The 72089-nt window shown below is 38.6% G+C and overlaps 1 pseudogene; it reads right to left on the reverse strand.

Moving 5' to 3' along the window:
* Positions 1-31973: 31973 nt before the first annotated feature.
* LOC111187626 (ubiquitin carboxyl-terminal hydrolase 48 pseudogene) lies at positions 31974-33874 on the reverse strand (annotated as a pseudogene).
* Positions 33875-72089: the final 38215 nt, after the last annotated feature.

Genomic DNA, 72089 nt, shown 5'->3' on the forward strand with positions numbered 1-72089 from the left:
AACACTTGTTATTTCTTCTTTTTTGATAATAGCCATTCCAATGGGTGAGAGGTAATATCTTATTGTGGTTTTGATTTGTATTTCCCTGATAATTAGTGATGTTCAGCATCTTTTCATGTGCCTGTTGGCCATCTATGTCTTCTTTGGAAAAATGTCTATTCAGATTCTCTGAACATTTTTCAGCTGGGTTATTTGGGTTTTTGTTGTGGAGTTGTATGAGTTTTTTATACATTTTGGATATTAACCCCTTATCAGGTAAATAATTTGCAAATATCTTCTCCCATTCATTAGGTTGCCTTTTTGTTTTGCTGATAGTTTCCTTTGCTGTACAGAAGCTCTTTAGTTTGATATAATCCCATATGTTTACTTTTGCTTTTGGGTCCATTGCCTGAGAAGACAGATCCAAAAGGATACTAATTGCTAAGACCAATGTCAAAGAGCATACTGTCCACGTTTTCTCCTGTGAGTTTTATGGCTTCAGGTCTTACATTCAAGTCTTTAATCCATTTTGACTTAATTTTTTGTGTGTATGGTGTAAGATCGTTTCATTCTTTTGCATGCAGCTGTCCAGTTTTTCCAACATCATTTATTGAAGAGACTTTCCCCTCTCCATTGTATGTTCTTGGCTCCTTTGTTGTAAATTAGTTGTATATATAAGTGTGGATTTATTTCTGTTCCATTTATCTGTGTGTCTGTTTTTCTGCCAATACCACGCTGTTTTGATTACTCTAGCTTTGTAGTATAATTTGAAATCAGGGAGTGTGATACCTCCATTTTTGTTCTTTTTTCTCAGGGTTGCTTTGGCTAGTTGGGGTCTTTTTTGGTTCCATATAAATTTTAGAATTTTTGTTCTTTTTCTGTAAAAATAAGTCATTGTGATTTTGATAGGATTGCACTGAATCTGTAGATTGCTTTAGGTTATATGAACATTTAAACAATATTATTTCTTCCATTTCATGAGCATGGGCTATCTTTCCATTTCTTTGTATCTTCTTCAATTTCTTTCAACAGTGTCCTATAGATTTCAGTGTACAGGTTTTTTACCTCCTTGGTTAAATTTGTTCCTAGCTATTTTATTCTTGTCATTGAGATCGTAAATGAGAGTGTTTTCTTAATTTCTGTTTCTGCTAGTTTTTTGGTAGAATATAGGGACAAAACGGATTTTTGTATATTGACTTTTCACCCTGCAACTTTATTGCATTACTATATAATTTCCAATAGTTTTTTTTTAGTAGAGTCTTTAGGGTTTTCTATATAAAGTCATGTCATCCACAGTGACAGTTTTACTTTTTCTTTTCCAACAGTATCAAAAAATGAAATGGAGAAAAATAAAAATGCAAGAACATTTTTGGAAATCAATTTAATATAAATGTTAAGGCATGTTATGTATATTAGGCATGTTATTTATTTGTTTGTTCATTTCACTTTTGCTCTTGGGAATATAAGTTCTTTTGCACTTTAGAATTAAAAACTAAATCAAAAACCTTTACTAGGTAAGAATAATCACGCTCGGAGAGCTTAAAGAGAGCTTGAGTTTGGAACTTGCTATTGGTGACTTCAGCAGACTCTCCACTCTTTCAGGGGCCCAACTTTCAACAGACTCAGAAGTTCTAGAAAAAAATGTTGTCAGGTCATTTTATTGGCCCAATAGCCTGCGAATATGGATGGAGCAAGCCGATGAACTTTTAGGAACTTTTTTTTTAAGAAACTTGGAAAGAAGCATCATTATTTTTAGATAGCCTCTTTAGGGAAAAAACAGATCAAGCAGTAAATCAAGCTTTCTCTAAGAACTGACCTTACCTCTAGGGAAAGTGTTTCTAGGCAGCTGGACTGTAAATATTTGCTGAATAAATGAATGAATAAATAAATGTATGATTTAATTAATCAATATTGTCTCTGATACTGATGAGTGTCTCTGTGGTTTTGCTCTTTCAATAGCCACTTAGCCAAGAAAGGAGAGACAGAGGGGCAGCCCTTTGAGCTGTGCAGGGTGTGACTAGTTTCCTGAACAGGGCACTCAAACTGAGACTATGTCATTGTTTTACTACCTGTTACCATAGTAATCACAGGTATGGTCACAATAGCTGAAGACTAAAGACAACATTTCCCCCCATTTTTCTGGTTGAATTTTTCCCCCTTAAACTCAAAACTACAGAAAAGCTACTCTTTTATTTTCTTATCATTCTGACATACTTGTTTGCAAATTTTTGCTGAAAACAGATCTGCTGTAGTTAATGAGAGGTTGTATTAATGTATCTGAAAAGGAAGAGTCCTAGAATTCATATCCTTTATGAAAATTTTGTTTCATCTCTCTTTCTTTGAGCTTAACATAATACTTCTTTGTTTAAAACTATCTCCTTAAAAAGCTGAAACAAGTTGCATAGGAATTCTTCCATTGACCTCTATCCAGTAATGACTTGAATTGAAACTTGATCCCTTAAGACTTCATGTCTTCCTGTGAGCTCATGGATCTCCTGGACTGCCTTTAGTAGGACCAATACTAAAGCAAATACAAGAACTCTGCAATACTATTTACTGTAAGTCAAATTCCCTCCTACTTCTTCTAAAGGATTTAGTTACTAAAGGCCCAAAAAAGACCCCCTAACTTGTAGGTCTACTGTCAAGACATTTTTTTAACACTGACACTAAGAAAAGAACAATAATAAAACTGACATTTTTTTTCCTCAGGGTCTGGTGCTAATTTCCAACCTTTATCAAACATGCCTACTTCCTCATTTACAAATTATTGGCAATAATAGTGCTCACCACGTGGGTTCTTGTTAGGCAGAAAAAAGTTAATATATGTAAAGTGATTAGAAATGTTAATTATTTTTATCATTTTATAATTATTAAGCCAAATTATATTTTTATTTTTAACACTTTTAACATTTTTAACGTATTTCCCTGTTCTGTGGAGAAAAAAAGAGTTCATCATTATTTCTGTCCTCAACCCCCAATCCTAATCATGACCAAAATACTTTTCCCTGAACTATGTATTTTTTTGTTGGGTTAGAGTTAGCTGCTTTTGAAAGGTTCAAACAAAGAGAGATAGGAAGAGGAGAATATAAGTGGAAGGACTGAAACTTAGAAAGATCAAATGTACTAATATTATACTCTAAGCTTGCAGAGGACAGGGACTACATCATCCATGCATTTTATTATTCATGGCATCTGGAGCACTGCGTTGTGAAAAGATTAATTAATGAATGAAAAAGATAATAGACGTATGAATGAGAGATGCCAAATGACCTTAAAGCATTGTAAAATGTTTGTTCACAGAAGAGTTAGATATTAGAGTAAATAGGACTTGATGATTATCTATTAATTGAATTCGTTTAGGTTTTCCTTGTCTTCCAACAGTTATAATGTCTATCGGAAACTATTACATTCATATCTCAGACTCATCAAAATGAAGTCATAGAAGAAGGGAGGCTAGAGTCTATGAGAACCAGAGGCTTCTCTGGTAAATTCTGTGACAGATTATCATCAGAGTCTTAAACATAGTCTTATACTTCTAAAATTTAAACTTCAGAACCCTTGAAATAAAACTATCATTTAACTAAAAAAACAAAAAAAGTACTGACCTAATATATTTTAGTGCTTAGAGTAAATTTTTCACATGAACATTAATTATTTTCCATTTTCTATCCATTGCCATTTTCACCTTCCAAACTTGTGCAAAGCAGAAGGAAATGAAGTACTCATCTTGGGGGCACAAGTGTTGCAGGATGAATGGCCCACCCTCGGGAATCATTGATTGTATCCAGTGGTACTTAATTGGAAATAAACTTGTTTTTGTTTTTTTTTAATACCCAGTTTGAGAGTATCATGGGTGTTGGTTCATTTTAGAATAGAATGCAAATTTTGCATGAGTAAAATTAAACTTTAATCCAAGCTTTTTTCCCACTTTCAATTTAGATCTGATTCCCAGAACCTCCCAGCCCCAGCTCCCTGCAGAGACAGTCACTCTTCTCTCTAAGCGCTGTTCAAGAACAGAATTTCTCAAACTTTTTTGACCCGGACCCAGTTAGCTAAGAGGGAAAAGGAAGAAAATATGACCCACCTACTCCAATGATTCTACCATGGAAAAAACTTTGCAATAAAGAACTGGAGAGGAACAAAAGAACAACAAAATAGTAGCATTTCAGCAACTTACACAGCAACAAAGCCACTGTGAAAAGTGTATTCTAAGCATAATTCAACAACTAAATTAAACAATACAATAACAGGAGCAATTGAAAATTGTGACTAACTTAAAACCACGCTAATACAATGAGATCAGAGAATCTTCTCTGAAAATGTGGGAAATTCCAATGACCTGGGTATGTATTAGAAGTTCTTACCAAGTATAGCTTGCTAGTGAGGCTCCTTAGGGAAATATTAAATTTGCATCCTCTTCAATTTTAGAAGCATAATAATTTTAATTCATCAATCTCAAATTTTCATAATCCCTAATAATTCACTTAGAAGATCTTACTACTCGGCGAGACTTGTTTGAACATAAAAATAAATATCTGTGGGATTCCCAAACTTCTTTTACTCCTAAAAAAATGAGAAACAGAAATTCAAAACTGCCCTTGAGCTTCAGGCTTTGCTGTGAAAGCACCAGAGTCCAGTGGCTTAGTTGCTGATTATATGCATTTTGATGCCACAGGCTGGTGTGATGTGATATAGCATGAAAGAAGTTTACAGGCAAAAGCACAACAAATATTTATCTAGCGGTATTCTGTGTCAAACACTGTGCTAGGCACAGGAGCTCCAGAGGTCAGTGAAACAGACTACTACCTCCTCTATACCAGAAGAGGTAAACATCAATCAGATAACGACAAGAGAAGGAATAAGAGGGGAAGGTCCTAGTCTCAGGGGTCAGGAAGTACAGATGATAAAGGCAGGGCCAGGGGTCTCTAGGCTAAGGGAGGGAACAGACAGGAAGGGGAGCATGCTGGGAGAGGCGGGGACAGGACGGACCCCGGTGCCTCTGAGGAACTCAGGGAAACCCAGGAACCAAGAGAGCTGGAAGGAAGGGAGGGTTTTAGTGGGAGATGAAGCCGAATATATAACAATAATAGCTAACACTTACATAGCCAGAGTTCACCACTTTGAATATGGTGGAAAGGGCAACAGAGATTTACAAGAGCAGTTACAATGCTTATAGGAGGTTTTTAAAGAGTTTTACAATATTAACTTTTAAATTTTTCCTAAAAAAAACCTATGAGGGAGGGACCACTATTAGTCCCATCCTAGAGATGAGGAAACTGAGGCATAGAGAAGGTAGGAAACTTCTCAAGATGGCCCAGCTAGTGAGTGTTAGAGGTGGGAATTGGTCCCTGGAAGCCTTGGCTCCACAGTCCATGCCCTTAACTCCTACATTACACTGCGTCTCAGACCACGGATTGCTTGGGCTTTATGGGACGTGTTATCTTCACAACACTGAACAGTCATTGAAATGCTTTAAGGAAGATAGGACATGATGAGACCTGTGCTTTAAAGAGAGCATCCTGGCCACGATATTGGGAAGAGGTGGGAGTGGGAGGGGCTAGGTTGCAATGATTAAACTCCTAGTGAGGAAAGTGCATTCCTCCTGGTTTGGACAAGATGGTGTCTGTGGGGAAGGAGAGAAGTAGACAGATGTGAAAGACATTTAGAAACTGCAATAAACAGGACCTGGTGGTGGATTGGTTATTGGGAGGAGGTAGTCAAAGAGAAGGAGAATTCGAGGATGATTTCTGAGTTTCTGGATGTAGAAGTGGATGCTCCTTCACAGAAACAGGGAACAAAAAAACAAGACCCCATCATCAATTGTTCCATTGCAACTCCCCAAATTCAATAACTTTTAGAAACTCAAAGCACTATGCTTTTTCCTCGGAAGATAAAACACTAATGTCAATTAGCACTCCAAATTTTTTAATGAAAGGAGAGAGGGCCCATCAAATATCTCTACTTCCATCTGCTAGAGCTACTTGGCAATCTTCTATCTCATTCTTCCTTCCAGATTTCTCCATCTTGAATATGCTAGAAGTGGCAATAGAGCAGAAAGAAATTATTCAAGACAAACACACAAATAAGGCCAGCCCAACACTATCACAAAGCTTCCTTGAATGATATCATCTTGTCTTTCTTGTCAGAATCACTTGAAGGAATGAGACGACTTCAGTCTAGCAAGAGAGCAAGTGTATAATGGGAAGAAGTAGGTGGATATATAATGTATTGAATATAATTATTTCCCACAACAACAGGAAAATAATTAAATAAAATAATCATATATTCACACAGTGGAATACTATGGAGCAATTAAAGATGATGTTGTAGGAAAATATGTAATGAGTGGACAGGACAGATCATTAAGTAAAGAAAGTAGGTGATAAAACAGTGTGTTCAATTATAATTTCATTTAAAAGATAGATGTATATGCATGAAAAGAGACTAGAACATATGTCTCAAGATGTCATCATTGGTTATGTTGGACCGGAGGAATTACTGGTGATTTTAATTTTCTTATTTTTGCTTGTATATACTGTGTATAATGACCAGGCATCTATTTTAATCAGAGAAAATGTAATTTTCTGAGAAACTTCAAGAAAAAGATGCTCTTTAAATGGATATAATCCTCTGGCCTACATGGCTCTATAATCTGTTAATGTTCGATTAAATTGTACCGAACAGCTGCCAAAGGACCCCATTATAGAGTTACAATGTTCTTATCCTCAAGGCCATTGAAATATTATCAACATTCAAAGTGTAGCTAAATAAACTGACAGACTCAAGATTCAAAACTGTTTCTAATAACCAGGAATTGGGGCTAAAACAAGCAGTTGAACGTTAAAGGAAATAAAAATAAAATTCTACATTTAAGATAAAAACAGAATTTTACAGAAGGACATGGCAGAAACCTCATTTATAAAAACGGGTATGGAGATTTTAGTTGACCTCAGGTTCAATATATGCCAAAGTGTGAAAACACACAGAATGTTAACTTGCAATGTTTTTAAGTATCCTTTTTGGATCAGCAAAGGTAAGAGAGAAAAAGTCTTTGCAGGTCTCTGCACTATATTTTAAGGAATTTGACAAACTAGAAAAGTGACCTGGGTAATGAGGAGTGTAAATGCATGCCAAATGAGATTCTTAGCTGAAGGGGCAAGCGCTATGGAAGACATGATTCATTTTTCAAACGTTGGAAAACTTGCAATGGAAAAAGAATGGATTCCTTCGGTGTGAAGGACAGAATAAAGGCAAATGGATAGATGCTACTGGAGGTAGAAATTACAGTGTAAACTTCCTGAAAACAATAGACTTTACAAATATAAGCTGTTTCAGTGATGGTAATGGTGGCAGTGGTGGTGATTTATTTGTTTATTTATTTTTGCTGTACGCGGGCCTCTCACTGTTGTGGCCTTTCCCGTTGCGGAGCACAGGCTCCGGACGCGCAGGCTCAGCGGCCATGGCTCACGGGCCCAGCCGCTCCGCGGCATGTGGGATCTTCCCGGACCGGGGCACGAACCCGCGTCCCCTGCATGGGCAGGCGGACTCTCAACCACTGCGCCACCAGGGAAGCCCCAGTGGTAGTTATTTTTGAGGCAAGCATGCTGTATACTCTAAAAGCCCAAACATGAAGAAGAAACTTAACTCCTACTTTTCTCCTCTTCATCATGGCACATGGTATCAATGATGCTGTTACTACTGGTCAATATTCCCTGGCTTCCAAAGTAATAGAGAGAATAATGCAGAGAAAAGGAAGAAAACCTGATGGTATAAACTAAAGATAGCTAAGGAAAAGGCAAACATTAACAGAAGACAGACAAAGAAGAGAGGAAGGAAGAAGAGAAGAAATCCTTTCTTTTTGCTTTCTGTTATTTACTCTCTCCTGTGCCTTCTTTAACCCACATTCTTATTCATAGTTTTCAACTGTCATCTTCTCCTTCTTCTTAAAGAATGGATACAGTATGGTTCAGTGAATTCTAGAACATTTGGGATCTAAGCAGGGAACCTTAGAACCTCAATAACCACAGAATTTGCATAGTAATCAACATCCAAAGAGATTGTACAATATGAGAACAAAGTAAAGTTTGGATATACCGATGGAACATGAATTTATAATGAGTCGTATATCCTGTTGAGATGATGTCACTGAGTCCACACTTCTCTGCCGTATAAAAAGGCCCTTTGTTTCTTTTCTAACCATTAAAACAAGTACCTGAATGCCTGGGGCGCCAGACCTAGTGTTAAGATTAAGCCTAGATTTGTCTAGGTGAGCTAGAGTTACCTGTCCTGGTGCACAGAAAGGTTTTAGCCTTGGCTTGTTAATTTAAGCACAATTAAATATAAAGAGTGGATAAAACAAGGAGCTGCAATAGGAGATAAAAAGGAACGGAATTGTTGCATCATAGACACAATGTGTCTTAGCTAGTTTTAAGAGATAGAAATAATTGTTGATTCCTGAGAAGAAGCAAATGCTCAGTTGATCAGTATATTATTACTTCTTGATAAATAGTAGATGGCATGTCAAGTCACAAAGATAGTTTTACCTTGGCTCAATCTGACAGTTTTGGAGGAAAGAGGGGGAGTCATATCCTACAATTCTCACTCGGAAACATCATTTCTGCTATTATCTTGTGTTTGGAAGATGAAACAAGTCTATGCAAAATATTAACTACTCTAAATTATAATTTTCCTTAGCCATATGAATAAAAGGACCACGTATCATCCCCCATGGTCATGGCCCGTATCAGCTATGACTTGCATAAAAATTGTTAAGCTACTCTATACTGTTGATATCCCGAGGTTGTTTTTCTTTCTGCCGAAGAGAAAAATAAAGTAATTGTTTCAGAGGGGAAAAAATACTTAAAGTAAATAAGAGATGCCTCTGGTCTAACGTAATTTAACTTGTAGAGTGAGAAGGAGTATAAGTCTTCACAATTACAAAATGCTCGCAATAGTGTCATCATGTGATGTGCTTTCGTATTTGGTGATGTTCTCCATTACTCGCTTGTGGGTGCTCCATCTGTAACATGTGTTGAAGCATCTTCCCAGTACATTTTTATGTCTTCCTGTAGATAGGAAGGAAGGCAAAAAAGAGCTGCTCTCCAACACTTGGAAAAAACATTGCTCTCCAAGGGCCAAAAGATAAAAATCAATACATCCTAGGACGGAGAATAGAGGTACACCATTACCCTAAGGAGACAATGGCTCCCAGGTTGTCAGAACGGATTGTTTTACTCCCTAGATGTATTAACATAACAAAGGAACATATGTGTCTATCAGAGGGAAATCAATGTACCAGAAGGGTTCAGTGCAGGAAAATGGAAATTACAGTCATGTAGCCCTCTACCCAACCATGGAATCTTCTCACCCAAGACCACTACAGACCTGAGTCTGCCTCAGTCAAGAGGATAAGAAATCGAGAAATTGCCACTGAAACTCTTTTATTCAAGAACATACCATCATAGCTACCCAGGGGGTCAAAAAACTGCCACCATGGCAACTGGATCTCAAAGCAAGAGACTGGGGGCTGGAGCATTGTTGTTATTAGCATAAAACAGCTAAAAGAATCAGAAAATAAAAATGGCTTCAGCTTCCCATTTCTCTCAAATATTACACAAACATATCTCACTGGAGGCGCCGACTTCACCTCCAGAACCTTAGTTATACAAGAGAACAGGAATGGTAAGTTTCACCTCTCTAACCTCTGCAGTGCAGGAGTGCCCAGTACAAGGAGGTAAGAACGGATGTGGAAAGCCAATCCACCATATCTGCCATGGACACCCGGTGGTCTCTAGTGGCAAGTGCCAATAGTAAGGAACTAGTGGCACTTGCAGTCTGATCATAGAGATGGATGCATGAAATTACCTTAATCAAAGAACTCTCTCTGGGCTTCCGTGTTTGTGCAGTTGTTGAGAGTCCGCCTGCCGATGCAGGGGACGCGGGTTCATGCCCCGGTCTGGGAAGATCCCACATGCCGTGGAGCGGCTGGGCCCGTGAGCCGTGGCCGCTGAGCCTGTGCGTCCGGAGCCTGTGCTCCGCAAGGGGAGAGGCCACAGCAGTGAGAGGCCCGCGTACCGCAGAAAAAAAAAAAGAACTCTCTCTGTTTGGTTCCCAGGCAACCGCCTGGTCACAAGTTTACTTCCTATACACTTGTAAACTGGGAGAAAATGTACTGGCCATAGGACCCTAGTCTTCCTGGGGCTTGTATTTCACATTTTAATTTTTTCTCAGTGTTAAGCTGCTGATTATAGCATATGCCACTTATTTTAAAAGAACATTAAAGAAAAAGAAATACCACATATTAAATAAATTTTTCCATCACAAAAAACACCTTCATTTAAAAAATGTAGAAGTGTTTTAAAAAGTTGCAATTCAGGGGCTTCCCTGGTGGCGCAGTGGTTGAGAGTCCGCCTGCCGATGCAGGGGACGCGGGTTCGTGACCCGGTCCGGAAGGATCCCACATGCTGCGGAGCGGCTGGGCCCGTGAGCCATGGCTGCTGAGCCTGCGCGTCCGGAGCCTGTGCTCCGCAATGGGAGAGGCCACAACAGTGAGAGGTCCCCGTACCGCAAAATAAATAAATAAATAAAAAATAATAAAATTTTTTAAAAAGTTGCAATTCAGCATGTAGGAAATATAGTAATAAATTTCCATTTTGAATTTACAACTTATTCTCTAAGGTTAACTAAATCTGTTCGGAGAACCAGCTCCATTCCTGTTGTGTTTATATACTCTGGTTTCTAAATCGACACAGCTGAAGGCCAAACTCTGGACTGTGGTACTTTGACCAGCCCATCTTGAGTGGAAGACACCTGTGTCTAGCCTTTTCACATCACCTGGTCCATTAAAAGCCATTAACTTTTTTTTTCGGTACGCGGGCCACTCACTGTTGTGGCCTCTCCCGTTGCAGAGCACAGGCTCCGGACGCGCAGGCTCAGCAGCCATGGCTCACGGGCCCAGCCGCTCCACGGCATGTGGGATCCTCCCGGACCGGGGCACGAACCCATGTCCCCTGCATCGGCAGGTGGACTCTCAACCACTGCGCCACCAACGAAGCCCGCCGTTAACATTTTTAAGTTGATGTCAATTTGTTCATTGACGTTCAGTGAAGGCAAAAAGGTAGGCCAAATCAGAGCCTCCCTACTTTACATAAACAGAAATAACACAAGCTTAAAGGCAGAAGTTTCTGTGCCTATGATACAGCACTATTTTTTTTTTTTTTTTTTTTGCGGTACTCGGGCTGCTCACTGTTGTGGCCTCTGCCATCGCGGAGCACAGGCTCCGGACGCACAGGCCCAGCGGCATGGCTCACGGGCCCAGCCGCTCCACGGCATGTGGGATCTTCCCAGACCGGGGCACGAACCCGCGTCCCCTGCATCGGCAGGCGGACTCACAACCACTGCGCCACCAGGGAAGCCCCACAGCTCTATTCTTATCTTTGTTACTTTACTGTTTCACAGGTATCTCAAGTAATGATTATCATCATTATGTGAGGGGCCACTAAAAAAAAAAACAAAAACCTTCACCAAATAAGGTAGGTAATCAGAACTTTATGACCTAATTATGTAGGACAGCTTCCACCGCCACATCTTTTGCAAATAAGCCAAGAAGCCAGCAAGTTGGAGAGGTCATATAAAAACAGAACATCCAGTCAATTTACAGACTTAACAACCTAGGAAATACAATAGAGGTGATTCCACAACTCTCATATGTACACTTTTACATATTCTCTTATTTAAATAAATGAGAAGCTGTGGGTTCAAATCCCAACTTTGCCACTTCCTATTCTTATGGCTTTTGACAAGTTACAAATGTCAATGAATCTGTTTCTCCACTGTAAAATGGAAATAATAATATCCGCCTTAGAGAGTTATTGTAAAGATGAGAATGAAGTGATACAGGTAGAACGCTTAGCACAGAGCTTAGCAATAAGATATACTTAATATGGAGTAGTTGTTGTTATAATTATTAATAAGCACATAATTGGTTGGGAAGGAAGCTGACACATAGCACAAACGTGAGTAAATGATGCAATATTATTCAGTAGAAGAGAACATGTAACCACAGTGGGAGAATTCTTGAGAGGAGTCTAGTCTGACCATGTTTGTGAATGTAATAAAGAATTTCTTTAAGTGGCCAGATATAGCTGGGCATGTGGGCGTGAGAAGGTTTTCCAGGCATACAAGAAAGATGTGGAGCATCAAACAAGTTTTGTTAGGGACCTTGAAGTGAACTACCTCTTACACTACAAATGATTATAACATCTTCCATGAATAAGCTCTTAGAAGAACCAGTGTTGTCCTGATCTAATTTAAACCTGTCTGGCAGAAACCTGGGAATTTCCACTGGCATTTGCATTTGGTTTAGAGTCTCAAACTGGGTTTAAATACAAACACCAGTTACCTTGAAGAACTTATCCCAGTTTTTTCCTCCAATTCTGACACTAATTGGAAAACCAGCATTCTTGTAGCTATTATTTTTCAAAGATAAATTCATAACAGGGTTTACAAATTCCTGAAAGTGAGCCAGAAAAAAAAGAGAAAAACAAAGGCACGGCTGATTAAAAACTGCAGAACAATCAGGGTCAGGGGTTAATAGAGACTTGTATGGAAGAGAGGACCAATCTCTTAAGTTCATCCATCCTCCTTCGGTCCTCTGTTCTGCGTTGATTGCTTCCTATGCCTTGGCCAGCTTCAGATGGGGAAAGTGCTGAGCTGGTCCTGAGCAGAAGAGAAGTCATCTCTTCTCTGATAAGTCAGATCTAGGAAGTGTTGTGGCCTGCTAGCCTGTGAGGACATCTCCATATCACCTCTTTCCTGTTTCATGCCTGCCCACAGCTCTTGGTGCCATTGGAATGATTCCTGATTCTATATTGTTAGCTCTGATTCTCACCTGAGTTGCAGTTTTCTGTGCCCAGCTACCTACAAAGGTCTCTAATTGGCAGTTCTGTCAGTACCTCAACCTAACAAGAGTAAAACCAAACCAAGCATCTAACATCACTAGTCTTCCTCCACAAAGAATAAATTTTCATTATGGCTTTACCATTTCTGTCCTAAGCCCCAGCATTCCTTCAGTCACACAGACTGACACTCTCCCAATCATTTGACTTTATTAGCCCTTAGCACCCACAATGAATTCACCAAATCTCCCTCTGTGATGCCAAGATGTCTGTTGAATCCACCTTCATCTATTTCCTTTGATGCTACTCTAGGTTAAGCTCTCAAAATTCTTATGTAGACTTTTATAATTGACTCATAATTGGTTCCCTTTTCTCCTGTCTCACCATGATCAAACCCATCCACACTCCACGGTCAGCTTGACCTTTGGATTATATAAAATCCTGATTATGCTTTAAAATATTCACATGCCTCTCACTACGGCCTATCAATAAATGACAAACTTAGCCCAGCCATCAAGACCCTCAATTATCCGGCCCCTTATTTACCAGACATTTATCTTCCATGATTCCTGTATCCCAATCTAAATTCCATCCAGACTGAACTGTAAATGCTCATCATCTCAATCTCCCCTTGGCTGGGATATTTCTGCAGTAGGTCTTTTACACTGTCTTCTAGAATTTTGCTAATGGATTGTCTGGTCTCCCACAGTGGGAGCTCCCTTGTTGGTACCTCTTCATTGGTTGCTTCTTTTCCTTGTCTCATTCCCCTCATTCCTCTGCTGATATTTCTTTCACTTCCTATGGTAGGTTGTATTAGTGGTCCCAAATCTTTACTCTTCCCTATACCCATACTCTTTGCCATGTCAACTTGCCATTCCTTTCACTAAAGAGGCAGAATACATTTTCCCACCTTCTGAATCTAGGCTGGACTCATGTGGCAACCATGAGAATGTACCTCACAAGCCTCCAACCACATGAAGCACAACTGACCACAGGTCCCAGCCCACAGCTTCTATGCTTTAAAATTCACTGCTACATTTGTACAGAGGAAATGCTTCCCAGACACTGCTCCTAGCCAATGACTGACCGTTCTCGGGAAACACAGTATTCCTGGGTCTGATGGCCATTTTTGTCTTGAGGACTCCCCAATGGCATTGCCAAAGCATTTTTAGACTGCAGGACAGTCTAGGACACATCCACCCACTTCCCTTCCCTCTCTCATTCAGCAGGGTCAGACCTGCATTGTGATCCATGGCTATCCCGGTGTTTCCAAGCTCTTTCCCCCATTCTCTTTCACAACCGTTTTCCATAACAAAAACCTAACATGTTTAATCTCATCTTGGCGGTCTTGGCCTCTGCTTCCTGGACCTGCTTTGTGACTTTGCTGTGGTGATTTAGCCAACGTGACCAAGGCAGAGGCTCTAAGACATACCTGTGTTTTTCTGCTTGCTCTTGCCCCTGTCACCTTCATGAGAAGGACACACCCTGTCCCTGGTCCCAGGAAGAAGATGAGAGACTCGCAAAACACCCCAGTCTTCCCATCTGAGGCCTTCCCAGATCAACAGGCAGCGAGCTAATCCCCAGACAGGTGAGCAAGTCCAGCCAAGATCAGCTGAGCCAAACCCAAACCAGCTTGATGCTGCAGATCCTTCAGCTAAATATCTGCTTATTGCTGTAGCCCAACATACAGCAGTAGTTGCCTGTTACTCAGAATTATTCTGTCAATAGAAAAGTGATAAATTTCTCAAACAAGCTACTTGCCCTCAAATTTTTATCTGGAGAAACCAAAACCAAGACAATGTGTAAGTATATTTAGGATCGATATTATGTTATGAGATATGCGCTCAATGGTTTAGAGTTTAAAACTAATCTTCAATTTCCTAGAACACTGGGCTGAGGAACAGAACCTGCATAGTACCAAAGCCAAAGAGAGCTGGTGTAGAGATTCAACACGGAACTTTCTGTTGCCTTACCTGGGTCTTAGGTGTAGACGGGAGGCATGGAATATTCCTGATTAGAAAATCATCCTGTTCTCTCTCCTGGGCTGAACCGAGGGACCCTGCACAAGGAAGCTCTGGATCTACTAAAACATCCTTAAGGAACTGTTCTTCTGGATCAAACTACCATCCGGTTCTAACTGGACAGATTTCTGCTGATTGGCATGAAGGAACATTCAGCCATAATTGTTTTGTTAACAAGATATAAGGAAGAGGAATCTTTTTACAGAGACATCCTGCTTTCCAACAAGTGTAAGAACAAGCAAAGCACAAGGAAACCAGCCTGGCTGAGTCTGTCAGTAGAATGGCTGAAATGGTTGGGAAGAAATTCCTGCTCAACCCTTTCTCCAAGAGTCACCACTGAGTAACAGCTGTCTTAAGAATATTCAAATAGAACCAGAGTATTCATCATTGTACATCTTTAAATGAGGACAGATACCTATGTCATGTTTATAGTTTCAATCCCCAGCAGGGTTGCTGCCATATAATAGACACCTTATACATACTTGAATATGTGAATTTTTGTTGTATGACTACTTCCAAGATCCAACAAAGTTTTCAGAAAAAAATTCTCATAAAAAATTAATTTTCCTATCATTGGAATTCCATGTTATTGTAATAATTCTGACTTGGCCACTTACAAAGAGAATAATTGCTTAATCTCTCTGTGAATCAATTTCCTCTTCTAAAAATTGGAGATAATAATAACACTAACTCAGAGGGTTGGTTGTTGGATAAATTGCAGTTAATATATGTCAAATGCTTAGAACAGTGCCTGGTACCTGTTAAATGTTTTATTCATGTGATCTAGAGGAAGCAGTAATAATAGTAGTAGCAGTAGTAGAAGTAGTAGTAGAAGTGGTGGTGATAAGTAGTATGAAGATCAATCTATACCATCCAATGATACATCATAAAACTCAAAATTTGAGTATTAGAGGCCAATAGTAACAATTTAACTAAAACTTTCCCAGGTTTAAGTAGAAATAAGGTCTTAATTATCGACCTATAACCCATACTACACAATATTTTACTGAAACTTGTTTCCAGCAATATAGCTAAGTAAATAACTAAAACTATTAAGGGATTTGGGTTCCTTAAAAATAGTAAAATATTAGACATTTTAAATTTCTAAGTTACAATATCTTTTATGTCTTCACTTTTTCCTAAAATGTTTTTGGATACACTTACTCTTTTCCCCAGACGTGAGTAAGTTCAGAGGCACTAGTCAGACTCACCAAGGAGAGTTGTCAGTCATTGGGCACATTTGCCTTGTGCTCAGGAGCACCTAACCTCTCCATGCCTGAGTGGGTGGTTTCCTGTCTGTGTTTGGTTTGAACCTGTTCCAGGGCTTGTGGTTTTTGGCCAAGCTCATACTTTGTGTTATCATCCTGCTGCGTATTTAATGATAGTGTTGATTTTGCAATTGGGCAGATGACTCCTGCATTTCTCAGAGAAACTTATGGGAATCTGTCATGTTCTGGTTTGCATGTTCTTTTCTCTTTTCACTCTGATACCCTGCAAGCTCCTTCAAGCCTAATCTTTAACCTTAAAATTTTTCCTTTATTTCAAGATGAGAAACACATTTTGAATACTGGTAATCATAGAATAAAAAATAGGAAATTCAATTAAGCTAAAGCAACTAGGAAAAGATTTCTCTTTTAGAAAATAAAAATTATTTTGCCTTATCAAGATAAAGAGCAAAGCAATAATTAGAGAATGTGAATTGGTCGTGTGACTTGAGAGAAGCAGAACAGGAAGTCATGAATGTAAAAGTATTAGAGAGGCACAGAGGAGACCCTTTTGTTCTGCTGCTTCCTTCCTTATTATAAAAGAATGTCTAGCTCACGAGTTTTTCTTTTGCCAGAAATTCTACTATTGCGGACATATTTCTCAAGTTTATCGTTCTATTCCCTATTAAAAGACCTCTGGAAAGAACTCATACAACTCAACATCAAAAAAAAAAAGAAAAAACCAAAAAAAACCCAAAACTACCTAATCAAAAAATGGGCTAGCTATTATGAAGCTTGCCCATTTTTTGATTAGGTAGTTTTGGGGTTTTTTTTGTTTTTTTGTTTTTGATTTTGAGTTGTATGAGCTCTTTCCAGAGATCTCAGAACTACAGTTGCATAAAGCTGTTAAAAAAGCAAAAAAAAAAAAAAATGGGCAAGAAACATGAATAGATATTTTTCCAAAGAGGAAATGCAGATGGCCAACAGGCATATGAAAAGGTGCTCAACCCCACTAATCATCAGGGAAATGCAAATCGAAACTAAAATGAGATATCTCCTCACACCTGTCAGAATGTCTATCCTCAAAAAGAACACAAATAACAAATGTTGGCGAGGATGTGACGAGAAGGGGAACCCTTGTTCACTGCTGATGAGAATGTAAATTGGTGTAGCCGCTATGGAAAACAGTATGGAAGTTTCTCAAAAAACTAAAAATAGAACTATTATATGACCCAGCAATTCCTTGCACCCCAATGTTCATAGCAGCATTATTTACATTTGCCAAGATATGGAAGCCACCTAAGTATCTATCAGCACAGGAATGGATAAAGAAGATGTGGTATACATATACAATGGAATATTACTCAGCCATAAAAATAATGAAATTTTGCCATATGCAACAACATGGATGGACAAGCTAAGTGAAATAAGTCAGATAGAGAAAAACAAATGCTGTATGATATCACTTATTTGTGGAATCTAAAAAATACAACAAACTAGTGAATATAACAAAAAAGAAACCAACTCACTGATAAAGAGAACAAGTTAGTGGCTACCAGTGGGTAGGGGGAAGGGGGAAAGGGCAATATAGGGGTAAGGGATTAAGAGGTGCAAACTGTTATGAATAAAATAAGCTACAAGGATATATTGTACAACAGAGGGAATAAAGCCAATATTCTATAAATGGAGTATAACCTTTAAAAAATATGAATCACTATATTTTACACCCATAACTTATATAATATTGTACATCAATTATACTTTAAAAAGAGAGATAGTCTGTTAGGCTATTATACATCACTGACACCTTACCATCAACGTCTCTCTCATAAATCTCTCTCTCCCCATCTCTCTCCCTCTTTCTCTTAATATTGACAGCGAGATCAAAGTACCATTTGATGATGAAATGATGGAAGTCTGAAATCTTCAAAAAGTAATTTCATTCACTCCACATGAATATGTTGCAAACTCATTTCTTATCAGATACTGCACTAGACACTAGAAGTGCAGATTCTAATAAGACATACATGCTTGAAACTTCTAAGCATATCTGAGGAGAGGACCAGACATACAATAAAGTCATTTTGACCTCTGGCCCTCAAAATTCCTCTGAGCTAAATTTTTGTACCACTGTAAATGTCCTTCAAAGCACTGAGACCACTGGGTAGAGCAACATTACTCTAACTTCACCCATAGTTTCTGCCATGGTAGCATCACCTTGGTATTGACTCTGACTTCCTGAATCTTTTGCAAGTACATCAAATAATGCACAACTTCTATTCTCACATTTGTCCATTTGTCAGAGGAAACCTCAGGTTCTTAGAATCACCTAAACCTACTTAGCAAGTAAACAGGCACTGATGTCACTGATGGGCTGTGTAGGTGAGATAGGAGGTGGGTAACCCAGAGCAAGGCATTCTAAACAGGAGCACCATGGCTCTCACTAGGATTTTTCTAGTTCAGTGTCTTATCCACTTAGGGACTTCTCTATGCTTTAACTACATGGTATTTATTTCTCGATTATGTGGAAAATCATGACTATTATCACCAACATTTTGAACTCTTTTAAGAAGTAGTGAAAGAGTAGCACAAGATTCTAGGTGAGTATCTGCAGTTGGTCCAGTTGGTAGCTATAGATATTATCTATCTGACCATCCTACATAGGAAACCTTCTCACTGAGCTAAACAAAGACACTATTGCTTGCAAAAGGACTTGGCTGCTTAAATACTTCAAATTGCCATGTACTCGTTGTAGGCTCAGAGAATGCCAACCAAGTTGATTTTGCAAAGATAATCTCTGCGATATTAAAGATTTAGAATTATCAGCTGGCCCCCAGTTTGACAGTACTCAGATCAGTAAGGTTGACAAAAGGACTATTTATACACACACACACATACACACACACAAAGACACACACACACACAGGAAATGATAGTGATGTTTCAGGTAACAATACCATGTTTGTATAATACATTACTATTTACAGAGGCCTTGAACATTCATTATCCATTTCATACAACCCTTACCACAAACCGTTGATTTTAGTAATATTATCTCCATTTTTCGGATAAGAAGACTGACACTCAGGGAAATAATATAATGTATACATTTCTTTTAGGATTAAAGTGACTATGGACTATGAATACCTGAGCAGTAAAGGTCTCACATGAAAAAAATGCATAAGTTTTTATATCGGTGTAAATATGGAGGTTCATGTTTAAGAAAACCTAAAATATAAAAATCTGATCTCAAGGTAAATAAATTAGCTTTACTGCTTTACAAAAAAATTGTTTACTTTATAATTTTTTTTGGTTTTATATAAAGAATTACACAGAATTTCTTTAAATAATATTATAAACACCTGGCATGTTAAGTATGGTTTTACTACTCCAGTTTTTATTTATCCACAACAACAGTAGGTAAATGCCTACTGGCTCATTCAAAAAGATACATGCACTGCAATGCTCACAGTGGCACTATTTACAATAGCCAAGATATGGAATCATCCCAAGTACCCGTCAGCAGATGACTGGATTAAGATGCAGTGGTATATATACAATGGAATATTACTCAGTCATAAAAAAGAATGAAGTCCTGTCATTTGTAGCATTGTGGGTGGACCTAGATAATATTGTGCTTAGTGAAATAAGTCAGAGACAGACAAATAATGTATGCTATCACTTATATGTGGAATCTAAAAAATAATACAAATGAATGTTTATGCAAAACAGAAACAGACACACACATATAGAAAGCAAGCTTGTGATTATCGAAGGGGAGAGGGAAGAGGGGAGAAACAAATTAGGGATATGTGATTAACAGATACAAACTATGTATAAAATAGATAAGCAATAAGGATATATTGTAGATAGCACAGGGAATTGTAACCATCATTTTGTAATAACCTACAATTGAGTATAATCTGCAAAAATACTGAACCACTATGCTGTACACCCAAAACTAAAATAATATTGCAAATCACCTATAATTTTAAATAATAATAAAATAAAGTAAAATAATGAAAAAAATGCCTCCTGGGTAAAGTGAGTTACAACTGTTCTCAAAAGAGGTAGCTCATATATGAGATTCAAACTTGGAAGGTCATTTAATGAAAAACAATTCCTAGGTTTAAAAGAATCAGTTCCCACATTTAAAAAATAAAACCCTGACACAGAAAGCTACCCTGAGACACTGGCCCACGAAACTGATCATTAGCACATGACTGAGTAAACACTCCACAGGGATGGAAATATCAAAGGAAAGATACTGTTAATCCAGAACCTGGTATTTTAAATAAGTTTGCCTTAAAGGGACAAGATAAAGTAGCATAATTTATAATGTGAGAGACTGTTCAAATATAGTAAGGGAAGGGCTGAGGTGGGAGTGAACTTCCAACCCTGGACACTAAAGGCTCTGACTCATAAATGGCAAATGTACTCACCTGTGGGCCTTGGGTGCCAGGGGGGAACCCTGAGGAGAGGGTGAGGTCAGAGTATGGATTTTGTGAGCTCACCCTCCCATTTTTTCCAGGAAGACTTCAACTAATGTCAGGTCACTAACTCTTATGAGTTTTGACAAAACGCCAAGACTAAATATATGGTTTGGCCCTGCATCCCTGTGACCTCATCACCAAACCACTGTCTGGGGGATAAGACCCACCCCCCAGTCCCCCATCCCTGCTAACTTTGAGACACGACCTTCTTCTGTGGCCCCCTACCCCCCAACTCTCCATCAACTCATTCCAGGGGCGACTGCAAGATGAGCCAGATGCCCTTCCCCCTTGAACACGAATACCTTCATGAGCAACCTCTCTTCTAATTTCATAGTCTTGAGCAACTATAAGCCTCTTTTAAAATAACACGTTCCGTGAAGAAATAGAGGTGCTAAGTTGTGTAATTCCTACCTTTTTACAATGAGATTATGAGAAATCCAAGGCCACCCCCAAAAAGGCACTTACCACTACAGGTGACAGTAACAAAGGAAGGAATCTAGTTCTGTCATCTTAAAGCATCAGAAGACTAAAGCTAGAAAAAATTTTTCAATGAATTCTTTAAACAGTTTCCAGGTTTTCATTGCATCCTACTATCTTAGCTAAGGAGAAGAAACCCATAAGATACGTGCTCTGGGTTCTGCATACGTGCTCAATCTCTACTCTCATACTTGTTATTACTTAAGCTAGAGATGGTAAGTTTGTTTAACTGAATATCAGTTCTGACCTTAGAATTCTGATACTTAGAATGTCACGCGGAGTTTGCATCTCAGTTTCAAGAAAGTCGCTCTTGCCTCCACCATGAACGAGAAGGAAGAAATGGTGGCATCTTGCCTCTACTATTCATCTCAGAGCCAAGCAATTAGCTGTTGGTTCTGCAATCATATGGAATGCTAAACTTGTTTCCTAGATGGTGTCTTTAAAGATAAGTTAAAAGTAAGAAAAACAATCTATACATTTTACTCTCCGTATCATTTAGAAATAACTTGAAGTGAACTGCATCATATATCAATAATTACCCCTATATAAGTTCTGGTATCCTCCTTCCATGAAATATGGTAGAAGCATAAAAGAAAAACTTAGCAGTTATTAAATTCTGTATTTCAGAATGTACAATCATAAGTTAATAATTATACTCTAGGTGAACCACACTTTTCTAGGTGAAAGTACAAGAGAAAGAAAAAGGAAAATAATTCTTTCCCTCCACCCTCTACTACCACACCAAGAAATCTGTGAATTTCTTTTTAACTAATTTTCTTAAGTATAAATGTCCATAGTAAAAGTAGCTAACATTTATTGACTGCTTACTATGTGCCAGGCACTACTCTATTTTCCCATGCATTTAATTAAATTAATCCCCAAAGTAAGCCATTCAGAGAAGTACTATAATCCCCATTTTATGGATGAGAAAACTGAGGTACAGGGGTTTCAAGCAACTTGTGTCTGGCCACCAAGCTAACAAGTGGCAAACCTGGGGTTTTGGATTCAGGCAGGCTGGCTCCCAGTCCTACTACTCTAGGGCTTTTCTCAGGATAAGACCACTTCAGAGGGGAGACAACACAACAGAAATCTCAGATTGGAAGGGAAGATGCATTTATTCCTTCTGAAGGATTCAGCTGTTTTGTTCTGTTCTAAATAGAAAGGGAAGATGCATTTATTCCTTCTGAAGGATTCAGCTGTTTTGTTCTGTTCTAAATAGAAAAGGATAACTCTGTATCATTTTTCTCTCTGGATTTCTCTTGTTTTCTATTTCTTTATCATCAAATACATTTTTTGAATACCTACTATGTACAAGCCTTGGTTTAGGCATTGAAAGACCTGTGAGGAAAAAGAGAGGTATAATTATAAGCTTTACATTTACTGGTGATTGATAAACATGCTCTTCCCCTTCTGAATAGACCTCAAAAGCCAAGGAAAAGAGTTAGCAGGAAAATCTATTTGTTGTCATAGATTCTTGAAAATAATGGCAATATTACTACCTATCTTGACCTGGAAATGAGCTCAGAAATGTCAAGAGTAAAAAAGTGGAGATGGAAGCTGACTCCTATATTTTTAAAAAGAAGTTTCATGTGAAAATAGTACTTGTTAATTGTCTGGGTAAGTTTTATCCTTTTTCTTAAACTTAGCATTTTCTTCTGAAAATGTTTATGCTGTGTCAATGCAATATTATAGATGGCATTAATTTTAACAGATTATTTGGTTTTTTAACCATCTTTAATATGATCTGTTCACAAGGCTTTACCTCCTTTTCCATGAAACACAATAATGAAAAGATGCTTGAATTCTTCAGATTCAACAGTTTGCACCTCCAAAATGTATTATCCAGTGGGACAAATAAAAATAAATCTACAATTAGACATATTGTGGTGAAATTGATGGACACTGAAGACAGAGATGATATTAAAAATAGGGGGAAAAGCACATATTTCACTTAAAATTGATTCAGAAGAAATACGGAAAAACCCAAATGAACTTTTTGGCCAACCCAATAGATTGAAAAATCCTAAAATTATTATTTTTTTAATCTTTCCACAGACAACATCCATAACAGATAGTTTTATAGGTGTGTTTTACCCAACTTTGTATGACAGGACATTTACTTTACTTTATATCCCCTTTACTTTTCTAATGAATAGAAAGGAAAAAAGAGAACACTCCCAACCTCATTTAAGAAGGAGTATAACCATGATACTAAAACAAAAAAAAGAGATAAAGGAACAAACAAACAAAACTACTAGATAATATGATCCATGAACAAAGATGCAAAATTTCTTAGCAAAATAGAATAAAGCCAAATCTAGCAATGCATACAAAGAATAGTACACCATCAACACATACAGGTTATCCCTGGAAAGCAATGGCGGATTAACATATGAAAATCAATAAATGGAATTTATCATATTAATAGATTAAAGAAGAAAAATTATATGATTGTTTCCATAGAGGCAGAAAAAATTTTGATAACAATAAATACTTATCTTGATAAAAATTAAGGACTCTCTAATGAAATAAGAATGGAAGTAAACTTCCTTAACCTGTTAAAGAATATCCACCAAAAAATTTCAGCAAATATCATTGTTAATGGTATAACATGATACATCTCATTAAGACAGACGTGTCCAAGGCTGCCACTTCTGTTTAACGTTGTAATGGAGGTCCTAGCTAATTAAGTAAGCCAAAAATAAAGTTATAAAGTTTGGGAAAAAGAAAACAAAACTGTAATTATTTGCAGTTGATATCAGTGTCTATATAGAAATCTAAAAACATTTACAAACATATATTAGGAGCTTACAAGGATGCTGGAAGCAATATCAACATGTAAAAATTAGAAGAGTTATTACACACCAGTGATTATTAATTGGAAATATTTAATTTAAAAGTCTTACTCAAAAAAGCAAGAAAAACATAAGATACATAGTACTTTATCTAATAACAGACATAAATGGTGAGAACTTTAAAACATTTATTGAGAAACATGAAAAAAGACCAGAAAAAATGGAAAGCTATCACGGAAACACCTCAGTTCGTAAGTATGCCGTTTATCCTTAATTGAGTCTAATTCCAATTAATTCCAATCAAAATACCAAGAAGGTCATTTGAGGAATTTTATAAGCTCATATTAGACACTTACATAGAAAAAATCCATAAGACCAAGGAGAGCCAACTAAGTTTCAAAGCAGAACAAGTTGGGAGACTCACTCTATTAGAGATAAGGACTGTAGAGAGCTATAGTTATCAAGACAGTGTAATACTGGCTCAGAGACGAACCAGTTGAGCAATGGAAAAGAAGAGAGAAACTAGAAAGAGCCCCAACATAAATATGGAAATTTGGTATATGATACAGGTGACATTTCAAAAATTAAGGGGAAGGACAGATGTTTCAACAATCCAACTAGAACAATTCATTATCCATATAGAAAAAAATAATATTAAATTCTTACAATGTGCCATTCTCAAAATTTAGCTTTAGAGGAATTAAAAGATAAATATAAAGGGCAAAATTTTAAAGTGTTTTATAATCTCACAGTAGGGAAGGATTTCTTATACAAAGAAATATTAAGAATTAGGCTGATAATTAAATATAAGAAAAGTAGTTTTTAAAATCTGCTCTTTAAAAAACATCATTAAGAAACAGAAAAGACATGTTACAAACTGGTAGAAAATATTTACTATATATATATAAAACCAATAAAATCTTTTAATCAAGAATAGTTTTTTGAAAAAAGAATATAGATAAAAAAGAAAATAAATATAGAATAGAAAAACAAGCAAGAGATATTAATATGCATTTAAGGAAGAAGAGGGGCTTCCCTGGTGGCACAGTGGTTTAAGAATCTGCCTGCTAATGCAGGGGACACGGGTTTGAGCCCTGGTCCAGGAAGATCCCACATGCCACAGAGCAACTAAGCCCGTGCACCACAATTACTGAGCCTGTGCTCTAGAGCCCGTGAGCCACAGCTACTGAGCCCGCATGCCACAGCTACTGAAGCTTATGTGCCTAGAGCCCGAGCTCCACAACAAGAGAAGCCACTGCAATGAGAAGCCCGCGCACCGCAACAAAGAGTAGTCCCCATTCACCATAACTAGAGAAAAGCCCACACGCAGCAACAAAGACCCAACACAGCCAAAAATAAATAAATAAATAATTTTAAAAATAAAGAAAGAAAGAAGAAGAAAAACAATTGATTACCAAATATCTGGAAAGATACTCAACCTCAAAATAATCCAATTTTGAATTTTTCTGATCATATAGTGCCAAAAATCAAGAAATATATTACCAGGTGTCAGTGAAAATGTGAAGCCACATAAACCTTTACAAATTACTAGTGGGTATGTAACCCTTTGGAAAATAATTTGGCATTATATGTTAAAGTTTAATATAATGTATGCTTTTTGACCCAGCAACCATCTTAATATCATCAAGGAAAAGCAAAAATATTTATATACATTATCAAAAAGCTGACTCAGAAGACCTACAAATTCAGCCTCTTCTGTAGGGAATTCTATTATTTGCAGCTAAAGGCATCCTAATAACACAGTCTTTCAATGAAATACAAAAAAAGAGGCAACAATTTTCTCTTTTTTCATTATTATTTAAAACGGCTCTGGGAGTTCTGTCAAAATAAGATTCTAAATGTCATGTTATAAATATTGGACGGAGAAAGTATATTGCTATTATGTTCAGGCATAATCATCTACGAGGGAAGTTTTTGAAAAATCAGTGGAAAATCTATCGGAAATTATAAGCCCATTCAACAAGGTGGCAGTTTTCCAGACAAGCATACAAAAACAGATCGTTTTGCTATAGATCTTTGATAACCAGTAAGAAAATTCAATGAATATTTGGAAATAAATATAAGAATCAAGTTTTCCAAAAAAGGTGTAAATTTTAGGAACATAAAACAAGGGCTGGACAGAGACACACATGGCATGTTGCTGAGTGGAAAGAATTAGCACTGTACAGATGCTACCTTTTCCCAAGCGTAAGACAATTCAAATCAGAATCTCAGTGTCTTAACCCAAGAAACTTACATTCAATTTCTTCCAGAGAAAAACAGTGAATGAGAATAACAAAGAAAAAATTGAAAAATATAGTAATAGGGAAGGACTTGCCCATTCATACTGTGAAATATACTGTTAAGTCCATTGAATAATAACAATCTGGAACTGCCACAGCAATAGATCAGTAAGACAGAAGTAAAGGATCCAGAAATAGATCCTACTTACACATGGGAACTTTCCTCCAGTGTTTTGTAAATATCAATTATGAGCTCATCTTCAGTGGATGCTGTTTTCTGATAGAGTTCTTAGGGTTTGTGGACTATAAATGGTGGAGCTGATATTCAAACTAAGGACATCTAACTCTAAAGCCCAAGTAATTAACAACCACATAACACAGCCCCCCAGGAAATATGTGAGACTAGCTAGGAATATTTTAGAAAAGAAAGATAATTAAGAAAGATTGGTCTACCAGATATTAAAATGCATTACATAGCTACAATAAGTAGAATAATGTGATTCATGTGTAAAAATTCTTAGAACTGAACCTGGCACATTTTAAGTACTCAATAAATGTTTGTGAAATGATTGAATTCACCAGCCTACTCATCTAGAATTCATTTAGCCCCAAGGACCTAGACCAGTATTTCTCAAACATTTTACTGTGATCAAAATTCAATTGGGGTGGTTGTTAAAAATGCAGATCTCCACCCCTCCCCTCTCTTTCCCACCCCAGAAGGCTCATTCTGAAGGATCAAGGTGAGAATTTTTTTATTTTATTTTTATTTTTTGCAGTACGCGGGCCTCTCACTCTTGTGGGCTCTCCCGTTGCGGAGCACAGGCTCCGGACGCACAGGCTCAGCGGCCATGGCTCACGGGCCCAGCCGCTCCGCGGCCTGTGGGACCTTCCCGGACCGGGTCACGAACCCCGTGTCCCCTGCATCGGCAGGCGGACTCTCAACCACTGCGCCACCAGGGAAGCCCAAGGTGAGAATTTTTAATTTTCAACAAATCCTGATGATTTCTGATATGGATGATCTCAGAAACACACCCTAAAAAAGTATCACTCTAGATAGAGGCAGAGAATGGGCAATCCAGAGAGAGTGTCTGGCTGGCTGAGGAGTTTCATTTCCCATTATAAATCTATGTGTTGGCATCTGGTTTATAGGACAATCTTATATGCTAGGTTAGTGTGAGTACCCTCAAGAAATTGATCAAGTTTAGGGGCCTGACAAAATTAAATTTCCAGATAGAGAACTAGACCTTAAGCCTGTATTGTGAATGACCAGCTTGGCTTATTCAGGTGATTCCTCACTTTGCTGTATACTTCTTTCAACCTTCAATAGCTAGTAGGTACTCCACGAGCAGTACTTCCCTTTCCCCTTCTCACTTAAAGTCTTGGTAACAAAATCCATTAATCACTTTGTCTCACTGTCTAGTTTAAATTTAATGGTGTATTTCCCCCCCCATCAGCTGTTTCTTTTCATCTATAAATAAATAGTTTTGGAGAAAGCAGTAAACCACCTTTCATTTCCATTCTCTACTCTTTGAACTTTCCTCTTCCAGATTAGAATTTGTAAAGATTGAGAAAGAATTACATCATTCTTTTTACTGATCTACTTACCAAAATCCCATGACTCTCATCTTGCAAAAAATGACATGATTACGTGAATGAAATAGTATAACTCTTACTCAATAGCATTTATGCTAACTCATTCTGAGTCTCCTTCTTTCCAAATGAAAATTTATTTCACAGTATTTATAATTGGATTTTGACCCTCTAATTGATCATGAGACTAATTTACTGAATCTTGACCAATATTTTTTTCAAATGAAATAAAATAGATTATGATAGAAAATATATCACACTGCAAGTAACGAGGTTAATTTTTTGTTTGAATCAAATATGTATGAATGTATACGAGGCAGGGATAGGAAACGTATTTCTTACTTTGAGTCGTTAGAAAATGCATGAAAACTTCTTTTTTTTTTTTAACCTAAACCTCATAATTTATTAAGAGCTTCCCATTTTTAAAAGTACATGATAATGAAAATTATACAGAGCGCTACACATTAAGTTACTGTTGGTTTACACAGTAATTGTATAGTGAATAAGTTGGCATTAATGGGTTATAAATAAGGAAGGGCAGGGGAAAGTTTGTTCATACACATTTGTGAACATAAAAGAAACAAGGCAGTTAATGGCAACAGAGCTGCTCCAGAATACCGTTTTTAATTTTTTTTAACATCTTTATTGGACTATAATTGCTCTACAATATTGTGTTAGTTTCTGTTACATAACAAAGTGAATCAGCTATATGTATACATATATCCCCATATCCCCTCCCTCTTGAGCCTCCCTCTCACCCTCCGTATCCCACCCTTCTAGGTGGTCACAAAACACCCAGCTGATCTCCCTGTGCTATGCGGCTGCTTCCAACTAGCTATCTATTTTCCATTTGGTAGGGTATGTCATTGCTACTCTCTCACTTTGTCCCAGTTTACCCTCCCCCATCCCCATGTCCTCAGGTCCATTCTCTACCTCTACGTCTTTATTCCTGTCCTGCACCTAGTTTCATCAGAAACTTTTTTTTTGTTTTAGATTCCATATATATATATGTGTTAGCATATGGTATTTGGTTTTCCCTTTCACTCTGTATGACAGACTCCAGGTCCATCCACCTCATCACAGATAACTCAATTTCATTTCTTTTTATGGCTGAGTAATATTCCATTGTATATATGTGCCACATCTTCTTTATCCATTCATCTGTCAATGGACACTTCAGTTGCTTCCATGTCCTGGCTGTTGTAAATAGAGCTGCAGTGAACATTGTGGTACATGACTCTTTTTGAATTATGGTTTTCTCAGGGTATATGTCCAGTAGTGGAATTGCTGGGTCATATGGTAGTTCTATTTTTAGTTTTTTAAGGAACCTCCAACTGTTCTCCATAGAAGCTGTAACAATTTACATTCTCACCAACAGTGCAAGAGGGTTTCATCTTGTCCACACCCTCTCCAGCATCTATTGTTTGTAGATATTTGATGATGGCCGTTCTGACCAGTGTGAGGTGATACATCATTGTAGTTTTGTTTTTTCTTTTTTGGCATTTTCTTTATTTTTTTTTTAATACAGAAGTTTCTTATTAGTCATCCATTTTATACACATCAGTGTACACATGTCAATTCCAATCTCCCAATTCATCACACAGTTACCCCCACCCCCTGCCACTTTCCCACCTTGGTGTCCATACGTTTGTTCTCTATATCTGTGTCTCAATTTCTGCCCTGCAAACTGGTTCATCTGTACCATTCTTCTAGGTGCCACATATAGGCATTAATTTGCGATATTTGTTTTTCTCTTTCTGACTTACTTCACTCTGTATGACAGTCTCTAGATTCAATCACGTATCAAAAAAGTGACCAATTTCGTTCCTTTATATGGCTGAGTAATATTCCATTGTATATGTGTACCACATCTTCTTTATCCATTCGTCTGTCAATGGGCATTTAGGTTTCTTCCATAACCTGGCTATTGTAAATAGTGCTTCAATGAACATTGGGGTGCATGTGTCTTTTTGAATTTTGGTTTTCTCTGGATATATGCCCAGTAGTGGGATTGCTGAGTCTCATGGTAACTCTATTTTTAGTTTTTTAAGGATCCTCCATACTGTTCTCCATAGTGGCTGTATCAATTTACATTCCCACCAACAGTGCAAGAGTGTTCCCTTTTCTCCACAGCCTCTCCAGCGTTTGTTGTTTGTAGAAATTCTGATGATGGCCATTTTAACTGGTGTGAGGTGATACCTCATTGTAGTTTTGATTGGCATTTCTCTAATAATTAGTGATGTTGAGCAGCTTTTCATGTGCTTCTTGGCCATCTGTATATCTTCATTGGAGAAATGTCTATTTAGTTCTTCTGTCCATTTTTGGATTGGGTTGCTTGTTTTTTTAATATTGAGCTGCATGAGCTGTTTATATATTTGGGGGATTAATCCTTTGTCTGTTGATTCATTTGCAAATATTTTTTTCCCATCCTGAGGGTTGTCTTTTCATCTTGTTTGTAGTTTCCTTTGCTTTGCAAGAGCTTTTAAGTTTCATTAGGTCCCATTTGTTTATTTTTGTTTTTTAGCATTTGTTGTAAAGCTGGTTTGGTGGTGTGGAATTCTCTTAACTTTTGTTTGTCTGTAAGGTTTTTAATTTCTCTGTTCAATCTGAATGAGATCCTTGCTCGGTAGAGTAATCTTGGTTGTAGGTTTTTCCCTTTCATCACTTTAAATATGTCCTGCCACTCCCTTCTGGCTTGCATAGTTTCTGCTGAATGAGTCATTGTTAACCTTACAGGGATTCTCTTGTATATTATATGTTACTTTTCCCTTGCTGCTTTTAATATTTTATCTTTGTATTTAATTTTTGATAGTTTGATTATTGTATCTTGGCATGTTTCTCCTTGGATTTACCCTGTATGAGACTCTCTGCACTTCCTGGACTTGACTGACTATTTCCTTTCCCATGTTAGAGAAGTTTTCAACTAAAATCTCTTCAAACATTTTCTCAGACCCTTTCTTTATCTCTTCTTCCTCTAGGACCCTTATAATTCAAATGTTGGTGTGTTTCATGTTGTCCCAGAGGTCTGTGAGACTGTCCTGAATTCTTTTCATTCTTTTTTCTTTATTCTGCTCTGTGGTAATTATTTCCACTTTTTTATATTCCAGGTCACTTATCCATTCTTCTGCCTCAGTTATTCTGCTAGTGATTCCTTCTAGAGAATTTTTAATTTCATTTCTTGTGTTGTTCATCATTGTTTGTTTGCTCTTTAGTTCTTCTAGGTCCTTGTTAATTGTTTCTTGTGTTTTCTCCATTCTATTTCCAAGATTTTGGATCCTCTTTACTATAATTATTCTGAATTCTTTTCCAGGTAGACTGCCTATTTCCTCTTCATTTGTTTGACTTTGTAGGTTTCTGCCTTGCTCCTTCATCTGCTGCATATTTCTCTGTCTTCTCGTTTTGTTTAACTTACTGTGTTTGGGGTCCTTTGCACGCACTACAGGTTCGTAGTTCCCATTGTTTTTGGTGTCTGCCCCCAGTGGGTGAGATTGGTTCTGTTGTTTGTGTAGGGTACCTTGAGGAGGGGACTGGTGCCTTTGTTCTGGTGTGTGGGCCTGGATCTTGTCTTTCTGGTGGGCAGGGGCACGTCAGGTGGTGTGTTTTGGGATGTCTGTGAACTTAGTATGATTTTAGACAGCCTCCTGCTAATGGGTGGGGTTGTGTTCCTCTTTTGCTAGTTGTTTGGCATGGGGCGTCCAGTACTGTAGCTTGCTGGACATTGGATGCAGCTGAGTCTTAGCATTGAGACAGAGATCTCTGAGAGAGCTCTTGCCTCTTACAAGAGCCCTGGAGGTTTCTGGTGGTCCAATGTCCTGAATTTGGCTCTCCCACCTCAGAAGCTCTGGCTGGAGTACCAAGACCCTGTCAACCACACGGAATTATCAAGATAGTGGTCATTGGCAAGTGAAACCACAGAGAAGATACCTGTGCTATGCCTTGTCCTGATGAGCAATTTTCAGACTTCAGCTCATTCTGGCAACAGGACGACTGGGTAGGCAATGCGAGGCAACACAGGGTCTGTGAGACAGGCGGTGCTCAGCCGGAGCATGACCTGAGGGGTCCAGTTGAAGCCCTCCGGGAAGGCTGACAGGGGCCAGGACTCCAGTCTCCTGTGGCCGCGACCTCTTTGAGGTCTGCCTCCTGGCGTCAAATCGCTCTCACTCCTGCTTTGGCAGTCTTGCCTTTACCCTGAACTTCTTCATGATGTGAGCGCTCCCTGAGGCAATGTGCCCAGGTAAACTTTTTTCTCAGATCTTCAGCAATAAAGACAAGAATGCCTTAGGAAGTGACAGAATGACTGCAGATGTATAGGCACCGAGAGATCATAAAACAAGTTTGTGCTGCTCCTGGTGGCACCTGATTCACAGGTGCTCAATAAATGGCCGTTACTTTCACTAGTCTGTACATTCACTAGGGATCCTTGGTTTCTTTCTTGGGTAGCCATAACAGAGGTCTGTCTGCATGCTCTGCAATCTTTGCACACCCAGGGAAGTGGGGTGACCACACCCCATGTGCCACATCCACCTGGAAAGCTACATCCTTTACACTACCCTAGCCTCCCCCATCCAGAGACCTCCCACAAGGCTCTAAACCAGGCCTTAGTCAGGCCCTGAGAGATAAGGTTGTGAGGGTGCCCACCTGGAGCTAGTAGCTCAGATTGGGCACCGACTGTCCCAGAAGATCTTACAGACCAGCTCCAGCAGGTAACCTTTGGTACAGCTCCTTAACTTCTTCATGCTTTGCTTTTCCTTTATCCACACTTTGCTTACACATCTTGGCCATTTCAATACACCACTCCTCAAGTTTGGAATTATCCCGATCTACCAGCTCTTGACGAAAGGCTGGTACATGAATAGTTATGTTGGGTTTTTCTTGAGTTTGCAGTCTATAAACCAACATGTACACATATCGAGAGCAGTGAGTTCCTTTGCCACACTTGGGTATACATGTCTGGGATTGAGAAGGTTCTGCTAGATCTTCCTCAATCCCTAGTTGTAATTTCTTCCCCTCCATCTTTTCTGTCTTCGTTGTTAAACTTATACCATTCACCAGACTGTGGATCTTTCACATGGGCAATGTAGTGACCAGAATAAGAGCTCACTTCTCTGTGTATGAGGACTGCACTATGCTCATACACATAGGACCCACCTTTGTGTTCCACATAAGGCTCCATATCCAAAATTTCTGAGAATCCAATGTAGGTATTCAGCTTTTTCTTATGTCCAGTTTGCATGTCAAAGACAAAACGCATTAGCTATAAGTTCAGAGTACAAGGAAGACTAAGGAGTCGGATCTTCCTTGTTGCATTCTGTTTGCTTTGACAGTTTTCACAAATGCACTGATTGATTCCCAATTTTTCTTCCTTCAAAAATTCTGAGATACAATCTGTTAACTGTTTGTAGCCTTGGATATTTAACTCCAGTTCATAAAACTTTGATAAAAGCTTAGATTCTCTGCAGCACTGATTGCAGACAGTTACATAAGTTTATTCCCCACAGAACTGCTGTTGGACAATGTTCCTCACATCGGGATTCTTTTGTTTAGACAAAGTGTCTTCCAAAAGAGACATAAAGAGCTTTGAAAATTCTTGGGCATCCTGCTGCTGCCCTGTGTCCAAGCCCAAAGCTTTAACAAATCCCGATGGATCAATGTAGCACCTGTTACTGATTTGTAACAAGGCAAATAAGTCCTGGAGATGCTCACAAATTTCTTGAGGCTCATCTTTCTCTTCTTGGATACCACCTCCCATCATGTAGTCACTATAGGTGCTTGGACATAAGTAGAGCGCCTGCAGAAGCTCCAGGTTAAGAAACCACACTTGAAAAAATGTGTTGACATACCAAGTAGCTCCCAGGTTAGTGAGGTCCAGAGATGAGCTCTTTTTTCTCCTCTCACAGTTGGGGTCATCAGTGTTATGAAAATTATTTTCATCTATTTCTCCTAACCAAATGTGCTCACCCATCCCAACCAAGCTATTCGGATTTCCTTTGCAGTTTCGTCTGCACACGCCGCGGATGCAGGGCTCCAGCCAGATGTGCTCCTGCAACACCTCCTCGGGCCCCACCATCTCCGCCCAGCGCCAGGCCGCCTTCTCCAGCTGCAGCCGCGGGGCCATGGCCTTGGCCCGAGGAGCGCCTCCTGAGCCTGGAGCTGCTGCTGTCGCTGCCCAAACGGCTCCGCCACCTGCGCTGCTGGGGAAGCAGCGTCTCAGCACCTGTCCAGGATAGCGTCCTGCGCACCACTAGTCTTCCAAGCGGGCCAAAAACTTCTGATTTGATAAAGTTAGATGAATTTTTTGAGCTGCAACAATATCTTTTGTAGTTTCCTCTAATGGAATTCATGTTAGGTTTACAAGGCCTATTTCTATTGCTGGCTGACAACTTTGTCTTGCCAACTCACGGTAGCATGAGCATCTGCATTTAAAGCCCATGTCTACTTTAAGTAGCTCCCAAGTCAAATTCTAGGACCTCTTACTCCCCTGAGGTTTCCCTCCTTTTTTCATTTCTAAGGTGATCTAAGCTTAAGGGGCCTTGGATATTTTCCTGGCATTCTGAGACGGACGCCTTGTCTGCCTGACTTTCTCCGTATTTGCTGATAACTTCTGGGTGTCTGTTGATCTTGACTAGTCCATGTTCTTGTAGGCTGAAACCTTCTTTTGAAAGTTGTGATACCCACCATGACTGATTCTCATCCTCCGCACCCTCTGCGCTATTCAGTGTGACTCTAAGCTGAGCGCTCACCCTTAGATACTTTAATACCGGGCGGGGACGGGGAAGTGGGGAGAAGGGCACACTGTCTTTCAACAAAGCTTGTCTTTTGTAAACCAAAGGCTTTCAGATTCCTGCATTTGCTATTTGCTTACAAAATTTATTCAGAAATGTGTTCTAGGCCAGCACAGTCCAGCTTCTGTGACAGTGGAAATGTGCTTTAGATAACTGCACTGTCCTATACAGTAGCCACCGGCCACATGTGGCTGTTCAGCTCCTGAAATGTGGCTGGGGTGACTAAGCAACTAAATGGTAAATTTTATTTAATTTTAATTAATTGAAATTCAAATAGCCACATGTGTCTAGTGGCTCTATATCAGACAGCACAATTCTGGACTGTATCTGTGCCCTCCCTGATAGCAGCTTATAAAAATCCTATTCCTGATGCCAAAATCCTAGGGTAAGTGTAATGTACATAAGAATACAGGAAGGGAAGCCACTTTTTAATGTCTCTTTGTATAGCACATTAACTTAGAATTTTTTCATCAGTTTTATTGAGGCGTAACTTATGTATAATAAAAATGTACCCATTTTAAGTGTAGAGTTCAAAAAGTTTTGACAAATGTATCCTGTCATGTAACCACCACCACAATGAAGAAATAGAAGATTTCACTACCCCACAATTCTCCTCCCTCTACTCCCAGCCCCTGCCAATCATTGATCTGCTTTCTGTCACTCTTGTTTTGCCTCTTCCAGAATTTCCTATACCTACAGTCAGACATATGCAGTCTTCTATTTCTGGTTTCTTTCAACCAGTATAATGATTTGAGATTTGTTCATGTTGTTGCTTGTGTAGGAGTCTGTTTCTTTCTTTTTTTTCTTTTTCTTTTTTTCTCTTTTTGCTAAGTGATATTCCATCATACAGACTATAATAATACAATACAATTTGTTTATCCATTCAAAAGTGGATTTGGGTTTTTTTTTTTTTTGGTTTGGGGCAATTATTTAAAAGCTAATTTATAAATAAAATACACACCTTTTGTGTACGTATGTTTTCATTGTCACCTGGAAAATTTCTAAGATTGGGAATGCTGAATCATATGGTAAGTGTATATCTATATAATAAATTGCCAAACTGTTTTCTAAAATGGTTGTATTATACATTCCCATACCAATATATGAGAGTTATAATCGCTGCACATCCTTTCCATCAGTTGGCATTGTCACTCTTTTGGATTTTAGCCATCCTTGTGGGTGTGCAATGGTATTCTGTCACAGTTTTCATTTGCATTCCCCTTTTTCTTTTTTTTTTTTTTCTGCGGTACGCAGACCTCTCACTGTTGTGGCCTCTCCTGTTGCGGAGCACAGGCTCCGGATGCGCAGGCTCAGCGGCCGTGGCTCACGGGCCTAGCCGCTCCGCGGCATGTGGGATCTTCCTGGCCCAGGGCACGAACACGTGTCCTCTGCATCGGCAGGCGGACTCTCAACCACTGTGCCACCAGGGAAGCCCCCATTTGCATTCCCTTGATGACTAATGACGTTGAACATCTTTTTATGCATTTTTATGCGAATCATATATCTTTTTTAGCAAAGTGTCTGTTCAAATGATTTTAAAATCAGGTTATCCTTTTCTTACTTAGTTGTAAGAATTATTTATTGATATAACTTTGCAAATATTTTCCCCCAATCTGTGGTTTGCCTTTTTAGCTTCTTAACAGCATCTTTCAAAAGCATGATATTTTTTAGTCTATCTAAGAAATATTTGCCTACTCAAGGTTATGAAGATTTTCTAGTATGATTTCTTCTAGGTTCATAGTTTTAGTTCTTAGCTTAATGTTCAATTTTGAGTTAATGAAGTCTTTTTTAAAAAGTAAATCAAGACTCTAAGTTACTTTAATATTTATTCCAAATCTCAGGTTAATATAGAACCTGCCTCATGGAGTTTTTGTAAGCCTGACACATGATAACAATTGGGTAATTATTAGCCATGGACATTTATGTTTATTCCTCCAACAAATCCCCTCACAGCACCAAAGGAAATACTGAATATTATCAACTAAAGTAAGGAGCTGAGAGTTCGGAGGATATAAGCAAGAGATTTTTAAAGACTACAAAGAAAACCTAAATAAAAACTAAAACCAAAGCTCATTCAATAGGAGAGGATACTTTAAAAATTTGAATGAGCTTTTTTGAGTGAAAAAATTGAATGATTTCTTCTCTTTTGTGACACTGACTTGTCTATTCTTAGGACTGAATGTTCATGGGAGACTAAAGATGCTCTGTTGCCTGTTTGGTTGTGGGGATCATATCCTGTATATACATCTAGAAATTGGCACAAAACAATGTGAGGAGAGTCATGGATGAAGATAAGAAAACTTTTTCTATTGCCTTTCCTTACAGATGAATCTACATAATCTCTTGCATCTTTAAAAGTTATTAGATTTCAGGTATGAAGTTTAGCTTTTTAATAACTCAGTGGGAAAGTAGAGCATCAGGTTCAGCCAGGTGTCCAGAAAGATGCTTGTAGTGCTTTTTCTAGGATCACCTGTTGACTTAGTTCATATTTGTGCAAAAACATGTGGAAGAGCAGCTAATTCCCACTGGAAATTAATGTTAACTATTTATATGATTTTTCCCCCCCTTCGGCCCACTTCAGGTGACAGTGTGGTTTTCCAGAGTCAAGTCAAAGGTGATTTGACCCATGGATCCTCTGACAGGAACACAACGGAATGCTGCACAGGGTGGGTGGGGTAGAATTGACCCCAGCTTACTCTGACTGACTTGTGATTGCTCTGTGATACTTGAAATGCAGGAAAAATCCTGGAGTATGTCCCTTGTTCTCTGCACTCACCTACCCATTGCGTGCAAGAGACAACTAGACTCCTCTGTCTGGTAAATGATTTTCTTGCATGTTGCAACCATACAAGGCTTATCTGGTGGGTTATCTGTTCACCTGGTCTAGTGCACCTGTTGGCCAGCTGACAAGTATTTGTGGGTATATAGGGTCACACTTTCTGTTTCTCAAATTGCTATGCGTTTGTAAATGAAAATGATGAGTATCACATGGATCTGAGCTCATTGGAATGGGTTTTTCTCTTTTAATCTGCCCTGAGACCTGATGCAGGGGAATTTCTTTATCAGAGCCAAATGAACTCTCAGACTCTGACAAGCATGACAGAATGTAAGTTCTTCATCAATGCATTGATTCAACTTTTCAATAAATATTCATTGCTCTTTTACGAGGTACTTTTCTAGACAACAGTGAAGAAGCTGAAGTCCCTGTCCTCACTGAGTGGGTGTCTGACTGATAATGAAACTTTTGTGCCTTTCTTCATCCTATGAGACATAACACAGAGGTCAATAATTTTATCTTAATTCCTTCCCACAAACTACTTCTCTTACCATCCAATCCTTGACAGAGAGGGTAGAATTTTAAACTGAGGCAGATTTATACGACGTGACTCCTCAGGCCACAAGTTCTCTCTGGGCAGGGGAATTTAGGAAGGGATTGACCCTGAAATGAGTAAAGAGAACAGGTCCTAAGGCAGGCTTTTCTCTAAAGGAGATTGAACTTACTGGATCATGCTTGCTGCCTTTGTCACAAGGGGAGGCACTATTCAGTTACCTCCTTTGAATAGTCCTCTGAGTTTTAAGTTGAATTTAGCTTACCCCTTTTGACTCAGACATATCAATTTTGCATCATTATTTCCATTCTGGCGCCCACAGCTGGAGATATTTGGGCTGGGGCTAAAATGGACCTTTGGCATACCTCACATTTGACATTCTTTTGTCCATACCTGGACCATTCCATATCAACATGATGCAGCTGGATCCTTGAGCTAAGTCCTGGAATCCAGTACAGACCTCAGAGATCCTGAGGCACAGTCTAAATTAACCTGTGTTCCTGAAATGCGAGTGAAGGAAATAGAGCATAAGAGACTGGGATTTTAATAAGAGTTAGCCATGAAAACACGATTTATGCTGGAAAAGTGAAGAGGTACAAGTGAGTTAAAGATATGTAGACAAATATATGTATAATATAATTTAATAATCATGGAATGTAAATTTATGTATATAAACTATATATACAAATATGTCAATATAATATATAAATTTATAAAGATAATTTTATATATATATATAATTATATATATATATATATATATATGTATATGATCTAGAAGAGGAAAATATTTAACTACTCCCTTCCAGGCTTCATGCCCTAAACCTGAAGCTGCTATAAACCTACCCATAGGTTGCCCCAACTCTTGGATGAGGCCCAACTTCTAGGCTTCCTTTTCACATTGTCAAGTATTAAACAAATTCTTTTGTATGTAGAAGAGAAAGAGGAGTATCACCACTGCTACGTATTGGTCCATTTTGTCTAGAACATCAGGTTTCCTTGGAGGGGAGATGGTGAACGTGAAATGCCTAAATATACATCTGTCACAATGATGCAGACTTTGCATGCCTCCATTCAAGACACTGAGATGGACAAAAAGGAAACCTAAAACTGAAATTCAGTTTCAAATAACATTCAACCCTTTTATCAGAGTTACCTTTGAAATATTCAACCTTTCCAACCTTTTTTTATTAGGTTAAATTAGGGAGTGAAAAGTCAAGTCACAGCCCCAAAGATACTATGTCATTTCCCAGTCATAAGAAGTAGTCCAAATATAAGATCTGAGAATTGATAATCTATTCTGGTTTGTTAGTCCCAAATAAGAGCACACCTGGTCTTTGAGATCTGCGCAATACCTTTGTTTTTAAGATGTTTGAGATCCAGACTAAAGGCTGTAGGTCTGTTTCCATGCCAGTTTTTTTAAATTTATTGAGGTATAGTTGATTTACAATATTACATAAGTTTCAGGTGTACAACATAGTGATTCACAATTTGATAAAACAGGAAGTGTGGAATGGGAATTGCTTTTGAACCATGGAAACTCTTTGCAGCCACTGAAATCTATTAGCCAGTGAAAGCTCATGACTTTTCTGGACTGCAGTGATCGTTCTCAACTTTGTCAAGGTGTGTTGTTAACATGCTCTATTCCTTTTTGTTAGCTGACAACAGGTTGTTAGGACATGCGTCCTCACTTTCATCTATATCCAAAACTGACATTATACTTTGGCGTGACCTCTGAAATAACTGCTGTATATACAAGGTGGTGTTTTTGTTCAGCAGTAGTATGATGAGGGGAACAATTCACTCATTCACCAAATACTTGATGAGCTCCTACCAAGTGCATGACTGGGACCTACAGTAGCAAACTGAAGGACAGGCCCGCTGGTTTACTAGAACTTTCATGGGAGAAACAAAATAAAGGATAAACAGCAAACAAAACTGTCTGATTACGTAAAAGCTATACAGAGAATAGAACAACCAAATGACTGAGTGACTGGGCAACTACTTTTGACTAGGTAATCAGGGAAGACCTTTCCAAGGAAATGACATTGGTGCAAATGCTTATATGACAAGAGGACTCAAATACACAACGATTCCAGGCAAAGGGAACAGCAAGTACACTTTAAATGGGAATCAACTTTGTGTAGCCAATTTTTAAAAAATGAATTAATAAAATTATAAGCAATCACAACCAAATATCACTATTCCTGGAACAGAGTGATCAAGGGGATATGAGAGGTAAGAGCAGGCAAGGGCCACATTATGGAGGCTTTCTAGTCCTTGGGGCATCATAAAGAGTTTGGATTATAGTCTAAGTATAGTGGGAAGTCATCCGAGGAATTTAATTAGGGAGGCACACGATGGGGCTTACAATGTAACTACCTATGGAAAAAAACCTATCATTTTCAAAGGGAAAGGAATAGCTTCCTGCTACAAAATCCCAACCCCCTAGATAACAAAACAAATAAACTAGCCTTTCTAGTTTATCATTTCCTTTAAAGCATCTCCAGCATAAAGCATCCTCCAGCACACTTATATGCACAAACATAAACATATGATGTGCCCATGAATGGTCATTCATTACATTCATCAAGGACAAAAAGAAGTAGAGAATAGTTCTTTCTGAAGCCTAATATTTCTTTCCTATGAAAGATATTTAAATTATATAACTCTGAATCTCTCTTTACTCCTTTACCCCTTTACTCATTCCATATTTAGGGTGGTGACTGACTTATCTGATTGGTAAATAGGATGAATAACTGGGTATGCTTGTCTCAGCTCCCATACATTCCTCATGGGAATGAATCTGTCCATAGACAGCAAAAATTCTGTCTGTGCCCCCATGGCAAAAGCATTACTAAGACAGGCCGCATGCTGGTGGCCCACCTCTACCATCATTGTTATGATTGGGTCAGTGAGTCTACCTAAATCTGAGTTCATTGGTGAGTCCACTTAGTTAACAAACCTAAAGCCTAATTCTCCAATCCAGTCTCTATTAGAAATAAAAACGATATTTTGGCCTCCTATTATTGCTCAGCTTGTTTGAAAACAAGATGGAGGAAATGAGGTACCATTTTCAGGAGGGAAAGGTGCATAGAGACCCCGACTTCAGATACCTACTGAGAACACAGCACTGGCTTAGATTCTATTGAAGACATAAAGGAAAAAGTAAATATGCTATCTGTACTGAGGAAATTTACAATCCTTTGTGTTAAAATATCGTCTTGCTAACAAGAAAAACAGCTTCTTAGACAGAATAGAAAACTTAAACTCCAGATTAAAAAACATAAAAATCGTCAGTTTGGAGTCCCCCAGGACTCTGCCACGTGCTCTACTTACACAGACCTGGACAGCCGCACACACAGAGGGAAGGGCTAATGGAAAGAGTGCTCACCTTTTGCACTCAGCACTCTCCTTGTCTGTTCATTGTCTTTCATTGTCTTCCAAGTATGGATCTTAAGCTTTGCCTATGAACACTGCTTTCAACTCAGTTATATTAACTCCGTTCTCCACTCTCTCTCCCACACCAGACAGTGGAAGAGGAATGCTGTTCTTGGCTCCTTTTCTCCGATTTCTCCTATCATCCATTTGGACATAATACATTACAGAAGCTCTACCGATTAACATACCAAGGATGGTCATGTGGCATTTGGGGCCAGCTACAAGTCTCAACCCAAAGAGCGGAAGCTGTTCAATGTAACTTCCTGTCTAACTCTCGTGGAAAAGGTGAGAGGTAAGTAGGTGAATTTAAACTCAGGTCTGAGAAAAGCACCCTAGGCATAATGGAGACTAATGTGGTAGAGACAGACTCTTTTGTCATCCTTACAGTGAAACTAAATATAGACCTATTCATCTTGCCTAGAGGAAACAAAGCTCTGGATCACTTGTTGGGTACGATGGCCGAATGAACCGAAGATCAGACTATGCTTGAGTTGCCTCCATGTATTTTTAAGATATTTTTTACTTTTTTTCAAATGAAATAAAGAACCGCCTTATCAAATTTTAGAATTAGAATGAAGCAAATGTGTGCATTAAAATATCATATAGGAGCGCTGCGTAACAGTTTTTCTATATTTGCTTGTTTGGTTTTTTATTTCGTAGGTACTTCAAGCTTCATAGAAAGGATACTTCACAATCCAAATGTACGAGGCAATTATAATACTTACTAGTACACAACTGGGTGTACTTGATCCACATTTGTTGGGACTACACTAGGACCCTTACCCAAGGAATCTGGTTCCCTATTGGGCCTGTTCCATGAAAAATGAAATAGAAGTGATCCTAAGTGTTAAGTTGCGGACCACTTTTTTCTATTATAAAACTTGTCCAGATAGACTTAGAAAGGATGGTCATAGGCTTTTTACCTAGTATGTACCCATACCAAACAGGTTAAGACAGGAGTAGCGTAGGTGTATGAATAAAAAATTAAGGTGAATTTCCTGTGGTGTCACAGGTAGTAAGTGAACTTGCATAAACCACTGTATAAGCCATTAACCCCACAACTGAATTTACAAACCTTTAATTCTCTAATTGTCCTCCTCTAAGTTCTGGGGACTGAATCAGCCATTTGGCAACCTGCCTCACTTCTGACTGACTCAAAAGTATTTCCATAACAGCTACCACACTTTTTTTTTTTTTTTTTTGGAAAAGAATGGGTGGAGTTGCTGCTATGAGTCATGAAATAATGAGAAATTCGGAGGTAAGGTGAAAGGTGAGGTGGATATCCCAATGCGTTTCACAAGGAAGTGTCATGGGATAAAAAAGACCAAGAGTCAAATTTCCTCTAGAAACTTTTGAAGGAATTATTAATTAAACAAAATTTTAATGACTACTCTTTACTTCTGAGAGTCATCCTTTCTTAGCCTTCCCAGAAACAGGCATCCACAAACACTCACACACAGTTGAGAGAGAGAGAGAGAGAAAACTTTGCTCTCATTTAAAATCTCCCCTGTTGTAAATACGCTTTTCCCATGATTTTCTCCATGATTATTCTATCATACAGCTAAACGTAGCATTCTGAATCATTGATTATAGATTACTTGAATGAAATCAAGCTTTTCAACTTTATCCTTGGCCATCAAACAATGCATGGTCTTAGAAGAATTCATCTAAACATCAAGAATACAGATAAGAAAAAGTACGTATTTTTTAAGTTCAACCAGAATCCCATTCTAAGCACAGTGTGTGCAAATGGATTCTTTTAAATTAGTTTACAGCTGGTAATTTAAGATTCCTAAAATAATGTGACAATATATGGGTCCAAGGGTTTAACCCAGCAGATCCAATGAGAGTACAGAAATCACTGATTGTGGGCATCAAGGCTCTGAGAATACTAGCTTAGCACTAACCAGAGCAACAGACTTGGAATTTAGCCAGTAAGTCTCCACATCTTTTAGAAGAGCCTGTTGAGGCCCACGTCAAACTAAAACTTCATTTATAAATTAGTAATCTTGTTAAAATTTTTAGCTGCCAAGTAAAAGCTTTAGAAAGAACTTTCTAACCCTTAGTTATTATTCAAGGCCTGACTGGACACTGAAAATAAAAGAAAAAAATAAATGGGTTCTTCCAAAGGGATTTCTTCCACTGTACTTACGGATAAGGGTGGTGGTTGGCGCGGTAGCATTGCCCAGTGGTCAGTAGCACCAGCTATCATGATAGCTTGGGTCAGAATCCTGGTTCTGCCCCCTCCTTGCTCCATCCCCTTAGATACCTTTTGACCTCTCCATGCTTCTGTTTCCCTAACCTTATGAAGGTAGAGATATTACTTACCTGATAGCATTGTAGACATTGAGTATAATGTGCTTAAAACAGTGCCAGGCACATAAAAATCTCCTCAGAAGTGTACAGTACAGAAAACACAGAGGTCTAGGTGGGTTAGTGACCTTTTCCGGGTTACACAGCAGCAGAGTTGAGATTTGAACCCAGGTCTCTGAACCCTTCATCTACAGGCTCAGACTTGGTTTGCTCATTGTCATTTCTCCAGAATTATGTGAATAATTGTCATGCCAAGTATTGGGTTGGCCAAAACCGTCGTTCGTGTTTTCCATAAGATACGGAAAACCCGAACGACCATTTTGGCCAACCCAATAACTGGTGAAAATTAATTTAGCACTTCTGCCAAATAGGAAAGTTTTACTTAAAACTTTAAATGAGCTTTTTTTTTTTTTTTTAATACAAGGGTTGATGGGGTAAGTGACCTTTTCTTAGATATTTTAATTCATTAATACAGGAAACACTGTACATGAGTTGAGGTCTGGAGTATGAACTTTAATGTTGTGACTAATGGATTGTTCTTTCAGGGACCCATTTTGCTTCCAAGCCTCTAAGCTTTGAAGGGCTGCTCTGAAGGCCATGGTACAATTTGTAACATAACCATATTTTCTGTCTCAGCAAATTGACAGAGCCAGAAGGCCACAGAACAATGTCATCATCTGTCATTTAATTCACAATCCTTTGGGTTACAATCCTTCGGGTTACAATACAATCAACAAAACATTTGCTGACGTGTGACTATTGAAGACCCCCTTTATCTTCTCACAGAGTCATCATAACCGTTGCAGGTTCCTACAGTCTTTTTCCTCAAAGGAATGCATATCTGACCCTAAAGGAGGAAGTTGACTGTGACACAAACTCCCGGACAAACAAGACTGCCTTTTCACTTGCTACAGGATAAGACAAGTAGGTAATAGATGTGATGAAACACAGGTTCCGGAAGCAATGGCAAAATGAAAAATGTCAGTTACTGAAGATTCCTTTTTCACATGACTCACTCAGGTGAGATAATGGCTCTTAGTTTTCACATAGTGGCCATCTGGGGGCACAACTCATCCTAAAACCTTGCAGGAAATTCTCTGAACTGTTCTATAAATTATCTGCTGACTCTGGAGAATGCCCAGGAGGGTCATTTAGGGGGTCTAGTCTGAATGCGACTCATTCTCCCGCATGTAAAGAGAATGCATTAATCTATAACAAACATGTTTAATGCCCACTCATCTCACCCCATCCTAACTTCCCAGAAATTCCAGCCCAACCTTGAGTCTTGTGATGAACTGGCTCTCCAGTTGTGGTGACTGTTACGACAGAATCTGAGTAAGAGTTTGTACTACTGGCTCACTACCTCAAAGGGGATCTCCTTGACACAGAAAACTTAAATAACTGATTACTCCATTTCTTCAAGGACACAACTTCCCTGCAGACAAATGATGACTTGACCTGGAAACCACTTTTTAAAAAAAGTCTGCCCTTCAGTAAAGATAACCCAATTTAACAGTAATTATTCTTATCAGAGACTCAATGACCAGATTCTACATATCTACCCTGAGTCTCAAGTTACCTGTATAACTGTTTACTAAGGGTTCTGCCAAGAACAATCACAAGAGGTAAAGTTCATAATTTTTGCTACTTATAGCGTCCAAACAAAAAGAAACAAGCCCATCTCCTTGGAAATATGAGTACTGGAAAAAATACAGGTAGCCTTAAAAAAAAGTAAAGATTGAGAGCTTAAGTTATTTAAAAATGAATCAAAGAGTTTTTTAAATGAGACTGTGTTACTTTAAAGACATATGTAATAGAGTGCCCAGAAATAAAGCCATGCACCTACAGTCAATTAATCTAGGACAAAGGAGGCAAGAATATACAATGGAGAGAAGATGGTCTCTTCAACACATGGTGTTGGGAAAAGTGGGCAGCTACATGTAAATCAATGAAATTAGAACATTCCCTCACATCATATACAAAAATAAACTCCAAATTGTTTAAGGACAATATAAGACATGATACCGTAAAATTCCTAGAAAAGAACATAGGCAAAACATTCTCTGACATAAATCATAGCAATATTTTCTTAGATCAGTCTCCCAAGGCAAGAGAAATAAGCAAAAATAAACAAATGGGACCTAATCAAACTTAAAAGCTTTTGCACAGGAAAAGAAACCATAAAAAAACCAAAAAGACAACCTACAGAATGGGAGAAAATATTTGCAAATGATGCAACCGACAAGGGGTTAATATCCAAAATATGCAAACAGCTCATACAACTCAATATAAAAAAATAATAATAACCCAATAAAGAAATGGGCAAAAGACCTAAATAGACATTTTTCCAAAGAAGACATATAGAAGGCCAACAGGAACATGAAAAGATGTGCAACATCGCTAATTATTAGAGAAATGTGAATCAAAACCACAATGAGATATCACCTCATACTGGTCAGAATGGCTATCATCAAAAAGTCTACAAATAATAAATGCTGGAGAAGATGTGGAGAAAAGGGAGCCCTTATACACTGCTGGTGGGAATGTAAACTGGTGCAGCCACTATGAAAAACAGTATGGAGATTCCTTAAAAAACTAAAAATAAAGCTACCATATGATCCAGCCATCCCACTCTTGGGTATATATGTGGAAAAAAATGAAAACTATAATTTAAAAAGATACATGCACCCCAATGTTCATATGTTCATAGAAGCATTATTTACAATAGCCAAGACATGGAAACAACACGGCTGCCCATCAACAGATAACCGGTTTAAGAAGATGTGATATATATATATATATATATATGAAACTCAGCCATAAAAAAGAATGAAATATTTCCATTTACAAAAACATGTACCTAGAGAATATTATACTCAGTGAAGTTAAGTCAGAGAAAGACAAATACTATATGATATCACCTATATGTGGAATTTAAAAATAATACAAATGAATCTATATACAAATCAGAAACAGAGTCACAGACATAGAAAACAAACTTATGGTTACCAAATGGGAAAGAGAAGGAGGGAGGGACAAATTGGGAGTATGAGATAGACAGATACAAAGTACTATACATAAAATAGGTAAGCAACAACGATCTTCTACATAGCTCAGGGAATTATATTCAATATCTTGTAACAACCTATAATGGAATATAATCTGAACAAAAAATAACAATCACTTTGCCGTACAAGTAAATCTGTACAAGTGCTGCAGAGTAAATTTTATGATATGTGAATTATATCTCAGTAAATCTTTAAAAAAATACAACCCTAGCCCTGCTTCTTTCTAGCCATGTGACTTGGGACAAGTTATTTCATCTCTGCGTGCTTCAGTTTCCTCATATGTAAAGTGGGGATAGTAAAACTTACCTTACAGGCTGTTGTAAGAATTAAATAAATTAATACATGTAAAGGGCTTGGAAGAGTTCCTGGCACATAGCAAGTACTCGATACCTTTTGGCTTTATTAGCAATATTAGTAGGAGAAGGAAAAGGAGCTTTTAGTTGATAGCATGCAGCAGACAAAATTATATTATTAACATTGCCCATAAGAAACAAATCTTTGTCAATATCACTGTAATGCATCATATTTTCTCAACTATTCCTCTACTGTCTGATCTTCAGGTTGTTTCAAGTTAGTGGCTAGGAAAACTTAACGTTTCTTTTCTTTGACCTCCGGGAACTCTTTATACACTGAGTATATATCTTGTTATTTCATAAAGTAGAATTTAAATAGGGAAAAAAAGAAAACAGAGGCATAAAACGAAGTACAGAGCAGCTAGTTTTCATTCCTGAACCGTGAAGTTTTGAGGTGTTTAGGTAACTGCAAGTAACATTTTTCCTCTTAAAAAACGAGTTCCAGTTTCTACTTTTCTGTCACTGTTCTTGATTAGAAAGCAGTTCTGGAAATATTAGACAAAGGCTTGTTGGTGAGAAAGGCTAACCGACAAGAAGTACATTTAAAATTGTATCTGATCTAATATTTTAATGAAATGAAAGTGCTATGTTTTTAATGTGATACCTCTTTGACTTTTACTCTTCTTTCAGAGGGCATTCTGCCTTCGCCCTATGATGTCCTGGGCAACATTCAAGAACTGCTACCCTCAAAGCCATGTCCCCTTGACTCTGACCTCTCTCCCTTTTATTTTTATAGCTGTGTTCCCAGAGATTGTCCTGGAATGTGAGATGAATGCCCTCACATTTAATGTCTCTCCAGATAAAGCTCATTGGGCCTGGCAGCTGTAGTTTTAAAGAGCTTGCATGTTTTAATGACTGTTTTATCACCGCAAAACCGGGATGTGTGAACAGCAAGCCCTCCTGATATAGCTGCACCCTTTTTGTTGAAACACTTCTTTTGTTTTATTAATAGAGGAATGTTTGTTTAACAAATCATGAACTTTTATGAATGATGATATATGGTTCAATATCATGTAACATTCCATGGACTTCTAAACACAAAGCCATCTTCAAAGAAGCAGAGGCCTCCAGGTTTGTTTGGAAAGTAACATAATTAACTCTTAGCACAAGGCCACATTTAATAGGGGACAGGCTTTGGGAACAGGGTGTGTTTTTTCTAAATGGCAGTCCCTTTTATAAAAGCAAAAATACTTATCTTGTTGGAAATGAATTTCTGCTAATGGATTTTTCACCAAAGTTGCTTTTTGGTTTTGTTTTGTTTGTTTTTTTCAACTTAGTCGGTCCTCATTGAGGATATAGGGTAGAAGTGGGGGGTGGATGATGAAAATGGGGGGGACACCGGATGGGGTACATTGTTTGGACAACAAAGGTAGGATTTTTAGAGCAGCTGTATAGGCTAAATGAAAATTCAGTATACTCCTTTTTCACAGTTGTTGGAGAGGATGGTTAACTAAATCTGTAGTTACTTAGATGTCGATCATAGCCCTTGATCTGAAGGAATGGATTTATTCATTTTTAAAACACAGCATGTAGAAACAAAATCATACGTTTACTTATTCATTTGACCTATATATTGTAGTAACTACTACAAACACGGCACTGCGCTACATAAGGAAAATTCAAAGATGATGGAGTCCAAGTTCCTGCTTTTATAGTATATTGAAATCTAGTGTTTTGTTTGCTTGTTTTTTCATTTTTTGGCCACACAGCACAGTATGTGGGATCTTAATTCCCCCACCAGGGATCAAACCCGCGCCCCCTGCAGTAGAAGCATGGAGTCTTAACCACTGGACCACCAGGGAAGTCCCCAGATCTACTTTTATTCCCTTCCTCCTTCCCTCTCTCCCTTCCTACTTTCCTTCCTTCCCTTCCTCCCTTCACTTTCCATACTAAAAAGGCAGTTATTAGACAATGGACACAGGGGTCCAGGAGGATGGGGGAAGATAGTTCCATAAAACCTTAAACTCCCTGAACCTTAGTTTTCTTTATGGTGAAAGGGAAGTAACAGTGCATAACATATAAGGGGCTGAGAAATAAACTAAATGTCTTCAAAGTGGCCCACACAAAGTAAGCACGCAATAAATAGAGGTTAAAAACATTGTCTTTCATTAGACAGAAAAGGGGAGACGTGTTCTCCAGGCTGAGGTCCTTTGTAAAAGTTAGAGGGGTGGGATAGGGATGGTGGGAGGGAGACGTAAGAGGGAGGCGATATGGGGATATATGTGTATGTCTAGCTGATTCACTTTGTTATAAAGCAGAAACTAACACACCATTGTGAAGCAATTATACTCCAATAAAGATGTTTAAAAAAAAATAAGTTACCAAGACAGGAGATTTTGTTCAGAACCATTAATGCTTCATTATAATCCTTGATCAACAGGGAAATGGAACAAGCTAAAAGTGAGGAAGTAGGAGACTCTTATGGGCTTTGCTTTCCCTGCTGGGGAGCTTGGATGTGATCCTGAAAGAGAAGGGATTTAAGCAGTGAAGCCGTGTGACTGCATGTATTGGAGACAAATGAGATTGAAGCTAGGAGGATCAGTTAGGCATCTGTCAGAACAGTGAGAGCCAATGAGAGACTAAGTCATGACAGTACAGTAGGGATAGAGATTTGTGGATATTTAAGAGAAAAAGATAAATACGACTTGCATAAATACAGATGTTCAACAAATCTCTCAAAAAAATGCATGGACCGACAATACAGCACTGAGTGTCAGAGTCCCCTCTGATCCTATCCCTCTCGCTTTCAGTGTCTCCTTATTCTCAGGAGGAGCTGAGAAATGTGATGGGTTATTAGTGTTTTGGTTGTTTCACTAGCTCCGTTGAGAAAAGATGGTTCCTGAGTTTCCACTTTTATTACAAGCCTGGTATATAATGAATCCCCTATGTTTTCTATAGGAAAGTGTTCCAGCCTCTATTGAGCTCAGCCATCCTATAAGGTAGATGTTATTGGTGTCACTTCACAGATAAGGAGTCTGAGGATCAGAGAGGCTTGGTAACTTGGCCAAGGTCACACAGTTAGTATGTGACAGAACCTGAATTTAGAGTCAAATTTGTATGACTTCAGTGTTAAAACTTTTCCATCATGAGATACCACTTGAGTAGAGTCAAAGACTTTGGTTCTCAACACTGGCTCAAGATCAAAATCATTAGGGGATTTTTTTTTAATGCAGAGATGTCTAGATACCATTGTAGATGTACAAAATCAGAACTTCCTGGGGAAAAGTAGGGGTACCTATGCTTTTCTATACATCCTCGAAAAATTCCAATGTATGAGTGGAGTTGAGAAGTTACTTCGTAGAGGTAAGAAAAAAAGTCCACCCACATTGGAAAGCTAAATGAAATGAAGGGATTTATATCCTTGTTTATTGGTTGGAAGGATTATGGATTATACTTCTGTGTAGGGCTTGTGTTCACCCTTACAAGCAGACCGTACAATACCAGAAACAGTGAACAGGGTAGAAAGAATTAAGTCTCACATCTTCCCATCCCAGTTTGACTGGTAAGTAAATGTGGTACACAGTATTCCAATAATTCTCAACTCAGGCATTAATTGGTAGATGGGATGGGAAGTCCACATTCAAAGAGAAATACAAAAAAAATATATATTCTTTCTTGGTCCCCTTCAGTAGATGTTACAATAAGCTAAGCATAATTATTTGATTAATTTCCTCAATACCAAGGATCGAAACTAAAAGCTCTAAGTTTGGAGTCACAGTCTTTCCCTTCTCTCTGCCCAGCTTCACATGGCCTAACTCCTGTGCAGCCTCTATGAATCAACTCAAAGGAAGCCTTACCTGACCTTCATGCTGACTTAGAAGCCTCTTTTCTACATTCTGTTCTCCCATAGTGTCCTGTGTCTACTGCTATCACAGCCTTAAACACACTGAAGTACAGTCATCGCTGGTATTCCCTGTCTCTGTCTAGACTGTAAGGTCCCTGAGGACAAAGCCTGTTTCTTATTCTAGCTTATAGTTTCAGACCCTAACACAGAATAAGTGCTCAGTAAAGATTTGTGGAATGAATGAATAAAAGAAGGAAAGAAGGGAAAGAGGGAGGAAAGGAGGGAGGGGAAAGGGAGGGAGAGAGGAAAGGAGGGAGGGAGGGGAGAAATGAAGACGGAAGATTAGGAAAGAAGGAAGGCAATTGGGATGGAAGGAAACTGGAAATTTCCTTTGGAGATTATTGTCAACACAACTACTCTCCAACCTCAAGTATGATGCAAAATGACTATTCTAATAATTAAAAATAAGTAAGAAATGGGAAAATACATGACCTCAGATCCCTAGGAATGTAATAAAGCTGAAATTTCTTACAAGGTTTCTTTTATTATTGCATATAAATTACCTTTAATTTCCGCTAAATTTATTTACTTACAGACATCAATGGGTAAGAAAGGGCAACAGTGCCCCCCAGAGGCCAAAGGCAGCAGCTTGGGAAGCAGCCAAGGTTTCCTTCCTGTGGGCAGAGTGCTCAGGGAAGTCCCCTGGGGAACGACTAAGAGAAAGGGCGGGTGCGTGCACAGAGTGGAAATTTGAATGCTGAGTGCAGAGGGTAGGGAATAAAGCAGCATAGGAGAGGCTCTTCTTTTTATATTACTTGTTCACTTCTAGGGTGCTAAAAGCAGTTTAGTAGCAGGAAATACGGTCTCCGTGATTGCAATCGAGCAGCTGCACAAAAGATGCTACAAAAACCTAAATAAAATAAAACAAAAATATTCCACATGTTCCATAACACAGCTGTAATATTTGATTTTAATATAAGAAATTAAGTAGATGTAGTGGATACATCCCTGGATACATCCCTGGGTCCACATTCACAGAAATATGAGGACTGAATTTTCTATTGTTGAATCCTCGCTCACTGCCGGGTTACCTGGCATAGAGAAGGTGATAAACAAATGTTTACTGAACAAATGAATGAATGCATAAATACACATGCCTATCTGTTTCTTGAAGATGAAACTACAAAGTAGAGATGAGCACACCTGCTTGCCTGACAACTGACTAACGTGCATCCACAGCTTCTCAATTAGGAGACTTTGTGCTGAGCCTTCTGTCTCAGCATCATTGTTTATTGTGTTTCTTATTAAGAGGTTAAACCAGCAAAATAGTATCAACAGTAATTAGCCTTGGAAATAAGAGTAGGTCCAGGCACAATTTAGTACTTCCTAATAGCCCATGATGAAGACAGAAATCATCAAAACTAAGGAACCCATTAGGTTGAGAGTATAATTGTCAACAGAAACACAATCTCCTCATCTGCCTGGCATTAGTCAGGCAATGGGCTTCAGCTATACCCTTCATATATAAGGAATATAAGAATATATCCCAGTGCTTCAAAGCCTTGAATCTCCTACCCAACCTCTGTCACTTCAGCTTAGCACATGACCTTAACATTTACTTCACTAAGGTGAGAATTTCCTCACCTCCTAACTGTGCTGTGTGAATGCCCCTGAGTATGTTAGTCCTCTTTCCCTCTTCCCTTTTGTCCCAGGAGAAGATGAGCTCCCTCCTTCAGCTGAGCTGTGCTCTGGATCTCCTTGCCCTGGATCCCCTGGATCCCCTCCTTCCTTATGAAAAGCCAGAAGCTTTCACAGAGCCTCCTGGTCATTGCCATCCCAGCTCCTTGAGCTCTACTGGCTCATTCTTCAATGATGCCTAGGCTTCTCTCATCCTTAAAGTCTCTCTTCGACAATTTCCCTGACCTAGTTCTCTCCTCTCCTTCTCAAACTTTCCCAAAGAGAAGCTCACACAACAGATCTCCTCTTCCACTCCTTCCAATCACAAGTCACAGCATACTGGTTTCATACCCACCATCCACCAAAACTACAATGATAAGTACTGTCAAGGACTTCCTAACCAATAGGCCAATGGACCCACTGCTCAGCCTTTATCTTCCTTGACCTCATCCTCCACATACACCACCGTTGCCTTCCCTCCAGCAGTGCAGCATTCAAAATAAGGCACGTCACATAATCTCCCTGTCTCATTCTACTCTGAGCTCCCAGATAGAGTGCATCCCCTTTTATCTGGAACAAATTTCTGCTTATGCACTTTCAAATTATACTCTAATTCATTTGTTTATAGTTCAGCCTTCCTTTTCAGACCATGAGCTTCTTACAAGCAGAGAAAATGTCTGATTTATCTTTGTCTTACAAGTGCCCGGCCTAGTACATAGAAGGTGACCCACAAATCTTTAATAAAAAAAGAAAGCGGGAGGGAGAGAAGTCTGACAGATATCTAAATATATGCAGCAGAAGCATGTGAATTAATTAATTTATAATGTCTGCATATTTAATGCAAAGAAATCGAAGTATTACCTATATCAGAGATGACTCTGTGTTTTACACATCATGGAATTTCAGGGCATTGGGTTTCCTTAAGATTATCTTTAAGTGAAGAAAGAGAAGGACCAGAAGTTAAAGTTATTTGTCAAAATCCACACAACTAATTAGTGGAAAAACGATATCAGGAACCCACAACTCCAACTCCAGTGCTCTTTTTATTACACTGCATATTTACTTCCTTAAAATTAATTGATTAATGAGCTAATCACTAAATAGTTTTAAAAGTATTGGTTGAATGCTTACTAAGCGTCAGGATCGTTCCAAGTGCTCAGGAATAAAACAGCTATTGTCCCTGTCCTCACGGGGTAGACAGACAATATACCAACACAAGTAATAAAATGTCACATAATAACAGTTAAGAAGAAAAATAAAGCAATATAAAGGATAGCTAGTGACTACATATTTTTTAGATGAGCTGGTAATAAAAAGCGTCTTTGAGGAGATGATATTTAATGTAAAACTGAATTATGTTTTGAATGATTTAAGAAGCACGTCAGGGCTTCCCTGGTGGTGCAGTGGTTGAGAGTCCGCCTGCCGATGCAGAGGACACGGGTTCGTGCCCCGGTCCGGGAAGATCCCACATGCCGCAGAGCGGCTGGGTCCATGATCCATGGCCGCTGAGCCTGCGCGGCCAGAGCCTGTGCTCCGCAACGGGAGAGGCCACAACAGTGAGAGGCCCGCGTACCGCAAAAAAAAAAAAAAAAAAAGTTGTGGTGTAAGAAGCACGTCATGTAAAGATAGAGGGGAAAACAAAAATAAAGCCCCTGAAATGTGAATGATCTTGGTGGAATTGCAAGAAAGTCATGAAAGATAGAAGTAAAACAATGTCAAATGATTCTGGCAGTGGTCGGGTAGTGGAAGGTCTTGGAGACCACAATAAAGATTTAGATGTTACTTTGATATTACAGATTTGGGGTTAGAAATTAATGCGACCTGATTTCTGTTTGAAGATCAGTCTAGCTGTGGGAGGAATAGATTGTAAGGGGACCAGAGAAGAAGAATACAGATCAGCTAGGAGGCTATTGCAAGAGTCTGTGGGAAAGACTGGGGAACGGATCAGGATGCAGAGTGGAGCAGGCTGGAGAGCCGTCAGATGTGGATGCATTTTGAAGGCGGAGATGACTGACTACTCTTAGATTGGTTGGCTGGAGGATGTGGGAAAAGGGGGAATCAAGAGGATTTCTAGGGACTTATTCAGAGAAACCAAATCAATGGTGGTACTATTCTCTGAGATGAAGAAAATGGGGAAACAACAGGTGGGGTGGGCACGTAAGGAAGTCAGGACTTCTGTCTGGGACACGTACAGGTTGACGTGTTTTTTGGACATTTAATCAATAGGCCATTGCACTTCTCATATCTGTTGCTGGTGAGAGTGGTTCAGTTTTGTGGGTGTTTTGAAAACTTCACTCCATATTATTGACCCAGTGACAGGTGGTCAGAAGATAAAATGCTAGATTTCCAGAAGCACTCTCTCAAACATCCAGGAAAACAAGATGCATTCAAAGGCAAGCGTCAGATCAACATTTATGAATTAGTTTACGTCTCACATTATGTAACTGTAACCCCACAGTACAGAACACATCTTCACTGTGGCCTCCGCTGTCCCTTAAACTGTATTCACAGGGGGCATCTTCCTCTCACCCTGGATGGAGAAATGAGTGAATCCATGACTTTTCTTGTTACTCTTAGATAAGATTTCAGATCAGTTTTACTCAGAAAGGAGTCTTAATTGAGAACATAAAATGCCTAAATCCATGCTACAGTCAAAATTCTGAACTTACTTTTATTTATTATTTTTTTTGAGAGTTTTATTTTTTCTGGCAGAAATGTTTAGGACTTCAAGCTCGGGAGGCAGCATCTCAAGTAACCAAGGAGGCAAGGGGGGAGCCAGGATATATAGGAGTTTTCCAACGAAGGGCAGGCAGTCTGAATGTCAAAACTATTATTGTCAGTTAAAGAAAACCAGACACATCAAGTTAAGGAATTTAGAGCTTTTCTATGTATGGGAAGAGGCGAGAGTCTGGGCTCACTGAAATCATTCCTTTGATATGCACCTCAGCTATCTGGGGCCAGGATCCTGCGTTTTCCTACCCTGTGTCTCCTCAGGGCTCACCGTGGGGAGTGGCTGCAGTCTGATGGCTGCTAGATGGCAGGTATTCTTTTCCTTCCTGAATTAGCTCAGGGTTCACCAGTGATATGGCAGGCAATATTCCACTTTTCAGTTCCTCTTCTTGGTCTGGAATTCGACCAGTATTGGGGAGACAGTCCATGATCAATTTTTGTCCCATGGTGCTGGGAGGCTCGTCCCAGATTTAGCGAAAATTCTCGTTGCTATGCCACCCCAGGTGCTAATTTCTGAATTAGGTCCTGTTGATAATTAAACATTTTCTATTATGATCCAGGAGCTATTTTCCCTTGTTGTTTCTCCCCATACCTAGAATCATACTATTACAGTTATTTTATGAGTCATAAATGTGATCTATTTCCTCAAGATGTTTAACCATCATCCATTTTGTTGGTGGCCTGGTTACACATTAGGTACTGTAAGATACAACAATCTTATAAAATAAACAGGATAGGGCTTCCCTGGTGGTGCAGTGGTTGAGAGTCCGCCTGCCGATGCAGGGGACGCGGGCTCGTGCCCCGGTCCGGGAGGATCCCACATGCCGTGGAGCGGCTGGGCCCACTGGGCCTGCGCGTCCGGAGCCTGTGCTCCACAGCGGGAGAGGCCACAACAGTGAGAGTCCCGGGTATCGCAAAAAAATTTTTTAAAAAAATAAAATAAAATAAACAAGATATAAGTAATGCAGCTAGTAACATTGACAAAATCATAGTGTAGTAGGGAGACACAAATCATAAACAATTTGGAAACAAAGAACCAATTAAAACAATGATTAGTATAACTAGTTGTAATCCAGTTGTAATCCATTTGTAATAAGCCATCAAGTCCACAGGAGAGCGAGCTGAAGAAGCCAAATTCTGGGAGGATCAGGTAGAGAGAAAAAGATAAACGTTTCATCTTTCTTTACAAAGGTATACATTATCAACTCCTTTTAGGTCGTAGCATAAGAGGAAAGGTTTTTCTGGAAAACAAAGATTAAAGCTAGTGTATTTCCCCCAAATTCATAAAGTTATACATCATATTCATCAGTTCATTCAGTCCCATGTAATTAATTCCTATTGATCTGGATGAAGTCATGAGGTTTTTCATTAGAGTTTTGCCATGTGTTACCCACTGAACTTACTTTCAAATGCCCTCTCATTCCCCAGCTCAGCCCTGATTCTGGGTACTCTGTTGCTCAGCATCAAGGACCGAGCAGGGGAAGGAGGGGAGATGTAAGTAGATGGAGAGGCTCTCACTTGGCTGAGAGACTTCACACTCTAAGAGGCAGGAAGCTAAGGCTGTCTTTCTCAGGAAGGCAGTCTTCAAAAACTTCCTACACTTCCCTGGACCAAGGCAAATACTTCTCTAGGTCCCTTGTCCCTCCTTCCTCAGCCCTTGGGCATCCAGTAACCCACCTCTTTCTCTCTTTGGATTTTCTGCTGGGAGGGAGTCAAGCTCTGTCCAGAGTCCCTTTCAGCTTTCCAGGAATAGGTTGGGTATCTGTGCTCTGTGGACCCATTTCCTAGTTTTCTGATTGGCACCCAGAAGTCCATTTCTAGACTAGGGTTTAGATGAAAGTAACCCCATTATCCCGCTTCTAAAGAGAAAGAGGATGGGGACTCACAGCAGGGCCATACTTTCTAAAAAGAATTACCTTTACCAATCTCATAGCCACAATCCCTCGCCAGCACCCCCTCTTGCCTCTGACCTCATGTTATAACCCTCATTTAACTTAAAGGCAGAATTTTTGGATAATTTCTCTTTGAGATCATTTTCTTTGTAAATATGCATATAAAGCATGGGAAGTTAGCCTCACTCCCAGTTGAATATCTGATACCTAGCTGTACCGATGCTTTCAGGTACCTGTGTATGTGTGAGCTGCTGTAGGAGGGACATCTCCACAGGAAGTAAGGGAGTGGGTTACTGTCTGATCCTTCAGAGACTGCCTCCTAATCAGAACTATCTTCTCTCGTACCTCTTTTATGATCTGCTTCCCTTTCCCTGTTTTGCCCAGTAATTACCAATTTTCACCAAGTGATTTACAGTAGTTTAAAAAATTAGTCACAAATATATCCCTCAGTGTAAGCATTTGTTTAGAAAGGTGGTTTATAAAATAGCATCATTTCCATTTATCTCTATTGTTTTGTTTCAAGGTTCTCTCTCTGTCTGTTCCCTTTTGCTCACGTAATAGCTTGAATAATTGCGCCCTCTTCTGGTGACGCCCAAGTCCTGCAGAGTAGGAGATAGCTCTCCCACTTTTGAACCGTTTCCCATCTGTATTTTACTCCTAGAGGGTGTATGCGTCTACCTTCTTCATGGTGAGTCTAAACTTGAGTGATATGAATGTTCTCAATGACTTTTAAATCTCTATGCTTCAGGTTGTTTTATCACGTGAAACATTTTGTTTGAAATTAATGTTAAGATCCCATTTCAATTTCAAAGCCGTTAGACACATGCACAGTTTCCTTCTTGTTGCTGGCACCTAAGACATTAAAAGTAAGCCATCTCCATTTTCACTAACTGCTTTACCTTTTTTTAATTAAAATTTTTATTTTAGATAATTATAAATTAACATGCAGTTGTAAAAAATAATACAGAGAGATCCTGTGTATGCTTTACTTAGTTTCTGCTAACGGTAACATCTTACAAAACCATAGGATAATGTCACAACCAGATAGTTGAGATTGCTTGCAGTAAAGATACAGAAAATTCTCATCCCCACGAGGACCCCTCATTTTGCTCTTTTATGGCCACAACCTTTGCCCTCCTGCCCTCACTCACTGCCTGGAAGCCACTAACCTTTTCTACATTTCTATAATTTTGTCATTGCAAGAATGTGATTATATGAATGGAATCATACAGTATGTAATCTTTTGGATTTGGCTTTTTATCACTCAGCATAATGATCTGGAGAATCATCCAGATTGTTGTGTATACCAGTTTGTTTTCCTGCTGGGTAGTAGCCCATAGAATGACTGTTCCACCCTTTCTTTATCTATTTACCCAATGAAGGATGCCTGGTTTTTCCAGTTTGGGGCTACTGAAAATAAAGCTGCTACAAACATCAGTGCACAGATTTTTGTGTGACCAAAGTTTGACCAAAGTTTTTATTTCTCTTTGATAAATGCCCAGGAGTGTAGTCGCTGGGTTGAATGGTAGGTACCTGTTTCGCTTTTTAAAAAACTACCAAACTGTTTTCCGAAGCGGCTATACTACCCTATACTCCCACAAGCAGTGTCTGTAGCCATGCTGCATACTTGCCAGCATACCTGCCAGCATTGTCACTATTCTTTATTTTAGCCGTTCTGATAGGTGGGTATTAATAACACATTGTGGTTTCAATTTGCAGTTAATTGATGGCTATAGGTGTCAAACATCTTTCCGTATGATTATTTGCCATTATCCCCTTCAAAATGGTCTCTTCATGTCTTCGGCCCATTTCCTAATTGGGTTGTTTGTTTTTAACTATTGAGTTTTGAGAGTTGTTTATATATTCTAGATACTGGTCCTTTGTCAAATATGTGGTTTGCAAATATTTTCTCTCAGTCTATAGCTTGCCTTTAAGTTTTTTAACGGGGTCTTTACAGAGAAGAAGTTTTAAATTTTGATAAGGTCAAATTTATCAATTTTACCTTTGATGGATCATGCTTTTGGTGTCAAGCCTAAGAACTCTTTGCCTAGCCCTAAATAATTCCTCTTGTTTTTCTTTTTCTCTAAAAGTTTTATGTTGTACATTTAAGTCTGATCCATTTTAAGTTTTGTATAAGATCTTAGGTTGAGGTTCATTTTTTGCCTCTGAATGTTGAATTGCTCCAGCATCACTTGTTGAAAAGTCTATCCTTCCCTCATTGAATTTTTCACCTTTGTCAAAAATCAGTTGGGCAGGATACAATCAACAAAGTGAAAAGGCAACCCAGGGAATGGAAAAAAAATACTTGCAAATCATATCTGATAATAGGCTAATAATATCCAAAATATATAAAGAACTCCTACAACTCAATAGCAACAACAACAAAAAAAGCGTCTGATTAAAAAATGGGCAAAGGACTTGAGTAAACATTTCTCCAAAGAAGATATACAAATGACCAAGAAGCACATGAAAAGAGGCTTAACATCACTAGTTATTAGGGAGATGCAAAGCAAAACCACAATGAGATGCTACTTCATATTCATTAGTATGGATATTAATTTTTTTTTTAATTTTAAATGTTGACGATTATGTGAAGAATTTGGAAGGCTTGTGCACTGTTGGCACAAGGTGAGAATGTAAAATTGTGCAGCTACTATGGAAAACAATATGGAAGTTCCTCAAAAATTTAAAAATACAATTACCATATGATCCAGAAATTCCACTTCTGGATGTACACTCAAAAAGGTTGAAAGCAGGAACTAAAACAGATATATGTGCACCCTAATCACAACACCAAAAGGTAGAAACAACCCAAATGCCCCTAAACAAAGAGCATTTATCTCAGATCTTTGAGGATTTCCACCAATATCTTTTCTCCCAGTTGTTTTTATTTCCACCTGTTATACCTTTTCTAGACTTCCAAGCAAATTCAGTCCCCATCTCTGCTAATGAGTAACCTTAAAAAGAAAAACATTTCTGCAAACAATTAGCAAATAATTTTCTGAAATCTATTAGTAGTTAAGAAAAAATAGAGAAGAACGTATATCTTAATTTAATTTATTTTTTTCTTGCAGTTTTATTGAGACATAATTGACATACAGCACTGTATAAGTTTAAGGGATAAAGCATAATGATTGACTTATGTACATCATGAAATGATTACCACAATAAGTTAAGTGAATATCCATCATCTCATATAGATACAAAAATTTAAAAAAGGAAAAGTTCTTTTCTGTGTGGTGAAACTTTTAGGATTTACTCTCTTAACAAATGTCATATACAACATAAAGCAATGTTAATTATATTAATCATGTTATATATTATATCCTTAGTACTTATTTATTTTATAACTGAAAGTTTGCACCCTTTGACCACCTTCCATTAGTTCTCCTTCCCCCTGGCCCATGTCTCTGGTAACCACAAATCTAATCACTTTTTCTATGAGTGTGTTTGTTTGTTTGTCTTCGAAGTATAATTGACCTATAACACTATATTAATTCCTGGTGCACAATAGCACGAGGAATTAATTTAGCACTTCTATACATTACAAAATGATTTAGCACTTCTATACATTACAAATGATTTAGCACTTCTATACATTACAAAATGATCACCACTATACTTCTAGTTACCATCTGTCACCATACAAAAATATTAGCTTATTATTGAATATATTTTCCAAGCTGTACATTTTATGCCTGTGACTAATTTATTTTGGTTTTCTTTTTAACGTTTATTTATTTTTTTTCTTATTAGTCATCCATTTTATACACATCAGTGTATACCATGTCAATCCCAATCTCCCAATTCATCCCACCACCCCTGCCCCACCACCCGGCTGCTTTCCCCCCTTGGTGTCCATACGTTTGTTCTCTACATCTGTGTCTCAACTTCTGCCCTGCAAACCAGTCCATCTGTACCATTATCTAGGTTCCACATATATGCGTTAATATACGATATCTGTTTTTCTATTTCTGACTTACTTCACTCTGTATGACAGTCTCTAGATCCATCCATGTCTCAACAAATGACCCAATTTTGTTCCCTTTTATAGCTGAGTAATATTCAATTGTATATATGTGCCACATCTTCTTTATCCATTCGTCTGTCGATGGGCATTTAGGTTGCTTCCATGACCTGGCTATTGTAAATACTGCTGCAATGAACATTGGGATGAGTGTCTTTTTGAATTATGGTTTTCTCTGGGTATATTCCCAGTAGTGGATTTCTGGATCATATGGTAGTTCTATTTTTAGTTCTTTAAGGAACCTCCATACTGTTCTCCAGAGTGGCTGTATCATTTTACATTCCCACCAACAGTGCAAGAGGGTTCCCATTTCTCCACACCTTCTCCAGAATTTGTACTTTGTAGATTTTCTGGGGATGCCCATTCTAACTGGTATGAGGTGATACCTCATTGTAGTTTTGATTTGCATTTCCCTAATAATTAGTGATGTTGAGCAACTTTTCATGTGCTTCTTGGCCATCTGTTTGTCTTCATTGGAGAAATGTCTATTTAGGTCTTCTGCCCATTTTTGGATTGGGTTGTTTGGTTTTTTACTATAGAGCTCCATGAGCTGTTTATATATTTTGGAGATGAATCCTTTGTCCGCTGATTCATTTGTAAATATTTTCTCCCATTCTAAGGGTTGTCTCTTAGTCTTGTTTATGGTTTCTTTGCTGTGCAAATGCTTTTAAGTTTCATTAGGTCCCATTTGTTTATTTTTGTTTTTATTTCATTACTCTAGGAGGTGGATCAAAAAAGATCTTGCTGTGATTTATGTCAAACAGTGTTCTTCCTATGTTTTCCTCTAAGAGTTTGATAGTGCCCAGTCTTACATTTAGGTCTCTAATACATTTTGAGTTTATTTTTGTGTATGGTCTTAGGGAGTGTCTTAATTTCATTCTTTTACATGTACCTGCCCAGTTTTACCAGCACCACTTATTGAGGAGACTGTCTTTTCTCCATTGTATATCCTTGCCTCCTTTGTCATAGATTAGTTGACCGTAGGTGCATGGGATTATCTCTGGGCTTTTTAACCTGTTCCATTGATCTATATTTCTGTTATTGTGCCAGTACCATATTGTCTTGATTACTGTAGATTTGTAGTATAGTCTGAAGTCAGGGAGCCTGATTCCTCCAGCTCCATTTTTTTCCCTCAAGACCACTTTGGCTATTCGGGGTCTTCTCTGTCTCCATACAAATTTTAAGATTTTTTGTTCTAGTTCTGTGAAAAATGCCATTGGTAATTTGATAGGGATTGCATTGAATCTGTAGATCGCTTTGGGTCATAGAGTCATTTTCACAATGGTGATTCTTCCATTCCAAGAACATGGTATATCTCTCCATCTGTTGGTATCATCTTTAATTTCTTTCATCAGTGTCTTATAGTTTTCTGCATACAGGTCTTTTGTCTCCTTAGGTAGGTTTATTCCTAGGTATTTTATTCTTTTTGTTGCAGTGGTAAATGGAAGTGTTTCCTTAATTTCTCTTTCAGATTTTTCATCATCAGTGTATAGGAATGCAAGAGATTTCTGTGAATTAATTTTGTATCCTGCAACTTTACCAAATTCATTGATTAGTTCTAGTAGTTTTCTGGTGGTATCTTTATGATTCTCTATGTATAGTATCATGTCATCTGCCAACAGTGATAGTTTTACTTCTTCTTTTCCAATTTGGATTCCTTTTATTTCTTTTTATTCTCTGATTGCTGTGGCTAGGGCTTCCAAAACTATGTTGAATAATAGTGGTGAGACTGGATATCCTTGTCTTGTTCCTGAACTTAGAGGAAATGCTTTCAGTTTTTCACCATTGAGAATGATGTTTGCTGTGGGTTTGTCGTATATGGCCTTTATTATGTTGAAGTAGGTTCCCTCTATGCCCACTTTCTGGCAGGTTTTTTTCATAAATGGGTGTTGAATTTTGTCAAAAGCTTTTTTTGCATCTATTGAGATGATCATGTGGTTTTTATTCTTCAATTTGTTAATATGGTGTATCACATTGATTTGTGTATATTGAAGAATCCTTGCATCCCTGGGATAAATTCCACTGGATCATGGTGTATGATCCTTTTAATGTGTTGTTGGATTCTGTTGGCTAGTATTTTGCTGATGATTTTTGCATCTATATTCATCAGTGATATTCGTCTGTAATTTTCTTTTTTTGTAGTATCTTTCTCTGGTTTTGGTATCAGGGTGATGGTGGCCTCATAGAATGAGTTTGGGTGTTTTCCTTCCTCGGCAATTTTTCAGAAGAGTTTGAGAAGGATGGGTGTTAGCTCTTCTCTAAATGTTTGATAGAATTCACCTCTGAAGCCATCTGCTCCTGGACGTTTGTTTGTTGGAAGATTTTTAATCACAGTTTCAATTTCATTACTTGTGATTGCTCTGTTCATATTTTCTATTACTCCCTTGTTCAGTCCTGGAAGGTTATACCTTTCTAAGAATTTTTCCATTTCTTCCAGGTTGTCCATTTTATTGGTATAGAATTGCTTGTAGTAGTCTCTTAGGATGCTTTTTATTTCTGCAGTGTCTGTTGTAACTTCTCCTTTTTCATTTCTAATTTTATTGATTTGAGTCCTCTCCCTCTTTTTCTTGATGAGTCTGGCTAATGGTTTATCAATTTTGTTTATCTTCTCAAAGAACCATCTTTTAGTTTTATTCATTTTTGTTATTGTTTTCTTTGTTTCTATTTCATTTATTTCTACTCTGATCTTTATGATTTCTTTCTTTCTGCTAACGATAGGTTTTGTTTGTTCTTCTTTCTCTAGTTCCTTTAGGTGTAAGGTTAGATGGTTTATTTGAGATTTTTCTTGTTTCTTGAGGTAGGCTTGTATAGCTATAAACTTCCCTCTTAGAACTGCTTTTCTGCATCCCATAGGCTTTGGATCATCGCGTTTTCATTGTCATTTGTCTCTAGGTATTTTTTTGATTTCCTCTTTGATATCTTCAGTGATCTCTTGGTTATTTAGTAACGTATTGTTTAGCTTCCATGTGTTTGTGTTTTTTGCGTTTTTTTCCCCCATAATTCATTTCTAATCTCATAACGTTGAGGTCAGAGAAGATGCTTGTTTCAATTTTCCTAAATTTGCTGAGGCTTGATTTGTGACCCAAGATGTGACCTATCCCGGAGAATGTTCCATGTGCCCTTGAGAAGAAAGAGTAATCTACTGTTTTTGGATACCGTGTCCTATAAATATCAATTAAGTCTCTCTGGTCTATTGTGTCATTTAAAGCTTGTGTTTCCTTATGAATTTTCTGTTTGGATATTCTGCCCATTGGTGTAAGTGAGGTGTTAAAATCCCCCACTATTATTGTGTTACTGTCGATTTCCTCTTTTAGAGCTGTTAGCAGTTGCCTTATGTATTGAGGTGCTCCTATATTCGGTGTATATATGTTTATAATTGTTATATCTTCTTCTTGGATTGATCCCTTGATCATTACGTAGTGTCCTTCCTTGTCTCTTGTCACAGTCTTTATTTGAAAGTCTATTTTATCTGATATGAGTCTTGCTACTCCAGCTTTCTTTTGATTTCCATTTGCATGGAATATCTCTTTCCATCTCCTCATTTTCAGTCTGTATGTGTCCCTAGGTCTGAAGTGGGTCTCTTGTAGAAAGCATATATATGGGTGTTTGTTTTTTTTTTTTTTGTATCCATTCAGCAAGCCTGTGTCTTTTGGTTGGAGCCCTTAATCCATTCACGTTTAAGGTAATTATTGATATGTATGTTCCTATGGCCATTTTCTTAATTGTTTTTGGTTTGTTTTTGTAGGTCCTTTTCTTCTTTTGTGTTTCCCACTTAGAGAAGTTCCTTTAGCATTTGTTGTAGAGCCGGTTTGGTGGTGCTGAATTCTCTTAGCTTTTGCTTGTCTGTAAAGCTTCTGATTTCTCCATCGAATCTGAATGAGATCCTTCCTGGGTAGAATGATCTTGGTTGTAGTTTCTTCCCTTTCATCCCTTTAAGTATATCATGCCACTGTTGAGAAATCAGCTGTTAACGTTATGGGAGTTCCCTTGTATGTTATTTGTCATTTTTCCCTTGCTGCTTCCAATAAAGTTTCTTTATCTTTAATTTTTGCCAATTTGATTACTATGTGTCTCAGTGTGTTTCTCCTTGGATTTATCCTGTATGGGACTCTCTGCACTTCCTGGACTTGGGTGGCTATTTCCTTTCCCACATTAAGGAAGTTTTTGACTATAATTTCTTCACATATTTTCTTGGGTCCTTTCTCTCTCTCTTCTCCTTCTGGGACCCCTATAATATGAATGTTGTTGCATTTAATGTTGTCCCAGAAGTCTCTTAGGCTGTCTTCATTTCTTTTCATTCTTTCTTCTTTATTCTGTTCTGCAGCAGTGAATTCCACCATTCTGTCTTCCAGGTCACTTATCCGTTTTTCTGCCTCAGTTATTCTGCTATTGATTCCTTCTAGTATATTTTTCATTTCAGTTATTGTATTGTTCATCTCTGTCTGTTTGTTCTTTAATTCTTCTAGGTCTTTGTTAAACATTTCTTGCATCTTCTCGATCTTTGTCTCCATTCTTTTTCCGAGGTCCTGGATCATCTTTACTATCATTATTCTGAATTCTTTTTCTGGAAGGTTGCCTATCTCCACTTCATTTAGTTGTTTTTCTGGGGTTTTATCTTGTTCCTTCATCTGGTACATAGCCCTCTGCCTCTTCATCTTGTCTATCTTTCTGTGAATGTGGTTTTTGTTCCACAGGCTGCAGGATTGTAGTTCTTCTTGCTTCTGCTGTCTGCCCTCTGTTGGATGAGGCTATCTAAGAGGATTGTGGAGGTTTCCTGATGGGAGGGACTGGTGGTGGTGGGTAGAGCTGGCTGTTGCTCTAGTGGGCAGAGCTCATTAAAATTTTATTATGCTTTTCTGCTGGTGGGTGTGGCTGGGTTCCCTCCCTGTTGGATGTTTGGCCTGAGGTGACTCAACACTGCAGCCTACCCAGGCTCTTTTGTGGGGCTAATGGCAGATTCTGGGAGGGCTCATGCCAAGGAGTACTTCCCAGAACTTCTGCTGCCAGTGTCCTTGTGCCTTGGTGAGCCACAGATGCCTCCCGCCTCTGCAGGAGACCCTCCAACACTAGCAGGTAGGCCTGGTTCAGTCTCCCCTTGGGTCACTGCTCCTTCCCCTGGGTCCCGATGCACAAACTACTTTGTGTGTCCCCTCCAAGAGTGGAGTCTCTGTTTCCCCCAGTCCTGCTGAAGTCCTGCAATCAAATCAAGCTAGCCTTCAAAGTCTGATTCTCTAGGAATTCCTCCTCCCATTACCAGACCCCTAGGTTGGGAAGCCTGACGTGTGGTTCAGAACCTTCACTCCAGTGGGTGGACCTCTGTGGTATAAGTGTTCGCCAGTTTGTGAGTTACCCACCCAGCAGTTATGGGATTTGATTTTATTGTGATAGCACCCCTCCTACCATCTCATTTCAACTTCTTCTTTGTCTTTGCAGGTGGAGTATCTTTTTTGGTGAGTTGCAGTGTATTCCTTTCGATGATTGTTCAGCAGTTAGCTGTGATTCTGGTGTTCTCAAAAGAGGGAGTGAGAGCATATCCTTCTACTCCGCCATCTTGAACCAATCTATTTTGTAACTGGAATTTTGTACTTCTTAATCTCCCTCACCTGTCCTTTCATGTGTTTTGCTCTTTAGATTCCACATACAAGTGAAATCATATGATATTTGTCTTTCTCTGTCTGACTTATTTCACTTAGCATAATAACCTCTAAGTCCATCTATGTTGTCAAAATGGCAAGATCTCATTCATTTTTGTGGCTGATTAATATTCCATGATATGTACATACCACAACTTCTTTATCCATTCATCTGTTGATGGGCACTTCATTTGCTACCCATATCTTAGTAGTTGTAAATAATGCTGCAGTGAACATAGGGGTGCATGCATCTTTTCAAATTACTGTTTTCATTTTCTTCAGATAAATACCCAGGATTGGAGTTGCTGGGTCAAATAGTAGTTCTATTTTTAATTTTTTGAGGAAATTTCATACTGTTTTCCATAGTGGCTGTACCAATTTACAGTCCTACCAATAGTGCATAGGAGTTCCCTTTTCTCCACACCCTTGCCAGCACTAGTTATTTGTTGTCTTTTTGACATTCTGAAAGACATGAGGTGATATCTCATTGTGGTTGTGATTTGCATTTCCCTGATGATTAGTGATGTTGAGCATCTCTTCTTGTGCCAGTTGGCCATCTGTATGTCTTCTTTGGAAAAATGTCTTTTCGTGTCCTCTGACCATTTTTTAATCAGGTTGTTTGGTTTTTTGATGTTAAGGTGTATGAGCTCTTTGTATGTTTTGGATAAGAACCCCTCATCAGATATGTCATTTGCAAATATCTTCTCCCATTCAGTAGGTGACCTTTTGTTTTGATGATAGTCTCCTTTGCTGTGCAAAAGCTTTTTAGTTTGATATAGTTCCTTTTGTTTATTTGTGCTTTTGTTTCCCTTGCCTGAGGAGACATATCCAAGAACATATAGTTAAGAACGATGTCAAAGGACATACTTCCTATGTTTTCTTCTAGGAATGTTATAGTTTCAGATGTTACATTTAAGTCTTTAATCCATTTTGACTTTATCTTTGTAGATGGTGTGAGAAATCGTAGTCCAGTTTGATTCTTTTGCATGTAGCTGTCCAGTTTTTTTATTTATTTTTTTTTAAGTAAGGAAACTTTAAACCAATTTTTCTGGCATGTGTTATTTGGATAAGGATGGAGATGAACTCGGAAGTTGGAAATGAGTGCTCTTTCTACAGTAGACTCTGAGCCTACCAAGGAACAACCAGAGCTAAGAAGTTCTCTAGCAGACACTTCCTAAGATGGACAAAAATCCACACCATTTAAAAACATGTTTAACTAAATTATTTATCATTACAGTGTTTCAGGCCTATTCTTATAACAGACTACACACCAAAACTTTTAGGGAGTAGGGAGGTTCCTGGCAACAGGGAGGCCCAGGATTCAGGCAGCAATCCTGGCAGCAGGGGCAGCCTCTTAAAACAGATTCTCCTAAAGAAAGGGACTTTCACAGGAGAGACGTGAGATTTCATATTCAACAAAACCACTCTGCCTCTGTCTCTACTTTTGCTAACCATGATCTAAAAATACCAAGTGAACATCAACAAACCCACACACCTCATCCATCTCTGTCCTCAGAGGAATGCCCGCAAACCTGCAGTCCCTTCAGGGAAAAGTCTGGCCAGGGAGGTCAGAGCTCCAGGGAGCCAAGAGGACAGGAAGGAGGCTTGGAAGTCAGCCCAGACAAAGATTTTCTACAAAGATTTCATCAACAATTTAAAAAATGCCTTTTTAAGTGGAAATCTGCAAATGTTATTGAAATATGAGTATTTTAAAAGGAATCTCTATAGCATCTCTTCATCAAAAATAGAAGAAAATTTGTGGGCAATTTCAGAGACAGTTTACATCCAGAGCTCTCACTTTACTAGGTGGAACAATGGCTTTTTAAGTTACTGACTTACATGTAATGAGAAACAGGAGAAAAAGCTTCACTGCACACGAAGGATTTAGGAGCTCCAAAGACCCACAGTGGACAAATCTCTAGTCATCCATCCTTTCAGTGTTTTTCAGTATTAAATGCTTACCACATGCAATGCACTCTTTCAGTAACTACAGTCTTCTTTCCTGCTCTAGAACAGAGGACTGACTTACATATAAACAATTTGCGATAATAAGCATTTGTATCCAATGTAATCGAAGAGCAGAAGGCATAATTAATTCTGCAGGGAATGGACTTTGAGAGGATTGTCAAGTAAAGCTTTCTTTTAAACATTGGTTTCTTTTGCAGAAAACTTCAGGGGGCTCTTTAATTCCTTCCTGAATTTTCCTCATCTTTCATTCCCAGCTTATATTCTGTTAATTCCCATCTACTAGGCCTTGTTACCTCCCCTATCAAAGAGACTAACACCAATAATGTCCTCAATTTATCATGGCTCAGTTGATCCAACCATACCCTTTCTCCCAGGACTACACCTCTGGTTCGTGCAAATGTGGATCTTAATCATTACTCCTATATTGTTCTTAAAGATGTATCCTGAGTGTCAGGAATGCAGATAGCTGCAAAGTACTCCACACTGCTAGAGTCGTTGTCTCTTTTAAGACATAAATAAAGGAAGCAGAATACCTATTTCATATACGGTGGAAAACCTAGGGTCTCCAAAGATTCAAAGGAGAAAGGAACTTAACTTTTTCCCAGCCACATTTTGTGCCCATCTGCCACTGAATTCTCGGCCTCCCTCTGCCTCTCATGTCCTGTTCACACGGCCCTTTCCCTCACCAGTTTACTCACAAGCAAACATTTCCCTGCTTCTTGAAGTTCTCCAAGTGCCACTGAAAGTGTGAGTATAGAAGAAATCTACATCTCCGTGTAGCTGATTTTAGCAATCAGCCTAAAATCCACATTAGCCTCATTTGTTCTCAAAAACCTCTTCTGCATTCCTGCCACTAGGAACAATTCCTCCCTTTCTTCCTCCTCTGTGCCTCACCATTTCCTGGGAAAGAACTAAGTTGCAGGGAACCTGAAGCCTTCCCTACTTCAAGAACCCTTTTTAGGACAAGCATTACAAAATTATGAATACAAAATTAGGTACAAGGCCTTAGAAAGTGCTCACACAAATGAACCGAAGCGTCATTATCCCCTGCCTATTTCCGCATTGCTCTGACACTGTTTTTCTTCATCGTAGCTGCCAGCCCCCAACACTTCAATTCATGCTGTTTTTCTTATGAAGGTCCAAGAGAGATCGATTTCCATAACCTGAAAATGTTAGGATGTATTTTGCTAAATGACATATTTTTTCTCCAAATATTTCAAAACCTACAGCTTTTAAGTGAACATGCTACACACCATTGTACTTAGCTAGCACATGAACCCGAAGTGCTAGATTCCCTCCTCCTCTGTCTACCTAGAAATCACCCTTCCCCTCCACATGTGCCCACCACCAAGACATATAATTTTAGATTTTACCTAGAATGCAACTCCCCTAGGTTGAAGGAGCTGGAATGTATTGCTAGGTGACATTTGACAGTTCCTGCTCATGGATGTGAGTAAACTGAGTGACAGTTGATGTGTGCTCCAGTCTTTGTTTGAATTGAAAGGAACATTTAAGGAAAAGAGGCTCAATCTTCTTTTGTGAAATATGAAACAGAACATCAGGTTGGGGTGAGACATCATGACCTAATCAGTCAATTCTGAAACTGTTTTCCAATAGCCTGTATTTCAGGGCAGAAGCTGAGCTTCAGTGATGGGTAGTGGAGGGAGCTATCTGTGAGGCTACACAGTAAGGAGACTCCAAGGGAAATCTGTGCACAAAGGCAGGTAAATTGACCCCAGCAAGGCCACACCTCATCAAATCTCATGAAGAGGGTTCCCTATCTGGTCTTAGTTTTTGTGGGTTTTTTTGTGGCCACTCCACACAGCATGTGGGATCTTAGTTCCCCAACCAGGGATCGAACCCATGCCCCATGCATTGGAAGCGTGGAGTCTTAACCACTGGACCACCAGGGAAGTCCCCTGATCTGTATCTTATTGCTGATGATAATAAGAGCAATAACAAAAATCGCTGTCAGTTATTAAGAACTTATTTCCAGCAGAAACTAAGTGCTTCGGATAATACAAGTACAGTTGACACTTGAACAACATTGATTTGGGTCCACATACACAGATTTTTTTATTCAATAATAAATACAACAGTACTGCATGACCCGGGTTTGTTGAATACACGCATAGGTAACCGCAAATTCAAAAGGCTGACTGTAAAGTTATACATGGAGTTTCAACTGTATGGGGGTCAATGCCCCTAACCTCCACGTTGTTCAAAGGTCATCTGTAATTCTCATATCAGTTCTGAAAGGGAGGTGTTACTATCCTCCATTCTATAGCAAGGAGACAGAGATTTGGGAGAGTTAAATTAATCTTTCAAAGTCATATATTTGGTAAGTAAAGGATGCAAAATTCAAACCCCAAGTCTGTTTCACTTGCAACCTACATAATACTTTAGTTGAAAACAAATATGGAATTGCCATGTAGTAGGTCAAAATAGTCAGATATTGGCAATTTCATACGGTTCAATAATAATCAGCTTCAAGCTCTATTAAGAATCTGAGAATCAATGCTCAAGTCAAATGAAGAGTTTCATGGTTTCCACAATCTATATACATCGTGGCCATGGGGAGCAGCAAAGACCCAGGATAGCCAAGAGGACGCCACCTGAAATAATGCAACAGGCGGTGTAACTTGCAGAGTTGGAATCAACTTCTTGAGTCATTTAGAGCGGAGGTCAGCAAACTTTTCCTGTGAAGAGCCAGGTAGGCAATACTTTTTACTTAGCCCTGCAGCTACAGTGTGAAAGTAGCCATAAGCAGATGGATGTGGCTGTGTTCCAACTGCACTTTCTTTACCCAAGGAAGCTGCATTGTTTGCCAACCTCCAAACTAGAAGAATGATTTTCTTAAAGCGAAAATCAGTTTTTTTTTAAGAGATTACAATAAGACAACCATCACTTGATCTAACAGAGAAATTCCAATGGATGCTGAGGGCTTAAGTAGATGAGGAGACAAAATTGCATAGTGGCTAAGAGTCTCGGCTCTGTGGTCAGACTCCGAAACTTCGAATTTCCGCTCAGACCCTTGTTAGCCATGTGACTTTGGGTGAGAACTTCATCTAAGCCTTCATCTTCTCTTCTGTACTATGGAATAGTAACAGTATCTACGTCATAGGGTCGTAAGAAATACATTTTAAAAATCTGTCATATCTTAGTGCAGTGCCTGGCTTACCATAAGCACTCAATAAATGTTAGTTGAGTGTTCAGTGGTACTTTCCCAGGTGTCTTGGAATTTTTTTGGCTAAATTCTCACAGCTAAGAACATGAGTGATGAGTTGCTGTACTCTCTGAAGAGACCTGCTTTTTACAACTTCCATGCAGTTTATTCAATGAGAACAAACCCAGTACTGAGACCGTAACTCCATCTTGACGCTATTAGAGCAAA

The sequence above is a fragment of the Delphinapterus leucas genome, chromosome 5 (assembly GCF_059928025.1).
Source record: "Delphinapterus leucas isolate spDelLeu-1000000601 "Yukka" chromosome 5, BTC_Dleu_Yukka2, whole genome shotgun sequence".
Taxonomy (NCBI): Eukaryota; Metazoa; Chordata; class Mammalia; order Artiodactyla; family Monodontidae; genus Delphinapterus; species Delphinapterus leucas.